General features: G+C 41.4%; 1 protein-coding gene and 1 long non-coding RNA gene across 2 annotated transcripts; one reads left to right on the top strand and one right to left on the bottom strand.

Annotated features, from left to right (window-relative positions):
• The first annotated feature begins 16,390 nt into the window (after positions 1-16,390).
• LOC103349245 (uncharacterized) lies at positions 16,391-51,944 on the top strand. The gene is made up of 4 exons (XR_007921556.2): positions 16,391-16,688; positions 24,183-24,282; positions 49,430-49,562; positions 51,722-51,944. It is a non-coding gene; the product is annotated as an uncharacterized lncRNA (long non-coding RNA).
• Positions 39,736-41,682, bottom strand: LOC100354286 (T-complex protein 1 subunit zeta). The gene has a single exon (XM_051853552.2). It carries the CDS (start codon positions 41,651-41,653, stop codon positions 40,058-40,060), a length of 1,596 nt encoding a protein of 531 aa, XP_051709512.2. The 5' UTR covers positions 41,654-41,682; the 3' UTR covers positions 39,736-40,057.
• Positions 51,945-72,089: the final 20,145 nt, after the last annotated feature.

Below are 72,089 nucleotides of genomic sequence, written 5' to 3'. Positions count from 1 at the left end.
ATCAGCTTAGTATACATTAAGTATGGATTTCAACAGTTTGCTCCCACACAGAAACATAAAGTGAAAAATAATAGATGATTTTTTTAAATGATGATGAAATCAGAGCAGACCTATTGTCATGTTTAATCCCAGTGAGAGTCAAGTTGGGAATTGATAATTTTTTTTTTTTTTTTTTTTTACAGAGGATCAGTTTAGTATGCATTAAGTAAGGATTTCAACAGTTTGCACCCCCATAGAAACACAAAGTGAAATATATTGTTTGAGTACTCGTTATAGCATTAAATCTCAATGTACAGCACATTAAGGATAGAGATCCTACATGAGGAGTAAGTGCACAGTGACTCCTGTTGTTGACTTTACCAATTGACACTCCTGTCTATGGCATCAGTAATCTCCCTATGCTCTAGTCTTGAGTTTCCAAGGCTATGGAAGCCCTCTGAGTTCTCCGACTCTTATCTTGTTTAGACAAGGTCATAGTCAAAGTGGAGGTTCTCTCCTCCCTTCAGAGAAAGGTACCTCCTTCTTTGAAGACCTGTTCTTTCCACTGGGATCTCACTCGCAGAGATCTTTTGCCAGAGTGTCTTGGCTTTCCATGCCTGAAATACTCTCATGAGCTCTTCAGCCAGCTCCGAATGCCTTTAGGGCTGATTCTGAGGCCAGAGTGCTATTTAGGACATCTGCCATTCTATGAGTCTGCTGAGTATCTCACTTCCCATGTTGGATCACTCTCCCCTTTATTTACTCCATCAGTTAGCGTTAGCAGGTACTAGACTTGTCTAAGTGCTCCCTTTGACTCCCAGTCCCTTCACCATGACCAACTGTGAACTGAAATTGATCACCTGGAACAGTGAGATGGCATTGGTACATGCCACCTCGATGGGATTGAATTGGAATCCCCTGGTATGCTTCCAACTCCACCACTTGGGGCAAGTCAGCCTGAGCATGTCCTAAATTATACATCTCTTCCCTCTCCCATTCCCACCACCATGTTCAACAGGGATCACATTTCAGTTAATTTTCAACACTTAAGAATAACTGTGCATCAATTACAGATCTAAACCAGTCATATTAAGTAGAACAGATAAAAAAACTACTAAGAGGGATAATGTATTAAGTTGTTCATTAACAGTCAGGGCTATGCTGATCAAGCCACCATTTCCCATAGTGTCCACCTCACTCCAACAGGTTTCCCTCTTGGTGTTCAGTCAGTCGTCACCGATCAGGGAGAACATATGGTATTTGTCCCTTTGGGACTGGCTTATTTCACTCAGCATGATGTGTTCCAGATTCCTCCATTTTGTTGCAAATGACTGGATTTCGTTGTTTCTTACTGCGGTATAGTATTCTAAAGAGTACATATCCCATAATTTCTTTATCCAGTCTATCGTTGATGGGCATTTAGGTTGGTTCCAGGTCTTAGCTATTGTGAATTGAGCTGCAATAAACATTAGGGTGCAGACCGCTTTTTTATTTGCCAATTTAAATTCCTTTGGGTAAATTCCAAGGAGTGGAATGGCTGGGTCGAATGGTAGGGTTATCTTCAGGTTTCTGAGGAATCTCCAGACTGACTTCCATAGTGGCTTGACCAGTTTGCATTCCCACCAACAGTGGGTTAGTGTCCCTTTTTCCCCACATCCTCGCCAGCATCTGTTGTTGGTAGATTTCTGCATGTGAGCCATTCTAACCGGGGTGAGGTGAAACCTCATTGTGGTTTTGATTTGCATTTCCCTGATTGCTAATGACCTTGAACATTTTTTCATGTGTCTGTTGGCCATTTGGATTTCCTCTTTTGAAAAATGTCTATTGAGGTCCTTGGCCCATCTCTTAAGTGGGTTGTTTGTTTTGTTTTTGTGGAGTTTCTTGATCTCTTTGTAGATTCTGGTTATTAACCCTTTATCTGTTGCATAGTTTGCAAATATTTTTTCCCATTCTGTCGGTTGTCTCTTCACTCTCCTGACTGTTTCTTTTGCAGTACAGAAACTTCTCAATTTGATGCAATCCCAATAGTTGATTTTGGCTTTGACTGCCTGTGCCTCCCGGGTCTTTCCCAGAAATTCTTTGCCTGTGCCAATATCTTGAAGGGTTTCTCCAATGTTCTCTAGTAACTTGAGGGTGTCAGGTCGTAGATTTAGGTCTTTAATCCATGTTGAGTGGATTTTTGTGTAAGGTGTAAGGTAGGGGTCTTGCTTCATGATTCTGCACGTGGAAATCCAATTTTCCCAGCACCATTTATTGAATAGACTGTCCTTGCTCCAGGAATTAGTTTTAGATCCTTGATCAAATATAAGTTGGCTGTAGATGTTTGGGTTGATTTCTGGTGTTTCAATTCTGTTCCATTGGTCTATCCATCTGTTTCTGTACCAGTACCATGCTGTTTTAATTACAACTGCCCTGTAGTATGTCCTGAAATCTGGTATTGTGATGCCTCCGGCTTTGTTTTTGTTGTACAAGATTGCTTTAGCTATTCGAGGTCTCTTGTGCCTCCATATAAATTTCAGCACCATTTTTTCCAGATCTGAGAAGAAGGTCTTCGGTATCTTGATTGGTATTGCATTGAATCTATAAATTGCTTTTGGGAGAATGGACATTTTGATGATATTGATTCTTCCAATCCATGAGCATGGAAGATTTTTCCATTTCTTGGTATCCTCTTCTATTTCTTTCTTTAAGGTTTTGTAATTTTCATCGTAGAGATCTTTAACGTCTTTGGTTAAGTTTATTCCAAGGTATTTGATTGTTTTTGTAGCTATTGTGAATGGGACTGATCTTAGAAGTTCTTCCTCAGCCATGGCATTGTCTGTGTATACAAAGGCTGTTGATTTTTGTGCATTGATTTTATACCCTGCTACTTTGCCAAACTCTTCTATGAGTTCCAATAGTCTCTTAGTAGAGTTCTTTGGGTCCCCTAAATAAAGAATCATGTCATCTGCAAAGAGGGATAGTTTGAGTTCTTCCTTCCCAATTTGTATCCCTTTAATTTCTTTTTCTTGCCTAATAGCTCTGGCTAGAACCTCCAGAACTATATTGAATAGCAGTGGTGAGAGTGGGCATCCCTGTCTGGTTCCAGATCTCAGTGGAAATGCTTCCAACTTTTCCCCATTCAATAGGATGTTGGCTGTGGGTTTTTCATAGATTGCTTTGATTGTATTGAGGAATGTTCCTTCCAAACCCAGTTTGCTTAGAGTTTTCAACATGAACGGGTGTTGTATTTTATCAAATGCTTTCTCGGCATCTATTGAGATAATCATATGGTTTTTCTTCTGCAGTCTGTTAATGTGGTGTATCACATTGATTGTCTTGCGCACATTAAACCATCCCTGCATACCAGGGATAAATCCCACTTGGTCTGGGTGGATGATCTTTCTGATGTGTTGTTGCATTCTATTGGCCAGAATTTTATTGAGGATTTTTGCATCTATGTTCATCAGGGATATTGGTCTGTAATTCTCTTTCAGTGCTGCATCTTTCTCTGGCTTAGGAATTAAGGTGATGCTGGCTTCATAGAAAGAATTTGGGAGGACTCCCTCTTCTTCGATTGTTCTGAATAGTTTGAGAAGAATTGGAGTTAGTTCTTCTTTAAACGTCTGGTAGAATTCAGCAGTGAATCCATCTGGTCCTGGGCTTTTCTTTGTTGGGAGGGCCTTTATTACTGTTTCAATTTCTGTCTCAGTTATGGGTCTGTTTAGGTTTTCGATGTCTTCCTGGTTCAATTTAGGCAGGTTGCATGTGTCCAGGAATCTATCCATTTCTGATAGGTTTCCCTGTTTGCTGGCATACAAGTCCTTGTAGTAATTTCTGATGATTCTTTTTATTTCTGTGGTGTCTGTTGTTACATTTCCTTTTTCATCTCTGATTTTATTGATTTGGGTCTTTTCTCTTCTTTTTTTAGTTAGTTGGGCCAATGGGGTGTCAATTTTGTTTATTTTTTCAAAAAACCAGCTCTTCGTTTGGCTGATTTTTTGTAATGTTTTTCTTGATTCAATCCTGTTGATTTCTTCTCTGATTTTAATTATTTCTCTTCTCCTACTAGATTTGGGTCTGATTTGCTGTAGGTTTTCTAGATACTTGAGGTGAATTGAAAGCTCATCTATTTGGTGTCTTTCCAATTTCTTGATGTAGGCACCTATTGATATAAACTTTCCTCTTAACACTGCTTTTGCTGCATCCCATAAGTTTTGGTATGTTGTGCTGTTATCCTCATTTACTTCCAGAAAGTTTTTGATTTCTCTTTTGATTTCTTCTATGACCCATTGTTCATTCAGGAGCATGTTGTTCAATCTCCATGTGTTTGCGTATGCTCTAGGGATTCCTGAGTTGCTAATTTCCAACTTCATTCCTTTATGGTCTGAGAAGCTGCATGGTATGATTCTAATTCTTTTGAATTTGCTGAGACTTGCTTTATGGCCTAGTATGTGGTCAATCCTAGAGAAGCTTCCATGTACTGCTGAGAAGAATGTAAAATCTTTAGCTGTAGGATTGAAAGTTCTGTATATATCTGTTAGATCCATTTGGGCTATAGTGTCGTTTAAATCTACTGTATCCTTGTTGATCTTCTGACCGGATGATCTGTCTATTTCTGAGAGTGGAGTATTGAAGTCCCCCAGTACTACTGTATTGGGGTCTAAGTCTCCCTTTAAGTCCGTTAATAAATCTTTTAGATAAACTGGTGCCCTGTAGTTAGGTGCATATACATTGATAATTGTTATATCTTCCTGTTGAATTGATCCCTTAATCATGATATAGTGTCCCTCTTTGTCTCTCTTAACAGTTTTTGTGGTAAAGTTCATGTTGTCCGATATTAAGATCGCTACACCCGCTCTTTTTTCATTTCTGTTGGCATGGTATATCTTTTTCCAGCCTTTCACTTTAAGTCTGTATGGATCTTTGTTGGAAAGATGTGTTTCTTGTAAGCAGCAAATAGATGGGTTTTGTTCCTTAACCCAATCAGCCAATCGGTGTCTTTTAACTGGACAGTTCAGGCCATTCACGTTCAAAGTGACTAATGATAAGTGGTAACTTTGCCCTGCCATTTGCCAAAGATAAGTTCTAATATATGCTTTGAATTCCCTGTGATCTTTTGCTGTGAGGTTTCCTTCCTTGGTTTCCTTCCTTTACCTTCTTTCATATTGATGACCGTGTTTCTGTGTTTCTGTGTGTAACACATCTTTAAGCATCTTTTGCAGGGCTGGACGAGTGGCAACAAATTCTTTCAATTTCTGTTTGCAATGAAAAGTCTTTATTTCACCTTCATTCACAAATGATAGCTTTGCAGGATATAATATTCTGGGCTGGCAGTTGTTCTCTCTTAGTACCTGGGCTAGAACCCGAATGTTGGGTTTTTTAATAGTATCCTGAAGATTTCCGACAATATGTTTCAGATTTCTAATTTCCTCTTCTTTTCTTTGGTCTGACTGTATCCTTTCCTGTTCTCTGTCTTCTAAGTCCGATATTCTCTCTTCTGCTTCACCCATTCTGTTTGTAAGGCTCTCTATTGTGTTTTTCATTTGATCTATTGAATTCTTCACTTCAGTCACTATCACAGTTTCCTGTTGTACTAGTTGTTTCGTTTCATTTTGATTCCTCCTTAATATTTCATTTTCACGAGAGAGATTTTCTATCTTGTCCATTAAGGATTTGTGTAGTTCCAGAATTTGTTTTTGAGAACTTCTTAATGTTCTTATCAATTTTTTGAGATCTGCTTCTTGCATTTCTTCTATGTCATCATCTTCATAGTCTTGAATTGGGGTGTCTTTTTCATTTGGGGGCGTCATGGTGACTTCCTTGTTTTTATTACCTCGGTTTTTGCGTTTGTTATTTGGCATATTGGAGATATTTGGTTTCTTCACTGTGGTGCTTTTTCTTGTTATACTATGACTCTAGATTAAGTGTACTGTCTGTTTTTGATGGAGCCTTAGGGCTTGAGATGGGTGTGGCCTGAGAGCTCTGTTTGGTGTGCCAAAGGTGACACTCCCAGGTTAGGCGTGGTAAATCTCTCTCTCTCTCTTTCTTTTTTTTTTTTTTTTTGATTCAAAAGGGAAGTAATTCCGCACAGCTGAACGAAGTTGGAGGTAGTTAGCAGGCAAATGATATACCCACAGGAGCCAGAGATCGGAAGCTCTTTCCCAAGATCCCCACAGAGAAGCTGTTCGGCCCTCAGAGTGGGCTCAAATTCTCCTTCAGCCTCCCACTGGGTTGCCAAAGTTACGGAATTGTAGCGTCTCTGGAGAGTGTTCACGTGAATTCCGTGAGTTCTCTCCCCCACCGTCTCTTTTTTCACAGTCTCAGTTCAGTAGCACCACCAATTTACTAGGTCCTAATCTCCTGTTAATTTGCCCCGCCCAGAGTCAGGTTTTTCTGCTAGGCTCAGGGCCGGTGCAGACCTGAGGTCGCTCTGCTTATGACGTATGTCCAAGATGGCGCCTGCTCTTTGTCTTGCTCGCCCTTGAGAGGTGAGCGGAGAGAGAGAAACCCGTGTCCGTACTAGTCACCCTTTTTTTTTTTTTTCTCTCTCTCTCTCTCTTCCAGTTAGCCTTGTGAACTCCCCCCCCCGGGGGTCGTTCCCTCTAGTCTCCTCTCTCCGCTTTCCTGCCGGTGTCTCGGGCTATTGAGGTTCGGCTCACCTCACGTTCCAGCGCTGGTGTGTTGAGTCTGCCGCTGATGTCCCGAACTGTGGGCTCCCACGCTCTCCACGCAGGTCCGCTGTGAGTCACGCGTTCCGGAAGAGTTTCTTCTGCTGTTTCCTCCCCTACTCTTCCTTGAACCTGCAGTATCTCCACTTTTATTAAACTATCTCTCCCCAGACTATCAGTGTGCTCCCTTCCTATTCCGCCATCTTGCCGCTATCCTAGAAGGTTGTTTTAAAAGCCTGTGTTTGGATCCAATCTCTCTCCTGCACTTGTTCCTGGCTCATCACGCGATGCTTCCTCCCTAATGACTCTACCGCTGATATCTGTCACCCTCACAGAGCCCAAACCAATGGGCCCAATTATCTGGGACTTGGACCTCTCAAACTCTTTGTTGAATAAATCTTGTCCCTTTATAAAGTCCATGACCTCAGGCATTTTGTTACAGTAATTAAAAGGTGGCTGATACACTGTCCCATTGTCCAAGGCCACAGAGTAGCAAAGAACAGAATAAGATGTAAACCCCAGTCTTCTTGGTTCTTAGAGGCCTTTCTACTACACAATGGGATATAATGAGTGAACCAGGATTTTATTTTACAGTTGTGTAATTCCTATGCTTTTGTTTGCAAGTTTCAATTTTCTTTGAATACCCAAGAATCTCCTTAAAGTGAGATTTTAAATATCCGACTGGAAATGCAGTCACGGACTGAGGATATCAGTGGTGTCAGCAAAGAGGAAAGTTGAGCAGCACGCTACTCAGTAAGGGATGAAGAATAAATATTTAATACTCTTTAACTGAAATATGGCATGGAAATGATATGAATGTATCGTGTTCCATGCACTTCAACGCAAACAAGGATTTCAGAGACACTGCCAACCTTTCGTCAGAATCTGTCTCTAATGAAAGACATTTTCCGTAGGTGTATCTCTACGCAGCTTGCAAGCGGGCACCCCGTCTGTCGGGACTGAGTAATTACCATTTCACTTCCCTTCTCTCTCTGCTTACTTGGATTTCATTTGTCATCATTTCTCATGATTGGCAAGAGACGATACAGGCAAGCTAAGTCTGGGGAGGCTGTGAGGCTGGAGATGCGATATTTAGACCTATTTTTGTCTCTGACATGCTTTGTGAACTTACGCCAGTGGCTTCTGCTCAATTTTCTCATTCATAGAGTGAGTCGAGGTAGACGAGTTTTGAGAGACCACATCTATTTATCTCATGATAAATTCATTCATTAACAGTAGCCACTTTGAAGGGAGTTTTGAGAAGGATTCTGAGGTCTGTCTGGTAGCAGGACAGAGTTGAGTTTGATGAGCTATGGGTGAAGGGAGGTACATGTGGAAGCACATATGCCTTAAAGTAGCAGTGTCATAAGACAGGTTGAGAGAAATTAAGTGGGGATCCCAGGCAAGGAAATGCATAGGTAAAGGCAGAGAGAACAGCTTTGCTAATGGTCCTTGGGAGATCACAAGTAACCATTGTGATGGATTGACCCCTTTTCCATATGATCATTATAACATTCTTGCTTTGCATTTAACCATATTTACATACCTCTTTCTCCTAGAGGCTGACCCGCTTGTGGACAGGAAGGTTGTAGTTCTCATTCTAGAGATGCATTGGGAACTACTGTGTAGTATCTAGCTTCTGAGCTTAGAAAGTTCTGGACTGGATATTGGCTCTGCCATTCATAATCTGTGTGTTGCATTATTGGGGGGGGGGAACTAAACAGCTTCACTGTGTCTTGGTTTCCTTAAACATTAAAGATATGATAATAGTATCCATTTCATACACTTATGATGAACATAAAATTGGCTAGTGTGAATCAATTGCTTAGCCTGAAACCTGATATTGACAATGTTAGTTATTAGTAATGTATTTATAATATTAGTTATTGATACTTGACAAACATTAGTTAATATTATTGCAACTTTTGATTGTCCAATGCCTAGAGCAGAGCTGGTACATGGTTAGAACACGAGTTCTTTGTACAGAATCATGCATAAATATATGCATGTGTGGATGTAAAAATGAGCTGCAGAATTGGAAGTTCTTACATTTCAGGCCACTTTCAGGTTTTGGAGGGACCTAAATCTCCTACTAAGGTTTTGAATTATATCCATAAGGAACTATATCTCTTCAAGGTTTGTCATAGGAATGCAGCATGCAGCAGCCCTGAGTCCCCCTCACTTGACATTAGAAGGGGAGAGAGGGGTGGGCGTACTACCAAATAGACTCATGAAATAGGTGAGGGCTAGGGGTTGGTCCATTGTACACCTCTTTATAGCTTTCCAGGGCCTTGCTAATCTTATACATGAGCAAAAGCAGAACTGAACCCAATAACCAGAGAAGACAAATCATTTCTATTTCCATAGATTTTTTTTTAAACCTGAATTGTGCGGCTTGACTGTTGATCAAATTAACTATGTAATAGTCATTTCCACTTCATTTGGGGTTATACAGAAACAGTCTCACGCCACAAGATTGATTGGCTGCTTTCAGAACTTAAGCTGAAGAGAAAAAATAAGCCAGAAAAAAGCAACAAAGCAATAGAGCTTGAGTTTGGACTGCTTTCACAGACACTGGGTCCAGAGATCTTGTCACATCAGTCTTATCTTTTACTCTTTGTTGCTCACATAGTGGTGCAGTGGAAAAACACTAAGAGTAGAGGAGGATGAACCTGGGCAAATCCCTACCATCACTTGGTGGCAGGTGACTTGGGTCGGTTTCCCTAGTTCTAAGACTTTCAGGTCAGCATTTGGGAAAAGGACAGCCTTTGCAGGTGCTGATGAGGGTACACATTTATGACTGCCACAACCAGTGCATTGTCTACCCTGCTGTTTCTGGGCACAAAATAAATAATGACCATTAGCTATTCCCACAATAAATATTTGCTTATTGATAGTGTCACTGTCTAAATAGTCTGCTTTAGTGAGAGACCGGTTGGTAACCAGGAACTGTACCTGCACCAGCTTGTTTAAAGAAAGGGGAAATTTATTGCAAATAAAAGCAGTAAGGTGTAATTGGCAATCTCACAGACATCCAAGCATCAACAATAATACTCTGGCCACATAAGGACTGGAAGTGGACATTTGGAACACAAAGTCACTGGCTTTACCCATCAGTGACTTCACTGGGTCTCATCCTTCCTCACCTTTAGGGCCTGGGTAGCCCCTCTAAAGCTCACTCCTTGACTACTGATATGAGTTTGTCAATGGCTCAATATGTGTCCTGGCTACCAGACTCTATATCCTTATGTCGGATAGTAAAATTCCATGTGACCATAGGTCATGTCTCTTAAGACATGTCCTCTGGAGGAGATGACTGGCTCATCCTCATTCTTGATATCAGTTCCTCTTGTGTCAGATGTTCACCCTGGACTTTGTGGCTTTGACAGAGCTGGGCGTCACAGGGTACAATGAACTCCCCCTGCCAAAGTCACTGGGAGAGAACTGACTCTTAGAGACAGTGATGTGCACAAATGGGTTTACTGATCCACTCTGGAGACCAATAGCCTTCAATCATTTTGAGCTCAATTTTGTAAGAAACATATTCTACACCATGATTCGTTCTTTGTCGCCACCCCCCTCCATACAGACACATAAAACAAACAGGTGCTTGTTAAAGAAGTATTTAAATGTGATGATTGCTGATATATAGTGATTCTTTTTCATCTATTTATTCTGTCTTGTTTTTCAAAAGTGCTGATCAGAATCAATTAAATTGACTTCACAATGTTTTAATAACTGGAAACACTGATCTAGATCATGGAAACAGCCTTCTAATTGATGTTTCTCTTCCAGTCCATTCTATCTATTCATGCCAGATTGGCCTTTTATGAAGCCCAGATCCCATGGAAACATAAAGTTTTCCCAGGACCTGGGGAATCTGATTTATTCTAAAAGCCTTAGTTGGCTGTCATCTCTGTACCTGGTTTGATCAGTCCTTTCCAATGTTGTGCTCTCAAGATGAAACCTACAGTCCTGTACTCTGTACATTCCCATTCCCCTGCCTTCTCCTTCTGCTTAGAACACTCTCCAATTTTATTTATTCTCCAAGGCTCAACTTCAATTCCACATTCCCCATCATCTTCCTTTAGTTTTTAGAGCAGAAGTGACTTCTGCCCAATCTGGAACCACTTATTTTATAGCTTCCCTGAAGGAAACCTCAGTGTCCAACCAGCACTGGACTGTATTTTAATTGCCTGGATACTTGCTTACTTGCCCTATTTCAGATTGCCAGATTTAAGAGGTAGGCGGAAAGGCAGGACACCTAGTTAAATTTGAATTTCAGATAAACAATGAATAACATTTTTAGAATAAGCACATCCTAATTATTGCATGAGATATTCTTATCTGACATTCAAATTTAGCTGAGCATTCAGCATTTAATCTGGCAACCTTAGTCTGTGAATTGTAATTTCATCAAGTTAGGTGCAGTGTTTTACCTTGTTGTCTGTCTTTCAGGAAAGACCATGGCCTTTAAGGTTCTGAGACACAGTGGACTCTTCTGGGGCTGCTCACCACTTTCCTAGTTGATATCTGAATCTTCTCATGTATGGGCCAAAAAGCATTTAAAGCTTGTCATTAAATTTCCCCAGTTGCAGAAAAGTTGTTACTTCTTCCTGTTGGAGCTTTATGATGGCAGAGAATGATTTATTCATTTCAAGCACGAGGTGCACCTGAAGTCTCTATTTTGCCTTAAATACACACACACAAACACACACAGAATTACAATCTGTAATGGCCTTGTTTTTTTAATTAAAATGTCTATTGCTTTTCTCTGGAGGATTCTCAGTTGAAAAAGGAATAAGTAGGTTGGTTTGCATCAGTGTTCAGTGATGGAACAGCCTGGAGATAGCTCAGGAAGGAGGTGAGGCTGAGGGCAGCCCCAGTACTTGAGCTTTGTCTTTGACAGTGAGGAGGCAGGGAGTACAGCCAGGGCACTGTTTCTCAAACCTCTTTCATCTTGCCTGTGTGTTTCACACCTGCCTCTAGCAATTCCTGCCTTTAGGCAAGCCCTAGGCGCAAGTACAAGCAGCTGAAGAGCACAGTCATTGCAATCAGGGCTGGACCTGCTCCTGGGCGCCACAGCTTACCAGGCAGGTGAATGGCCAAGGTGTCAGGATCAGTGCTCTAAACCCCGAAACCTTGATTTCCAGTAAAATGGTTACTAGAGTAGTTTACCCTCTTCTCTCTACAAAAAGCTGTGACTGAGAGGAGCTCAAACTCTCAGGCTTTCTGTGATTCTGCTTGATCTAGGACAGAGGTGCTCAAAATGTGGCCTCTCTGTCAGTGTGATCAACGACAACTTGGAGTTGTTTCTAGAAACTCTGGAGGAGGGTTCAGCAATTTGGTGGTAGGTGATAGCAGTCTGCAAGACCCCCAGCTGACTGCAATGCACAAACGTTTGTGAACCACTGCTGCAGGGCTTCTGAGTTAACTGATCTGGAACCAAACCATCCCTGTAAATTCTTGCTTTTTCCAACATAGTTAAGAAATCAATTGCATCCATTAACTAAATCAAGGGAGGGCTTCAAGATGGCAGAATAGGGAGGGAGCACACTGATAGTTCAGGAAAAGATAGTTTAATAAAAGTGGAGATACTGTAGTCTCAGGGAAGAGTTAGGTTAAAAACAGCAGAGGAAACTCTTCCGGAATTAGAGGGACATGGAGGACCTATGTGGAGGGCATGGGCGCCCACAGCTCGGGAGCCCAGCTGCTGAGGGAGTCTCCACTCCAGCACTGGAAAGGGAGGTGAGGCAAAACTGCAGGAGGCCGAGACACTGGTGGAAAAGCAGCAGGAAAAGCCTAGAGGGAATGAGGCTTGAAGCCCCATGGGGGAGAGTACACCAGCCAAACTAGAGGAGAGAAAAAAAAATAAAAGGGACCAGTATGGACATGATTCTCTTTCTCTACACACCTTACAAAGGTGTGCCAGACAATAGAACAGGCACCATTTTGGGCATACATAACAGCTGCACCAGCTTGGGGCTGCACCTGCTCTCTCAGCCAAGCAGAAAAACCTGACTCTGGTGGAGAGAAATAACAGGAGACTAAGACCTAGTGAATGTGTGGAGCTTATCAACCGGGACTGTGAAAAAAAAAAAAAACTGAGGGTATGTGGGAGAACTCATGGTGTGGCTGATGTGAGTAGTCTCGGTGGGAGATGCCACAAATTCAGGTGGCCTTGGCTACCTGGTGGGAGACATTGCAGGGGAATCTGAGCTTATACTGAGGACTGCACAGATCCTTTGTGTGGTCTTTGGGACAGAGCAGGCAAATATTATACCCACTGAGGCTAGCACTCAGGCACTGATTGCCATCGAGGAAAAGCACTCAGCTGAGCTGAATTACTTCCCTTCTGAATAAAAAAAAAAAAGAAAGAAAGAAAAAAAGAAAAGAGAGAGAGAAAGATTTACCACGCCAAACTTGGGTGTGTCACTTTTGGCACACCCATAAGCCTGAAGAACTGAACAGAGCTCTCTGGCCACACCACCACAAGCCTCTGGAGATTCACCAAAAGCAGACAGTCCGCTTAATCTAGAGTCATAGTATAATGAGAAAAGCCACCACAGTGAAAAAAAAGAAGAAGAAACCAAAGACTATCTCCACAATGCCAAACAACAAACGCAGAAATCAAGGAAACAAGAACAAGGAAGACATCATGATGCTCCTAAATGAACATGACACTCCAATACAAGATTATAAAGACGATGAGATAGAAGATATGCAAGATATGGATTTCAAAAAATTTATAAGAACATTTAGAAGTTATCAAAAAATATGCATGAACTACAGAAATCCATTCAGGACAGGACAGAAAATCTTTCTCATGAAAATGAAATCTTAAGGAGGAATCAAAATGAAATGAAGAATTTAGTAGAACATGAAATTGAGATATTGAAGAGAAACCAAAATGAAATGAAGAAGTCAATAGAACAAATGAAAAACACATTTGAGAGCCTTAAAAACAGAATCAAGTTAGGTAGAAGAGAGAATATCGGACTTAGAAAACAGAGCACAGGAAAGTATACAGTCAAACCAAAGAAAAGAAGAGGAAATTAGAAATCTGAAAAATATTGTCAGGAATCTACAGGATACTATTAAAATCCCAACATTCAGGTTCTAGGAGTTCCTGAAGGCATGGAGAGAAAGAAAGGATTAGAGGCCTTTTTAGTGAGATACTAGCAGAAAACTTCCCGGGTTTGGAGAAGGAAAGAGGCATCCAAGTACAGGAAGCACATAGAACCCCCAATAAACATGACCAAAAGAGATCCTCACCATGGCACATTTTAATCAAACTCATACAGTGAAACATAAAGAAAAGATTCTAAAATGTGCAAGAGAGAAACGTCAGATTACTCTCAGAGCATCTCCAATTAGACTCACAGCAGACTTCTCATTAGAAACCCTACAGGCTAGGAAGGAATGGAGAGATATAACCCAGGTACTAAGAGAAAAAAACTGCCAGCCCAGAATATTATATCCTGCAAAGCTCTCATTTGTGAATGAGGGTGAAATAAAGACCTTTCATAGCAAACAGAAATTGAAAGAATTTGTCACCACTTGTCAAGCCTGCAAAAGATGCTTAAAGATGTGTTACACACAGAAACACAGAAACACACCCATCAATATGAAAGAAGGTAAAGGAAGAAAATCTTTCAGTAAAAGATCACAGGAAGTTCAAAGATATATTAGAAAATATCTTTGGAAAAATGGCAGGGCAAAATCACTACTTATCGAGTCACATTGAACGTAAATGGCCTCAACTCTCCAGCTAAAAGACACAAACTGGCTGAAGTGATTAAAAAACAAAACCTATCTATTTGCTGCTTACAAGAAACACATCTTTCCAACAAAGATGTATGCAGACTGAGAGTGAAACATTTGGAAAAGATATTCTGTGCCAACAGAAACCAAAAAAGAGCTGGCATAGCCATCTTGATATCAGACAAAATAAACTTTAACACAAAAACTGTTGAAAGAGACAAAGAGGGGCACTATATAATGATTAAGGGATCAATTCAACAGGAAGATATAACGATTATCAATGTATATGCACCTAATTACAGGGCACCAGTTTATTTAAAAGATATGTTAAGGGACTTAAAAGGAGACTTAGACTCCAATACAATAGTACTGGGGGACTTCAATACACCATTTTCAGCAATGACAGATCAACTGGACAGAAGATCAACAAGGAAACAGCAGATAATCAACACTACAGTCCAAATGGATCTAACAGATACCTGCAGAACTTCTCATCCTACACTTAAAGAATACACATTCTTCTCAGCAGTACATGGAACCTACTCTAGGGTTGACCACATACTAGGCCATAAAGCAAGTCTCAGAAAATTCAGAAGAATTGAAATCATACTGTGCATCTTCTCTGACCACAATGGAATGAAGCTGGAAACTAGTAACTCATGAATCCCTAGAGCATATGCAAACACATGGCGACTGAACAACATGCTCCTGAATGAACAGTGGGTCATAGAAGAAATAAAAAGAGCTATCAAAAACTTTTTGGAAGTAAATGAGGATAACAACACAAGATATCAAAACTTATGGGATACAGAAAAAGCAGTGTTAAGAGGAATGTTTATAACAATAGGTGCCTACATTAAGAAATTGGAAAGGCACCAAACAAGTGAGCTACAGGTAGGATCTAGAAAAACTACAGCAAACCAGATCCAAAATTAGTAGGAGAAGAGAAATAATTAAAATTAGAGAAGAAATCAAAAGAATTGAATAAAAAAATTACAATGCCATCTTACTTGTTAAAGTGATCAGTTTCAGTTCATAATTGATCAAAAAGATAGGATTAAATGTCAAAGGGATTACATAAATAAGACCAGTGTCTGCAAATACTTGATAGAATTAAAAATGAGAGAATGATCCTACATGGGAAGCAGGATACACATCAGACTCATAGAATGGCAAAAGCCCTAAACAACACTCTGGCCTCAGAATCAGCCCTCAAGGCATTTGGATCTGGCTAAAGAGCCCATGAGAGTATTTTAGGCATGGAAAACCAAGACACTGTGGCAAAAAAAATGATCTAAATGAAAGATCTCTGTGAGATCCCAGTGGAAAGAACAGGCCATCAAAGAAGGCAGTACCTTTCTCTGAAGGGAGGAGAGAACTTCCAATTTGAATATGGCCTTGTCTAAATAAGGTCGGAGTAGGTGAACTCAAGAGGCTTCCATAACCTTGGCAACTCATGACAAGAGCCTAGGGTGATTACTGACATCATAAGTAAGAGTGTCAATTGTTAAATCAACAGCAGGAGTCACTCTGCACCTGCTCCCCACATAGGACCACTGTCCTTAATGTATTGTACTATGCCAATTATCGGTAAAACTACTACTGAAACAGTACTCTATACTTTGTGTCTCTTTGTGGGTGTAGTCTGTTGAAATCTTTACTTAGTAAATACTAAGTAGATCCTCTGTATATAAAGATAATTAAAACTGAATCTTGATGAAGAATGGGATGGGAGAGAGAGTGAGCGATGGGATGGTTGCGGGTGGGAGGGAGGTTATAGGGGGAAAAGCTGTTATAATTCAAAAGATGTATTTTGGAGATTTATACTTATTAAATAAAAGTTGAATAGAAAATAAAACTAAATCAAGATTTTAAAATAAAAGCATGTCTTTTGTTACAGCTGCACCTACAGGAACAAAGCTCTTCTCCTACAGGAACAAAAGAGTAAGATATCTGATACAGCCTGTTAGGAAACAGTCCCTTGAGCCACTTGTTCATGCATCCATTGTTCAAATACTCTGTATCCAGGGTGATCCAGGAAGTGTGTACAATGCCAGGCAACAATGGCGAGAAAATGAGCATCAAAGAGCAAAACAAACCTGGGCCCTGCTCTCCAGGATTACACAGCATCATGGGGAAGAGAGAGATTTCTCAAACAGTTTCAACCCAGATGAAAGCAGGAGAGACATCAACTATGGAGAGTGGCTGCATAGGGGACACAAACCCTTGAGGGAACAGGTCACTGTCACTTTTCTAAGGAAGTGGCACTTAGTGATCTGTGAAAGCTGAAGAGGGGTGAGTTTGCAACAAAGACCAGATTATTCCATAGGGAGGTACCAGCTTGTCTTCAACTCCATGGCAGCAGGGAGCTGGCTGGAGGAGAGAGCAGGGACACATAGATGAAGATCCAAACTTACTGGGAAGCTGAGGCCAGACCATGTTTGCCAAGATGGCCAAGTAGGTAAACTGTACCTTTTCCTGAAGGCAATAGGAAACACCCTTGGCTGTTTTTTTTTTTTTTTAAGATTTATTTATTTATCTGAAAAGTAGAATTACAGAGAAATGGAGAGACAGAACTTGAGGTCTTCTATCCACTGGTTCACACTCAAATGGCCATGACAGCCTGAGCTAGGCCGATCCGAAGACAGGAGCCAGGAGTTTTTCCAGGTCTTCTACATGGGTGCAAGGGGCCCAACAACTTGGATCATCTTCCGCTGCTTCCCCGGGTGCCTTAGCAGGGAGCTGGATTGGAAGTGGAGCAGTGGGAACTCAAACCGGTGGCCATATGGGATGCTGGCCCTGCAGGTGGCAGCTTTGCCTGCTATGCCACAGCGCCAGGCCTCACCCTTGGCTGCTGACACTCAAACCCAAAAATTAGGTATCTGCTGTGAGAGAGCCTATGCCTTTTCACTAGGCCTCTATGAAGAGCAATTTTGTCCCCTTGAAGGCATTTGGCAATGTCTAGAGATACTCTTTGTTTCATGTCAGCCAGGAGGGAAGTGGGGACTGACTTCTCCTGAGTAAAGTCTAAGATGCTGATAAACACTCAGCCATGCATTGGACAGTCCCTTGCAACAAGAGTTCTCTGGTTCTCAGCATTGATAGTGCTGAGCCTGAGAAATCCTGGGCTGGATAAAGAAAAGACATGTACTCATGTGTTTATTTTTTAAGCAAAATAATAATTTTCCCCTAAAAAGAATGCCATTGTGTTATTTAAAAAAACAAAAACAGAAACAAAACTTGGGGCCTGTGCTGTGGCACAGTGGAAAAAGCTGCTGGCTGCTGTGCCGGCATCCCATATGAGCGCCGGTTCAAGTCCCAGCTGCTGCTCTTCTGATCCAGCTCTCTGCTATGGCCTGGGAAAGCAGTAGAAGATGGCCCAAGTCTTTGGGCCCCTGTACCCACATGGGAGACCTGGAGGAAACTTCTGGCTCCTGGCTTTGGATCGGCCCAGCTCCAGCTGTTGCAGCTATCTGAGAAGTCAACCAGTGGAAGACCTCTGTCTCTCTCTCTGCCTCTGCCTCTCTGCAACTCTGACTTTCAAATAAATAAATAAATAAATCTTAAAACAAAAACAACTTACTGGATCTCAGTGGATTTTTTTTTCCTTAAAGACAGATATACCCTGGCTTAGAAAGAGAATCAGATCTTAATAAAACACACAGTGACTCCATATTTCAGCTGATATTTTCTGATTTTATAACTAATAGACAAGTATTTAAAGCAGGGTAAACCTGTGATTCTTCTGCAGGGAATTTGTTTCCAGAAAACATATGCACAAACACATTTAACAAATACTGTGGAGTCTGAGAGAGAAAGAAAGAGAAAAACATAAGCCTGGGATGCATTTCTCTTAGAGAAGAATTACAGCTGGTAGAGAGCAGGGGCTATCTGCAGCAAGGGAAGCCAAGAGGATGGGAATGGATTCGGAATAGAGTTGCACATGCCCACTTAGCAGGGCCGAGAGGGAAAGCCAGCAGCACTGAGCACAGAGGCCCCCACTGGAGCGTGCCAGGGAGACAATTCCCTTTAACCGTTCAGGCTGTGTTAGGGGAAGAGTTCCAGCTGCACACTGACCGCCCTGCTCTCTTCACGCCTTTTGATTTCCTTCCACTGCATCTGGCAGCTTGTTTCCTGGCTGCATTCGCTCTCCTTTTCCTCGGATCGCTCAGGGGACTCACCCAGTCAGGCGGGTCATTGACCCGGCCACAGAGGTGCACCGGCCTCCTCAGAACTGAGGACCGGGCTCTCCAAAGGGAAAAGAGATCAGGACGCTGGCGAGAAGGAAGCCAGTACCCACTGCAGCAAGGATTTTTCGAAGCCCCAGGTGCACATCTGTTCTGGGATGTTGGCATCTGCCCGAATGGCTACTGTTAATATTTTGCCAGCTTGCACAGCTGAAGCTGCAAGAAAGTGGCTCCGACATTGGCCATGTAGTTCTTTCTTTTTTCTTTTTATCCAGACATCATTCTGTATTAGCCATAGAATAATGGCAACAAGAATTCCACGGAAGGAGGGATAATGGACTAATCAGGGAAGTCCTCGTGGAGGGGTACTTTCTGCAACGTAAGGTTAGGTGGGATCTGGATCGGCCTTTCCCGGTGACAGCCAAGGATGCTGAGTGTGAGAGAGAGAATTCATCGTCATCACCCACTTCTTCACTTTGCCCAAAGATTCTTTTTTCCAACTTCCACCGGTGTATTTCTAGCCACAGACAGGTCCTTCCCCTGAATTTTGAACACTCTGCTGCCATTTCCATTTCACTGGTGAACACCCTCCACTGTTGGCTTGTTGTTTGTTTGTTGAGGAGCTTTGGAAAACAAAGCCAACTCCTGTCAGGCATCAGAAATACCAAAGACAAGCAATGACCTCCCCCAATGCCACTCTCTAAATGGCATCTTCCCTTCTTCCTTTCACAACCTCCCCAGCCTCAACACCTAGTCCCTTGTAATTTATGCAGTGGTTAAGAGTGAGGGCTGTGTGCCTCAGGTTTTTCATCTCCAAAATGGAGAATCATCTCCAGATAGAACTTTGTCTGGGTGCCTGTTTCTGAAACGGGGGCCTACTGTCATCATTCACACTACATGAGACCATGTCAGCAAAGCATTTGGAGTGGTGTCAAGCACAATATAAGGGTGGATCTGTCTTAGCTGCTGTTTTCTCAATATGTGAACACTTAATATGTGAACACTTCAGGCAAGGCCTGACCTGAGCACGTATATGCTGGTGGTGGCCACAACTTTCCCTCCCACTATCGCTCCTGATAAGAACAGACTAAAGCCCTGGGGATTTCCACTGTGTGTCCTGGACCTACCATTCGCTCACTACCTTGTGTCTCCTATCCCCACGCAGGGATGAGCCTGGCCCACACAAACAGTCCATGGTCTGGGCAGCTCGATATGAAACAGAGCAGCACAGAAGCCCACAAATAAACAAACCACACTTCTGCCCAACTAAAGGATAGTTGACACAGAGCAATTCCAGTGCCAGGACTTTGACGTGGAGGCAACCAGGTTGCCAATGGTCCCAGGAGAAGTTGAAACCAGGGCCATGAGGACCATATGTGTGTAGGGGAAACTAAACATGCATGGGCTTAAATGGAAAAACAAACAAACAAACAAAAAGCAGAAGCTATAGGTAGTAGAAGATACAAGGGATTAAAAAAAAAAAACAGGCTAGTAAACATGTAGGTGAGCCAGCAGTGTGAGGTCTCTCAAGTTGCTTCGGCTTCTGCTCTCACCTCTCTGAGATGCACCAGGGTTCATTTCCCAACATCCCTGTCTCTCAGAACGACCATAAGCATTTATTTCCTAACTTAGTCTGAATCTCTTCCTTTTGGCCTAAGCACTGTAATTTTGCAGGTACTGCCTTCTTTACTTCATGTTTTGTTTGTCTCTTGTCCATTGCCTGCATTTTCAAGAGGATGGCCCTTGTCCTTTGTTCTGCTTTGAGCATGCTATGACAGTAACTCCATCCATTTCTGTAATCCTTGTGCACATAGAATTGCAAGGAAATAGGCACTGATTAGTCAATGCTTTAGAGGGGAAATGATATATTTCAGAAACAAGCAACTGTTACATTTTATTTTTACTCTGATAATTCACAGATGTGAAGTTCAGTTTTGAGCAATATTTCTGAGATTTTTCCATTTTTCTCTCAATTCTGAGATAGGGTATCTAATGGAAGAGAAAAATCTTGGGTTCTTGAATTCAGGAAATCAGAATTGAAATCTTAACTTCTCCTAACCAGTTAATATTTTGAACTTGATACTCTCATGTAGAAATACCATGATAATTAAAATAAACTTATGTGAATGTCTAGGAAATACTAAATCTCTTCCTCCTTTCTTACAGGGTTAGGGCATTTGGGGTTGCAAACTTCAGCTATCTTTGAAAAAATGTTTTATTTTTATTTTGAGAGAGAAAGAGAGAGAGAGAGAAGAAGAGAGAAAAAGAGATGAAGAAATTCCCATTTGGTGGTTTACTCCCTAGATGCCCATAATAGGTGGGAGCTGGGATAATCCAGGTCTGTCTCTCAAATGGGTAACAGAAAAATCAATTACTTGAGCCATCACCAATATTTTCCAAGATCTGTACTGACAGCGAGCTAGAGACAGGAGCCAGAGCAAGGTGAACACTCAAGGTTTCTCATATGGGACATAGGTGTCTCATGGAATCTTAGCTGCTAAGCTGAATGTCTGCCCCCTAACAGCAGATATCCTAAGTATCTTAAGTACTACAGGGAAGCCAACAGGAACATAGGTAGAATTTAGTTGACTTAATGTTTACAATATTTAAACATAATTTATAATGGATTAGAAGCCATTCACAAAATTCTATAACATAGAAAGAGAAAATGTTTTTCAAATGGTCCCTAAGAGAAAATGAGGAGTTAAGTAACAGTCCTTTATTTAGAACAATCTACAAACAAGATGATTTGGGGGTTGCTAACACAAGTTAAGCAAAGTGCTAGAAATCTAAATCACTGGCATAATAGTGAAGTAAATAAGAGGTACATGTTCTTTTCATATTGCATAACTTATTAGAGTATACACATTTTCTTGAGAACTGAAATAATAGTATTTATGAAAATCTGGAAAGAAATGTCTCCAACATTGCTGCTCCTCTTTAGGTTGTCATTAAATCCTTGTTTTACCAAATGCTCATTAACCAAATTAAGAAATGGTTTAAAAATATGCAAAGCCTATCTTTTTTGTTTGTTTTTGTTATTTATTTATTTATTTATTTATTTTTTGACAGGCAGAGTGGACAGTGAGAGAGACAGAGAGAAAGGTCTTCCTTTTCCGTTGGTTCACCCCTTAATGGCTGCTGCGGCCGGCGCACCGCACTGATCCGAAGCCAGGAGCCAGGTGCTTCCTCCTGGTCTCCCATGCGGGTGCAGGGCCCAAGGACCTGGGCCATCCTCCACTGCACTCCTGGGCCACAGCAGAGAGCTGGACAGAATCCGGCGCCCCGACTGGACTAGAACCCAGTGTGCCGGCGCCACAGGCGGAGGATTAGCCTATTGAGCCACAGCGCCAGCCGCAAAGCCTATCTTAGCATGCCCTCTTGATTGTTCTACCCTCTGCCATCCAGATTGTCCTGCTATTCAGTCCCACACCATGAAGAGGATGGATCCAGCCAAACACTCCTCAGATTACATTTATCTCATGTTGTAAAGACTAAGGACACAGACTAAACAGCCATCTGTTCATCTCAGTTCCAGATTTTCAGAAAAGCTACCCTTGATGGTCTTTGTTAGATAAAATGTCTAACCCTAATGACATTAATCAAGATAATGTGATCATGTATGCCAACCATGGCTGCCAATCAGTTAATACTACCAAAGGAAGACAGCAATGAATAGAATTACAGGGATATGTAGTGGGTGAGCATGAATTCTGGACTAGGACTGCTGGTTCCGATGACCAGTCTTGCCATTTATACATGTGTAAAGTTCGGTAAGCAATTTGTGTTCCAAGTTGCAATTTCTCTGTATATAAAATAGAGAACCAATGAGACTGTCTTAAGTTATTGCAAGGACTAAATATATTGATTTATGTAAATGTCTCTGTATAGCATCTTGTACTCAACCACTATGGTCCAGGAGGCAGACACAAAACAATTTCTATAATAATTGCATTAGAACACATTTTGGTGACTGAATTTAATTCCTTGTAAACACAGCATTAAAATGCCAAAACTATTAATACCTTTAAAATACAAAATCTTTTGTGGCAGCTGTTATAGTTGGAGATACTAAGGGCTCATTTAGAATTTCACTGAAGGATACTGTGAGTTTTAAAATATGTTTCATTGTTAGCATGTCAGTTCTAACATAAAAATTGTAAATTAAATGAAGCTATTAGTTCCAGAAGAAACACCTGAATTCTGCTCAAAGTGTGAAATACATCTCAGGTAGAACAGAAGCTTTGTATCAATGGCAACCCTAATTCGATTCTGTAAAGGGAATTTTAAACAGAATCTGTACATGTTCTAACTTTAATAAAAATTTTTATCTAAATTTGAAAGCAGCATTCTTGCCTTAGATGCATAATTAATTTAAGATCTGGCCAAGGCCATTTTGTCCCACCATCATAATAAATATCATGCCTTGTGAAACACAGCGTTCTGTTCACCCTGAGGCGGCAGCCACTCTTTTGTGCTATGTTGGGCATTTAGGCAAGGACCCTAATTCTTTCAAGTCAATTCTTTTCAGGCTGTAATATTTTTCATCCACTGCCCAGTGAGACAAAAGCCTTGGGGAGAATTAGGTCCATAAATGCTGTCTTGGAAAGATTCAATTTTATGGGCACTTGGATATAAAGAACATGAATTAATTCTGGTGATCTGTTTATTGAGAAATATGTATGTATCTAGGTCTTTGTGGATGGATGAATGGATAAATGGGTGAGTGGATGGATGGGGAGAGGGATCATATAATGGATAGTGGTTTCTTTTTGTTTTATTTTTTTGGCAGGAGGGTGTCCAGCATTCAAACATTTTATTTTCTTAGGAATGCATCACTGTGTGCATCCTTGGGAGTTAGGGAACAAGTCGAGCTAAATTCTCCTTGTCTACACTTTGCAAATTTGAGGCACACAACTGACTTCAGCTCGACTAACTGAATAGGCTCTATGGAACTTGGAGTTTGATTGAGTGTCCCTGGGTGCGGAGGCATTTGGAGGAATGCAGCAGAAGTGACTTCCAGATCTCCTGGAGTAACTGCTCTGAGTTCCAGAAGCCACGCTCTCTAGAGGCTGCTTGCTTTTTGTCTTTTTGCCCTTCTTTGTCTGCAGTCTTTCTGGTCCCCTTCATCAATTCTCTTTTACCTAAGTCAGCAAGATAGTTTGCTTTGAACTAGGAGTCCAACTGGCACAGATACCGAGAAGTAATTAACTTCAGGTATATTCTACGTTCATTGCAGGCCATCATTTATTTAATATTCACAACAATGCTATGAGAAGATACTTTGGGGATTACCATTTTGCAGACTAGTAAATATAGAAGGTTGACACAACGGTTTAAACACACAGCCTCTAGAGCATACTCTACTCTGCATCTTAGCTATTTTGCCATAGGATGACAGCAGGAGAGAAAGAGAGAGAGGGAGAGGGAAAGGGAAAGTTAGAGGGAGAGGGAGAGAGAGAGGGAGGGAGAGAGAGAGAGGGAGGGAGAGAGAGAGAGGGAGGGAGGGAGGGAGAGAGAGAGAGAGAGAGAGAGAGACAGAAGCTGGCAGAAGGCACATCACATTCCCTAACATGTGTCTCCTTTTCTTCCTGGCCCACAGTTGCATTTGGTTTTCATGGCTCCATGGCACCTGAATATAGACCACGCCTGGGTTCAGGCCATTGAAAGGTGAAGAAAAGTGGACTTGTGTCTCTTCCCAGGTAAAATAGTTAAGATGTAGGTGTGCCTTCCTTATGGCTTATTCCCCCAACTGCCTGGCTGAATGCAAGGGCTCCAAGTCCTAGCAGAAGGTGAAGATAAAATGATTGGGGCTGGCGCTGTGGCATAGCGGGTAAAATGCCCACCTGAAGTGTCAGCATCCCATATGGGCACCGGTTTGAGTCCTGGCTGCTCCACTTCTGATCTAGCTCTCCGGTATGACCTGGGAAAGCAGTGGAAGATGGCCCAAATGCTTGGGCCCCTGCACCTGTGTGGGAGACCTGGAAGAAGCTCCTGGCTCCTGGCATTGGATCAACCCAGCTCTGGCCATTGCGGCACTATTCAGGGAGTGAACCAGTGGATAGAAGACTTCTCTCTCTGTCTGTCTGCCTCTGGTTCTCTGTAACTCAGCCTTTCAAAATAAGTAAAGCTTAAAAAAAAAAAAAGATAAAATGATTACATAGAAGGTTGTCTGTCCAGGAAGTCCCCTATGGAACTGTGATGGGAATGATGAATAACCTTAATTTTGTTACACCACTGTAACTATAGAATTACTTGTTATAGTAGCAAGATCTGTCCTTATAGGATATACTCATATCAGTCAATGATGGGTACAGAGATGATAGAACAAGGTAAACTTAGATTCCAATGCAGCAAGATCTCTGCCACTTATATAGTTATACATTTCTCACTTTGGAGCTGAGATTATTTAAAAAAAAATTTATTTTGGGGCCAGTGCCCTGGCTCACTAGGTTAATCCTCCACCTGCGGCGCAAGCATCCCACATGGGCACCAGGTTCTTGTCCTGGTTGCTCCTCTTTCAGTCCAGTTCTCCACTGTGGCCCAGGAAGGAAGTGGAGGATGGCCCAAGTGCTTGGGCCCCTGCACCCTCATAAGAGACCAGGAGGCTCCTGGCTTCAGATCAGTGTAGCTCTAGCTGTGGCAGCCATTTGGCGGGGGGTGGAGGGGAGAGGGTGAACCAATGGAAGGAAGACCTTTCTCTCGGTCTCTCTCACTAACTCTGTCAAATACATAAAAAAAAAGGTTTTAAAAATATTTGTTTATTTACTTGGAAGGCAGAGTTAAAGAGAGAGAGAGAGACAGGGAGAAATTGAGATCGTCCATCTGCTGGTTCACTCCTCAAATGGCTGCAGTGGCAGGGCTGGGCCAGGTTGAGGTGCCCGGGTCCAAGTACTTGGGGCATCTTCTGCTGCTTTCCTAGGTGCATTAGCAGGGAGCTGGATCAGAAGTAGAGCTGCCAGGACTCAAACTGGAGCCCATATGGGAGGCTGGCATCACAGATGGTGGCTTACCCTGCAACACCACAACGCAGACTCTGGGAGGTGAAATTCTTATTCCCATATGAATTCTTCTTGGAATCCCTATTGCTCCACAATCATTTTATAAGAGCTTCAAAAATTCTTGTTTTACCAGTTGTCTCTATCATCCTATCCCCACTGCATCACAAAGCAGATGGATTTGGAGACTGAGTTGCGTTTTTGAATCTGCCTTTTGGAACTTGTCCAAAACCTCTGATTAGCCTGAACTCATACTCTCACCTCCTAAGAGCTCTTTGTTGTAAGTCATACCTTACATTTTAGAAGCTTACATTTTTCTCCATGCCCACAAATCTTTGTGCTAGGAAATAACAAAATATGGTAATTCCTTGACATTGAATTTGTTAAATTATCCACTGATGAGGCTTCATATTTCTCATTCTAATTAGAGGGTAAGATTTGAGTAACAGCAAGTAAATTGCTACAACACATCTAAATGTATTATTTTATTTTGAATGACACTCATAAGAAAAAGCACCAGTTTCACAACAGATCGTTTATCTTAAGGGTCAAAATATTATATATTTTCAAAAGCTTTTCTATCTATGAAACAGCTAAGGAATAAAATCCTCCATCATATGGGGAAAATAATTAGCAGGGGATATAAATACTGTCTGTCAGAGTTATTTAACTATGAGGAATGACATCCAAGGGCTTTTCCTTTGCAGTTGCTAAATTGGGCAAGTAGAATTTCATTAAATACAAGTGAAAAGAAAAGGGGAAAGGATATTTAGGATCATGATACAGTTTGGCAGTAACATCTTTGATGAAATTAATTTGAGTGCTGTCTTTCAGCTCCATCAAAATGAAACTGCCATGTATAAAACAAGCTGTGTATGTCTTATATTTAAGACTGGAGACCCGGGAGGAAGACGAAATGACCTCTCGAGGCCCTAGTGATGACCACAGTAGGACTCACCTTTTGTTATCTAACAAGAGAGCAAAGGCGGTCAGCACCATTTATTTTGTCACTTGGAATTTGGCCCTTTAAGAATTCTCTTCAGCTATACACACAGATCTACAACCAACTTATCTTTGACAAAGGTGTTAAAAATGCTGCCTGGAGAAAGGACACTCTCTTCAATAAATGACATTGGGAAAACTGGATTTCTAAATGTAGTAGTTTGAAGCAAGATCCCTACTTTAATACTATTCAAAAATTAACTCAAAATAGATCAGAGATCTAAACGTATTACCTGAAATTTTGGGAGTGCTAGAGGGAAACATAAGGGAAACTCTCCAAGACGCTGGCATTGGCAATGATTTTTTGGAAAAGATCCCCAAAGCACCGACAATAAAAGCAAAAAAACAAAAGACAAATGAGATTTTGTCAAACTCAGAAGCCTCTGTAGACTAAAGGAAACAATAAATAGGATGAAGAGACAGCTGAAAGAATGGGGGGCAGTATTTGCAAGCCATAATGTAATAAAGGATTAGTATATATAATTTACAAAGAACTCAAGAAATAAAAAAATAACAAAAAGCTTGGTCAAGAAATGGACAAATGACCTGAATAGGCATTTCTCAAAAGAAATGTTCCAAATTAATTTAACCAAATGGGTCAATAAACACACAAAGACATGCTCAGTTTTTTCATCACTGACCATCAGGGAAATACAATGGCATATCACTCCAGTTAGAATGGCTGCTAAGAAAAATCCAAAAATGAACAAGTGCTAGGAACCATGTAGAGGACAGGGAACCCTAATACACTGTTCATGGGAATGCAAATCAGTACTATCATTATGGAAAACTAGATATTCCTCAAAAAACTGAAACATATACCCACAATATGACCCACTTCTGGGAATATATCCAAAGGAAATGAAGTCAGCATATGAAAGAGATAGTTGCAACACCCTATTTATTGCAGCCCTGCTTCTAATAGCAAAGATATGGAATCAGCCCAGATACTGATCAATGCATGACCGGGTAAAGAAAATGTGGTATATATTCACAACAGAATATAATTCAACCATAGAAAGAATGAAATCTGACATTTGCAACACAACTGGTGGAATTAGAGATTATTATACTAAGAGGCAGAAAAAGAAGCCACGTTTTGCCTTGTATGTGTTAGTTAATATAGAACAAAAGAAGTGAACATGCCACATTATTTATTATATAGTTATTTATAAATATCTTCACTGAATTTTACCCTTTCTTTCCTTGTTTTATGATCTTTGTCAAGGATTACATGTTATATGATATTACTATACATCTTCTGCTTTCAAAAATAGCATCTATGTGTGTACATATAATACATATAATATTTACATAGGAAGCAAATGTGGCAAAATGTTAAAAACTGTTCAATTTGTATGTGCTCAATGAATTCTTGTTTGTAGTTGGACTGTTTGAATTATTTTATAATAATTTGACAAAGCTAAGAAAAAAATTCTGTGGTGGGTATTGTGGTACAGTGGGTTAAGTTTCCTCTTGGAATGCCTGCATCCCATAGCAGTGCACATAGGATCAAGTTCTGCTTCCACCTCTGCTTCTGATCCAGCTTCCTGCTAATGCACCTGAGAGACTGAGAGATGGGCTCAATGCTGAGTCCCAACCACTTTTGTGGGAGACTAGGATTCATTTCGTGGCTCCTGGCTTTGGCCTGGCTCAACACTGACTGCTGCAGGTACTTAGGGAGTGAACCAGTAGATGGAAGATTTTTCTTTGTTACTCTGCCTTTCAAAAAAAAATTTTTTTAAAAGAATTCTATCCATGAAACTGCTAACAAATGACCAATCACAGTATTAGAAACCATGAGATTTGAAAAAGATTTTAGGTAGGAGCCATCTTGTCTCAGGCCTTTATTTTTAAGTGAGGGCAATGAGTTCCAGAGCAAATGACTTAGTCAGAGTCATTTATCAAAATACTGGTTGACATATGTTCTCCCTGATCGGTGACAACTGACTGAACACCAAAAAGGAAACTTGTTGAAGTGAAAGGGACACTATGGGAAACGGTGACTTGATCAGCATAGCCCTGACTGTTAATGAACAACTTAATACATTATCCCTCTTAGTAGTTTTTTTGTCTGTTCTACTTAATATGACTGGTTTAATTCTGTAATTAATACACAGTTATTCTTAAGTGTTGAAATTTAACTGAAATGTGATCCCTGTTAAACATAAGAGTGGGAATAAGAGAGGGAAGAGATATATAATTTGGGACATGCTCAAGCTGACTTGCCCCAAATGGTAGAGTTAGAAACATACCAGGGGACTCCAATTTAATCCCATCAAGGTGGCATGTACCAATGCCATCTCACTAGTCCAAGTGATCAATTTCAGTTCACAATTGATCATAATGAAAGGACTAAGAGTCAAAGGGAGCACATAAGCAAGTCTAGTACCTGCTAACACTAACCGATAGAATAAATAAAGGGGAGAGTGATCCAACATGGGAAGTGAGATACTCAGCAGACTCATAGAATGGCAGATGCCCTAAATAGCACTCTGGCCTCAGAATCAGCCCTAAAGGCATTCAGATCTGGCTGAAAAGCCCATGAGAGTATTTCAGGCATGGAAAGCCAAGACACTCTGGCAAAAGATCTCTGTGAGTGAGATCTCAGTGGAAAGAACAGGTCTTCAAAGAAGGAGGTACCTTTCTCTGAAGGGAGGAGAGAACCTCCACTTTGACTATGACCGTGTCTAAACAAGATAAGAGTCGGAGAACTCAAGGGGCTTCCATAGCCTTGGAAACTCATGACTGGAGCATAGGGAGATTACTGATGCCATAGACAGGAGTGTCAATTGGTAAAGTCAACAACAGGAGTCACTGTGCACTTACTCCTCATGTAGGATCTCTGTCCTTAATGTGCTGTGCATTGAGATTTAATGCTATAACGAGTACTCAAATAATATATTTCACTTTGTGTTTCTATGGGGGTGCAAACTGTTGAAATCTTTACTTAATGCATACTAAACTGATCCTCTGTAAAAAAAAAAAAAAAAAAAAAAAAAAAAAAAAAAAAAAAAGAAACTATCAACTCCCAACTTGACTCTCACTGGGATTAAACATGACAATAGGTCTGATCTGATTTCATCATCATTAAAAAAAATCATCTATTATTTTTCACTTTATGTTTCTGTGTGGGAGCAAACTGTTGAAATCCTTACTTAATGTATACTAAGCTGATCTTCTGTATATTAAGATAATCGAAAATGAATCTTGATGTGAATGGAAGGGGAGAGGGAGTGGGAAAGGGGAGGGTTGTGGGTGGGAGGGACGGTATGGGGGGAAGCCATAGTAATCCATTATTCGTACTTTGGAAACGTATATTCATTAAATAAAAGTTAAAAAAAAAAAAAAAACAAAATACTGGTTGATGCAACTGGCAGTGAAGTCTATCAGAGTTCAGTAACAGCTGCACCCAGGTGCTCCAACCTGTGGCCAGTATTCTGTGACTGTCCATCACTTGCCTTCGGTTATCCCTGTGTTGCTTTCTTCTCAGGAAGCCTGCTTTTGTCAGGGCTAAGCTAATTCCAGTTTCAGTGGTGCTAGCAAAAAGTGAGTTCTCCCTTCCCTTCCCTTCCCTTCCCTTCCCTTCCCTTCCCTTCCCTTCCCTTCCCTTCCCTTCCCTTCCCTTCCCTTCCCTTCCCTTCCCTTCCCTTCCCTTCCCTTTCGACAGGCAGAGTGGACAGTGAGAGAGAGAGAGAGAGAGAGAGAGAGAGAAAGGTCTTCCTTTTTCCGTTAGTTCACCCCTCAAGTGGCCACTACGGCTGGCGCGTTGCAGCCGGCGCGCTGCACCGATCCGAAGCCAGAAGCCAGAAGCCAGGTGCTTCCTCCTGGTCTCCCATGTGGGTGCAGGGCCCAAGGATTTGGGCCATCCTCCACTGCACTCCCGGGCCACAGCAGAGAGCTGGACTGGAAGAGGAGCAACCGGGACAGAATCTGGCGCCCCGACCAGAACTAGAACCTGGGGTGCCAACGCCGCAGGCGGAGGATTAGCCTATTGAGCCACGACACTGGCCATGAGTTCTTTATTCTGCTGGTTCTAGTTAAAGTCATTGGTTGGCACTGCAGTCTAGTTCTGAATCAGTGTGTCCAGCAGCATTTCAGTCTCATTTTCTTGGTTGGGGTCCAGGTGCCCATCAGGTCACCTTACCTAAAGCCATGTAGAACCAGGACTAGAAGACAGTAGCAACCATAGGAAATGCCAGCCAGTGTTGCCAGAAGAAATGGGGCTGAACGGACAAAAACAACAAACTACTCTACGTAGCAATACTCCTCGGATCCCTTCTCAGGTTAATAACTAACTTGACTGTTTCCCTCATGGCATATCATAAAAAGTGATTTACATTTTTCTAAAAACTTATATCTATACATATTATATAATAACGTTAGGCAGTAAGTTAGAAATTAGCCTCTGTGTGTGAGAAGGGCCAAAGAAACTGACATCTACAGCAGTCCAGCATCTGCATCCAGCATCTGATTTCAGAGTCCTACCCAGGTGGTCCCGCCCCTTCTACGTGGCCTGATGAACATCCTTCCTCTAAGGCGTGCACCCTTGAGAGAAGTCCCTTGGCTGATGCCAGCAAGGCTTCCTCTGTCTGACAACTTCAACAGTAAACTTGGAATTTTTCATATTTTCACCCAACACATCCTTCTGCCAGGGCTCCCCATCCTTTATCCTGGAGGAGAAGGGGGAAGAGGTAAAGAGAGTCCCTTAAAAACCAGGAGTCTAAAAAATGACATGCTCAGCCCTCTGCTGTCTGCTGAGCTGGCTGCCTGGCCTGCCCAGGTGTATTCTCTCCCTTCAACCATGTAACCTCACTCTCCCCCAGTCTGAGTGACTAGGCACTCACTATCTCTCCTTCCGTTCTGACAGATGCCCTATTCCCAATAAAGCCTTACTAATTTACTCTCTATCTCACACATGAATTCTTTCTTGCATTAAGACAAGAACCCCACAGCTTCCACGGCTCTTTTCTATGGTGACAATAAAATAAATTTCAAAATGATCAAGAGTAATCGCTTTATATGTAAAAAAAAAAAAAGTGCCAACTTCTTTTCTTTGAAAAAGAGCAGAAGGGGTGGACATTTGGCACAGGGATTAAGATGCCCATATCCTGTATCACAATGCCTGAGCTCAGACCCCCGCCCTGCTGCTAGTGTAGACCCTGGGAGGCAGCAAGTGGTTACTCAAGTAGTTGGGTCCCTGCCACCCACATGGGAGCCCAGACTGAGTTCCTGGTCCTGGCTTTGGTCTGGCCCAGCCCTGCATGTTGTAGGCATTTGGTGAATGAAGTGGATGGGAGAACTCTGCCTATATGTCTGTGATTCTCTGCCTTTCACATAAATAAAAATAAAATTTTCTAAAGGGCAGACAATAGTTAATTTACTCTGAATTAATTCTGTAACCAAACATATTTTAAGAAAACAACACATCTTGGTTGAGGATGGAATGGTTATTTAGAGATGGGTTTAACAGGTGTTACAGCTTCAGAAAATAGAATTTTAAAAATGGCTTCATGAATTGATTGTCTGGAATTCTTAGATTTTTCACTTTGAAATTAATGTGTTTATTTTTAATGTTTGTGAATTTTGTTTCAAAATGATAAGTTAATAAAAAATTTCAGGGTTTCTGTTTGCAACATTTCTTGCAAATAACCCATTATGACAGTTTTTATTATCTCCAATAAATCAAAATCCAAATTAATATAATCAACACTGAGTTTCCTTTATTGGGCAATGGAAGTTGAGGCCACAGAGATGTGCCAAGGTGTGCTTTAACATTTCTGATCAGGGACAAGCATTTTCGCCAGTGGCTTAGACAGCGCTAAAGACAACTGTTAAAGATGCCCATGTCCCAGATGGAATTGCCTGTTTCACAGCCTCCCTCAGCTCCTGATTCAAGCTTTCTGGCAAGGGACGTACCAGGTGATGTATAGAGAGTTGTGTTCCTGCCACTCACACGGATCTGGATTGAGTTCCTGGCTCTCAGCTTTGGCACCTCTGGGCCTTGTGAGCATTTGGCAAGTAAGCCAGTGGAATGCAACACTCATATTCTTTCTCTCAACGTCTCTCAAATAAGTTAATAAAAAGCAAAAATTATAATCTGATAGATCCACAGATGAATCCAGAAGATATCAACATGAGGGAAAAATGGTAAACATGTTAATGTTCGTTATATTTTTGCTTTTTTCATCTTAAATGTTTAGTTAAGAGTATGTTTTAAGCCACATGTAAATAAAGAATAAGTCAAACCAAACCAAACTGTATAACTGAGAAGCTTCTGTTTTGACCAATGACAATGAGTGAGTAAACGCTACATACCTTAAAATTATCCATAATAACTTGAAGTCTTCAGATTGTTTGTTTTATTATTTTAAAAGAAAAACAACTTCACCTAATGATTTTATTTTTTTAAAGATTTATTTATTTCTTTGAAAGTCAGATTTACACAGAGAGAGGAGAGGCAGAGAGAGAGAGAGGTCTTCCATCCGATGGTTCTCTCCCCAGATGGCTGCAACGGCCAGAACTGCACCGATCCAAAGCCAGGAGCCAGGCGCTTCTTCTTGGTCTCCCACATGGGTGCAGGGGCCCAAGGACTTGGGCCATCTTCTACTGCTTTCCCAGGCCATAGCAGAGAGCTGGACCAGAAGTGGAGCAGCTAGGACTAGAACCGGTGCCCATATGGGATGCTGGCACTTCAGGCCAGGGCATTAACCCACTGTGCCACAGTGCCGGCCCCATGATTTTATTTTATAGTCTTAAAAATTCAAAAAGAAATCAGACATCCTAACTTCTTTAACAATGCAAATGGATAGAAAACACCAACTGGCAAATAGTGCTCTATTCCTTGCTACATTCGATGTCATTACGTTGACAGTATCTCTAAGGGTGTCTTCTCCCCCACCTCATGCAACAGTCAGTTTGGTTCTTCAGTAGTGTCATTGGTGCCACTCGTGTACTTTGTTATTATGAGAAAGAATCCCAAGTATTTGCAGGTCATAGGGACACATACAGTATAACTGGGAACTGATAGTTCTTTCTTTTGACATTGGCCCAGGGTATGGTTTAAATATAGTTTGTCACTGTGACCTCATGAGGAGTTTAATCTGCAAAGTCACATGTGGATGGAGTTTAGGGTGGAACTGCCCTATTGAATAACACTGGCTCTCTAAGCAGAAGGAAAGAGACATACAGGCACAGATACTTGCACTTGCTGTCTCTGTCCACAGGATGCTCTGTGCTGCCTTGAAACTCTGCCCCTAGATCTTAGATCTCCCAAACTGTCCAGAACAAACCTCCTTCCTTTATAAAGCAGGATGCCTCAGGTATTTCATTTTAGTAATGAAAAATGGACTCATAGAGCCTAGTTTTCTACTCAACTTGAGATTCAGTCTCTTAGCTCATGAGTGAGCCATGCTCTTCACATTCATGGTGAAATACATGGCTCATGGCTACGATTCTCTAGAATCACACATTTCTACCTCGTGGCCACTGTTGGTGACATAACGTCTCTCAGGGTCAGCTTCCTTCTGTTGAGAATGGGCTGAAAGGAGACACATTCTGTAGAAATGTTGCAAATACAATGAGTCATGTCTGCAAGCTGGAACTGCTTCCTCTTCACCCTCTGCTTCCCATTGAGTGCCTGGAAGGCGGAGCTGCAGGGGCTATGTCAGTGGGCCCCTCACGCTCTGAAATCTGCTTGTGTAGTACGAGCACTGGCAGGTCTGAGAGTGTGAGGGGCCTGAGATCAGGGCGTTGGTTGTTTCTCCAGCTTCCTCTCCTGTGGGTCACCTCTACAGAATGCCACAGGTCCTCTCAGCTGACTCTCTCTCTACAGTTCTCTCGGCTTCTGATAACTCATTCTTCCTTCCTGGGGCTTCAGGCCTGCCTTTACCTCCATTAAAATATCTTTGCTGATATCTTTTCAAATGTGAATGTGCCTCCATGAATGTACACCACGTATTTCCCAGTACACACACCACAAAAGGGACTTAACCTGGCACAAGACTACAAATTGCATGGCTGTTGGGGGCATTAAATAAAATTATATGCATAGAATGATTGGTGTCAACAGGTGTCAATTTATGATAAGAATACATTAATAAATAAAATATTATGAATACAGTTATTATTTTCAATGCTCACCATAAACTAGGCAGTAATACTTTCCATTCATGATTTCATTACACTCCATGTTCCCCTTCACATTTAAATCTAGAAGTAGTTTCTATTTCCCAACTTACAAATAAGGAAGGAGAGACTCAGAAAGTTTTTGAAAATGAACCGAGGACACAAGGAAATTTTGGTTTGTGCTTTTAAAAATAAAATATATCCAGGGGCTGGCGCTGCAGTGTGGTGGGTAAAGCTGCCACTGGCAGCGCCAGCATCTCATAGGGTACCAGTTACAGTCCTGGCTGCTCCACTTCCAATCCAGCTCTCTTCTACAACCTGGGAAAGCAGGAAAAGATGGCTCATGTCCTTGGGACCCTGTACCCATGTGGGAGACCCGGAAGAAGTTCCTGGCTTCGGATAGGCTCAGCTCTGGCTGTTGTAGCCATTTGGGGAGTGAAGAAGTGGATGGAAGATCTCAATCTCTCTCTCTTTCTCTCTCTCTCTGACTCTCCTCTTTCTATGTAACTCTTTCAAATAAATAAATAAATAAATCTTAAAAAAATAACATCCATATATACCAACATAGAAAATTCTAAAGATATCAGAGAAAAAAAGACTAAATTGCATGGTAATGGTAATAATATAATCCAATTTGCTTATGTTTTAAACCCTATGCATATGTCCATATAAGTCCCAAGTGCAGAGATAAAGCTCTGGAAGGTATCAAACTATTTATAATTGTTACTGCCTGGGAGTGAAGTTAGAGGGAGAAAGGAGAGACTGTGAGGGTATGAGGGTAGGTCTGTGGCACTGTGGGGTGCCTGCATTCTACTACAGAGTGCTGGTCCAAGCTGCCCTACTCCACACTTCTGATCCAGTTTCTCGCTAATGCATCCCAGGAAGCAGCAGGTGAGGAATGAAGAGCTGGGACCCCTGCTTCCATCTGGCAGACCTTGATCGATCTGCAGGTTCCTGGCTTCAGCCTGCCCCAGCCTTGGCGGTTGCAGGCATTGGAGGAGTGAATCAGCACATAGAAAATTTGTCTCTGTCTCTGTTATTCTACTTTCAAGTAAATGAAAATAAATAAACATGGAAAAAACCTCCTTAAAAATAGACTTTTGAGTTTTATTCTATATACTTATAAATTACTAGATTTCCTTAAATAGTAAGATTTTATGTGTTACTCTTATAATAAATACATAAAAGCACTGAATTTAAGAAACAATTGCAAGATTGAGGGACACATAGCCTTGTCCCCGAGATACTTATGACAAAACTAGGGTGTTTATTGTGAGGATTAGAAGCCCAAATGGAAATATGACATCAGTTTCTAGATACATGTAGTACTGTAATGTGGAGGAGAGTTTGGGACAGTTCTGAGCGGCCTTAGGGACAGTAGCCAGAGAAGTCCAGGAGGTATGTGAGAATCAGGCTGCATGAAACCCTGTAGGAGATGTTAAGAAATGTAGGTGTCATTCTGAGTTCAATCAGGGGACACTGGAAGATCTTAAGGGAGAGTGTGAAAAGTAGTCTCTCATGTCAGCTCCAGCTTCTATAACAAAATATTACAGACCAAGTGCTTTAAACAATAGAAGGGAATTTTCCAACAGACTTGGAGCCTGGAAGTCTGAGATGAAGCTGCCAGCATGGTCAGACTCTGCTGGGGACTCTTCCTGACCACTGAAATCTCCTCTTAGAAGGGTGCTCATCCCATGAGGAGGGCCACACCCTAATGACCTCATCTAACTGTAATTATCCGCTACAGGTCTCGACTCTGAATGCCATCATATTGGAGATTAGGGCTTCAGCAGGTGACTGTGGGGGAGGGGCAGAGGAGGTAAACATTCAGTCCATAGCAAGTCCTTGTGGAGAATTACCTGCTTAGGACAGATGGGGGTCACAGAGTGGTGGAAAAGGCTCCATTGCAGGCCACCTTGTTTTATTTGGATTGCATCAGCTCTTGGCAATTTGAAGGATGTATAAAACTAAGTTTGGTAGGCAATGAGTTCCCACTCCTAGCTTTCCTCTGCGACCTAACTACACAGAAGACTCAATTTCCACTCCGCCCACCCCTTCCTCCCTGCAAAGGGAAGTGAACTAAAGTTTTGACTGGAACCAAGATACAGAGACAATTCCGAGGGACAGGGCTCCACATAGTCTGAGAAGAAGCACAGTTCCCAGTATGTCAGACTTCCTCTTGGCCAGAGACAGCCTCTCAGGGCACTGCTGAGCTGTGCTGCCATCAATCCACTACGAGCAGGAAAGAAATGTTTCCTTAGGTGAACTGAGCAGAGAAGGCAGCAGCCAGAGGGAAGACAACGACACTTGATATTAGCTGAGGCAGGATGCAGAAAAAGATAGACTCAGCCCTTTTCTGAAGAGAAGAGGTGTGGACATGAAGAAATAGCGTGCCATAGAAGGGATTTAACGTTGTGCTCCCAGAGGGAGGCTGCTGTGTTAGCAGTGAGTAAGAGGCACTTGTCTCTCTGCTTTTCCAGGGGCAGCTGCCGCTCCTAATAGCATGTCGTGTTATGTCTCCCAGTCTATAATGCTAGGCCTGAAACTCCACAAAAAACAGAGGAGTTGGGTAAACTCACCCTTCTTTTTTTTTTCTTTCTTTCTTTTTTTTTTTTTTTTTTTTTTTGACAGGCAGAGTGGACAGTGAGAGAGAGAGACAGAGAGAAAGGTCTTCCTTTGCCATTGGTTCACCCTCCAACGGCCGCCGCGGCTGGTGTGCTGCAGCCAGCGCACCACGCTGATCCGATGGCAGGAGCCAGGTACTTCTCCTGGTCTCCCATGGGGTGCAGGGCCCAAGCACTTGGGCCATCCTCCACTGCACTCCCTGGCCACAGCAGAGAGCTGGCCTGGAAGAGGGGCAACCGGGACAGAATCTGGCACCTCGACCGGGACTAGAACCTGGTGTGCTGGCGCCGCAAGGCGGAGGATTAGCCTAGTGAGCTGCGGCACTGACCTCACCCTTCATTTCAAAGTGACAGGCATGATTTCTTCCTCAGGGGCATTTTTGTGGATGAACATAGCTCATTTTTGTTTGCATTCTCTCCCCCCGCCCCCGCCACTGGAAAAGACTTCCACTCTTGGAAAGTGTTCCCCTGTCTGCTCATTCATGCATCCATCTACTCATCCCATCCCTCCTCCCACCCATCCGTCCATTCATCCACCCACTCACTGCCTACTGCTGGGTCAATGTTTCTTGAACATTATCGCTAAAAGGCAGCATTCGTTTTGCTCTAGAAAACCTTCCACTAATTTTACATGCACCTTCTCATTTATTCTTCGTGTAAACCATGAGCTATTTACTACTGTTATTCCACTATGTAGATAAAGACTGTGAAGCACAAGGAAGGGATTTGCTCAGTTTCAGAGCTAGTGGTTGGAAACGTCATGACTCAACCCCAGATCATTGATTTAGACCTTTCCAGTAGTGACTAAAGCCAGGTCATCCTGGCTCCCAAGAACCAATTCTAATATTTAGCACTGGTAGTCAGGTTTGAACACTGGTGTTAAATATAGCCATTACTAACAATTACATTATCAAAACTTCTGGTTAACTTACATGCAAAAATTTAATAAATACATAAACTCATCATGTTGTAACAATTTTACTACACTTTTATCAATATTTTTGAAGATAGTCCTGTATATTGAATCCCAATGGCAGAATTACTACATATGGTGTGCTATGGAATCTTCTTCCAACTTTGCTTTCAGTGGTATCACATTACTACTTTTAAAGTGGCATGGTTGGCTTTTTCACTGCAGAAATCAACAAGTGTGTAATCTCCCACCCTCAGCCTGGCAGATTCAGTTGTGAAATACTTCCAGTACACCTGTGGCCTTTTTCTCTTGATGTCCATAGTACAGAATTCCCACATCACACTGTAATACTATGTGCAGAACTTTACTGGATGCAGAAGGTACAAAGATGTATAAGTTACAGTAGACGTAAGAAAGATGAAAGCTCACCTGTGGGAAATTGGGAGATTGTGCTTGAAACATCACTTCGAATAAATTACTTAGGTACAATTTTAGGCATGGTAAAATGGGACCTAAGTTATTCAAGAAAAGAATAATCTGGAAGCTCAGTGTAAAAATCTCCATAGTCTCTTTTCAGTTTTATTCTAGGAAACGTGATAGGGATCAATGGTGTGGTGAAGTATGGTGTATCTTGAACATGAAAGGGGGTACTGGCTTTTTTAAATCTGCTGAATATTACCCTTTGATTAAGGTAGACACTATTTCTTATCTGTAACACTTTTAAGAACCAACTTACAGGGCATTAAACCAGACTGATGCTTCATACAGTCAGGAAAATTAATTCTCTAAGGAACAATTTAAGCACACAAATATGATAATTTGCCAAACAGACATCTGTTTAATAGAACTACACCAACTTTGACTATCTGGTTAGCAAGTTTCATTCTCAGTGACCCTTCAAAAATCATTGTATAGAAAGGAAGAAAGCAAAATAAGAGTTGAGGGTTTGGCAAATAGTATGTTTTTTTTTTTTTTTTTTTTTTTTTTTTTTTTTTTTTAGGGTTTCAACAACATTTATTGCACTCAGCGTAGTAACACAACTTCACCTTCCAGGACTACAGAGTATAAAACAACTTCAAAGGAACATGGAGGAGGAAACAGTCATCCGGGTGTGAGACAAGCCGGCGCTAGAGCGCTCAGGACCGACCGTTTTACACAAGCAATGTTGATTGAAAACAACCACCTGTGTGTAGTAGCCCCCACCCCTTATTACACTGGCCTCTAATTTTGTTTCTCTTTATAATTGTACCTCTCAATTCCCTTGCTTCTAGCGCTTGCTCGTCTGCATTTTCTGGGACAGTGTTCCAGCACATCTGTTTCAAGTGTGAAAGTCCAACTGATCCAATAATTTTACTCATAACAAAGAAATGGATGCTTTCACAATTTTAAATTGTAATGGCATAAACATTTAAAACTTAAATGTGTAACAACAGGAAACTGTTGGATAATTTTTAAATATATCCATAAGAACAAATTATTAAACCATTAAAATTTGTTTTCCAAGGAATTTTAATAAAGTAAATAACATATCCTTACTAACATGTAAGTTTGCTACTACAGCTAAAGCAAAACATCCTGTTCACTGGGTAAAAGGATTTGCTTCATGTGTATATATTCAGTGCAATTTAAAAAATACTGTAATCATAATTTCAGAACATTGTAATTTGAATAGGTGCCAGTATTGTTCTCCCCTCCCCACAATGGGCAAAGAAAATTCTTTTGAAAATCATTTGGAACTTGGACAAAAATCCCACAGCTGTTTTTCAGGATCACTCTGGAGTCTTCAAAATTCAGACACAAGAGAAGCTGCAATTCAACCTTTGAGAGAAGACATTCCAGCTCGCATGATCTCATCAACCAAGAGAATGTTGGTTGCAATCACAGTGCAGGAGTGAAGAAGCTGTTTCTTCACACAATAGTTATCCCAAATGCCTACTTCTGCTGCCACCATTGGCTCCCCTGTGTTCAAGTCCACACCCACAAGTTGACCTGATTCAGAATGTTCTGTTCGAATTTTAACTAATGTTTCCTGGAGGTCAAAGCCAGAGTTCTGAGCAAGAACCTTGGGAATAATGAGCAATGCATCAGCAAATGCTTGAACTCCAAGTTGGGCCCTGCCCTTTACACTGGATTTGTATTTTATCAGGGCTTCGGCCATTGCCACTTCTACTGCACCAGCACCTGGAACCACACAGCCATCATCAATAGCATTTTTGACAGCCCTCAATCCATCTCTTATCGCATCTTTGATTTGAGTAAGTGTGTGCTTATTTGGTCCTTTGACCAATAATGTGACAGAGCGAGGATTGTTACATTTCTCAATAAAGGTGAACTTCTCTTCTCCCAATGTATATTCATACACAAGTCCTGCATGTCCCAAACAATCAGGATTTAGGTCATCTAGAGAATTCAGAGGTACTCCACCGCAAGCAAGAGTCAGCCTCTCCATATTTCTCCTTTTAGCCCTGCGCAGAGCTACTATGCCTTCTTTTGCAAGAGCATCTAAGGAAAAGGGGTCAATTCCCTTTTGATTAATAACAACAAATCCTTTATCTGAATCACCACAGACTTTCTTTTTCAGTTCTACTATTTTTTTAACTCTATCTTCAATGAATTTTCTTTCAGCTTTTACTAGTTTTTCTCTCTCTTCTGCACTCTTGTAAAAAAAGCCAGAATTCACTTCCGTTTTTTCATATTCCAATGACACATTGCATGTGAGGATGTACGCATCTTCTACTCTTTTCTTCATATCTGGATGCCGTGCCCCATGGTCCAAAACAAGTCCCCTGATTAAGCTTGTATCAGTTTCAGATTTATGTTTCATCTCCATGATCTCAACCATGAAGAGGTCAATAGGTTCATCTTGTTTTTTAATGGCCAAAATGGAGTCCACTACAGCCTCTGTTAAGACATCTGCAAGTTCAGCATGAACTTTAGTACGCAGAGAGGTCCTGGCCACATCTATAAGTGTTTCCCTGTCCATCTCTCTGCTTACTTTGATTTGTTCCAAAACCTGAAGGGCTTTTTCCTTTGCAGCTTCAAACCCTTCAGTAATTATTCTGGGATGAAGACCCTCAGAAATGTAGAGATCCGCCTGCTTCAGTAACTCTCCAATGATAAGGACATTTGAAGTAGTACCATCGCCAGTTATGTCATCCTGGGCTGTTGCTACTTTTGCTATTAAGGAGGCAGTTGGGTGTTGAATTTGCATTTCATGCAGCAGCACGTTGCCGTCTTTGGTGAGCTTGATATCGCCAGCGCCGGAAACAAGCATCTTCATGGTGCCCTTAGGCCCCAAGTTGGTCCTCAGCACGTCCTGCAGTCCCCGTGCCGCGCTGATATTGACCGCCAATGCCGCCTGGGCTCTGGCCACCTCGGCCTTGGGATTCAGGGTCTTCACGGCCGCCATGGCTGACCCAGCAGCGGACAAAAAAAGAAGCAATAGTATGGTTTTAATAATGGGTTTAGCTTCAGCCTTGTCAATTATTGGCAAATAATTTCTCCCTTTCTGTGCTTCAATAACCATGTTTGTAAAATAAAGAGGTTGTATTATTCACCTTTTTCTAGTTTAGAGTGTATAAACATTACAAATCAAATTAATTAACATTAAAAATTGGGGCTGGCCCTGTGGTGCAACGGGTTAATCCTCTGCCTGCAGCGCCAGCATGCAATCCAATCCTACCAGCGCTGGCTGGTTCTAGTCCCAGCTGTTCCTCTTCCAATCCAGCTCTCTGCTATGGCCTGGGAAAGCAGTAGAAGATGGCCCAAATCCTTGGGCTCCTGCACCCGCATGGGAGTCCAGGAAGAAGCTCCTGGTTCCTGGCTCCAGATCTGTGCAGCTCCAGCGGTTGTGGCCACCTGGGGAGTGAACCAATGGAAGGAAGACCTCTCTCTCTGTCTCTACCTCACACTGTCTGTAACTCTCTCTCTCAAATAAATAAATAAAATCTTTAAAAAAATTAAAAATCTTCAAAAAAGCTTATTCAGATGTCTATTTCTTTAAAAAAAAAAAAAGGCAAAGGCATGGATTTAAAAACCTTTCTGTGCCAGAAATAAACCTGTACTAACTTGCTACTACATGACTGAAGAAGATGAGGCACTATGAAGGATGAGATACAAGTTAGAAAATGTTCCTATCAGACCGACATATATTCTCCTAAAATCGAGGCAAGAACAAATATCAAACTTATGCTGAAGCCTGGGTATAAGAGTGGTGAAATCACTGATTCTTTACTAAAAGCTTATGGGGGTAATAAGAAATCAGCAGTTTAGAAGTGGATACCTTGTTTTCAGAAGGAATTAGAGAAAATTGAAGATGATATCCACAGCAGCCGATCATTCACATCAATTTGCAAGGAAAATATTGTTTGTGCCCTAATTGAAAAGAATGCTATTTAACAGCAGAAAGAATAGGCGACACCAGAGACACCCCAACTGGTTCAGCTTACAAAGTTCTGACTGAAACATAACCCTGTAGAAACCTTTCTGATCAGTGGGTGCCAACACTGCCACACCCAGATTGGCTGCAGACAAGAGGAACAAAGTGATGGATGTTGTTAAGGATGGGATGAAGATCCCGAAGCTTTTCTTGAATACTTGTCACAGCTGAACAGACAAGACTTTGTCAATATGATGTTGAGAACAAAGCACAGTCAAAGAAAAGGCTACTGAGGGGGTAGAAGTAGTCTTGTTAAACCTAAAGCAGATCAGCTGGGAACCAAAGTCATTGCAACAGTTTTGTTTGTTTGTTGTTGTTGTTGTTTTTTGGTGCTCAGGCACTTTGATTGTTGAATTTCTAGAGGAAGAAAAAAATGATATCATCTGCTTATTATAAGAGTGTTTAGAGAAAGTTAGCCAAACTGAAGATACCCATAGAGTCTTTCTCTACCACACCAATGGTCATGCCTTTCTCTCACCAGGCAAGAGTGATTTTGTGATAGGAGACCATTAGGCATCAACCTAACAGTCCTGATTGGCTCCTTTTGATTTACCTTTGCTTCCTTATCTTAAATGTTAATACTATAAAAACGACTGTGTTGATGTGGTTAAATCCCAGGAACTGCGATTATTCAGGGATGGAATAAATGGCTGATATCATCACATTAACAGATATCTTGAGGGGCCAGTGGGTTAAGCCACCACTTGTGATACTGGTATCCCTTATTAGATGTCAATTCTGGTCCTGGCTGCTCTGCTTCTGATTTAGCTCTCTGCTAATGCACCTAGGAAATCAGTGGAAGATGATTCAAGTGTTTGAGCCCCCGAACCCCACATGGAAGAAGCAGATGGAGTTCCTGTCTCCTGGTTTTGACCTGGCCCACATCTGATTGTTGCAGTCATTTGAGGAGTGAACTAGCAAATGAAAGATCTCTCTCCTTCTCCCACCCCCTGAACAAATAAATAAATGAATGAAAATTTTAAAAAGTATCTTGAACTTTATATAGCATATGTTGAGAAATATAATTTACATTTTTTAATTTTTATTTTTTAACTTGAATTTTCACCAACCTTTTGAAATTCCTTGGTATGTAGATTCTTAGTGTTTATTTGTAGATGGTTAGCTCACTAGATCAAGGTCATGCCCAGACACTGGCACTTAAAGTCAGCACAGGAAGTAATTCTCCTGCCATTGGTCTGGTCCATCAGATATTTACATTGCTAGATTAGGTGATCTTTATTCCAGCCTAAATCTACTGCAATATTCATGTTGAAAAGGATATATTTACAATGTTAGTCAATACAGTTATTGAACATACAATGTCAGTGAACATATAATACCACTTGAAATGTGGATCTTAAGGAAGAGAAATTTTTGCCTTCTATTACTGGTTAGTTTACTTCTTTTACTTGAATCCTATCTGTTATTTTCTTAATTTGGTACTCATTATGTATTATTTTATAATTTCTACTTAAGATAGGCTTTTGTATATACGTTCATGTTATCTGGGTGATGGAAAAATTTAACTGCCAGTTTTAGTGGCCAGCACCATTCCAGTAACAGGTTTCCTGCAAAGGTGAAAAATGTAAAACTATCACCATGTGTTTGCTGGGAATTATCACAAAAAGCAACTGGAAAGAGACCAAACTCTGAATTATTACACTATTGAATTCCACTCGTATTGTAGAAAATAGGAGTATTATGCTGACTCTCAGACAAATAAATACCTTGTCTGACGGAGGTTTAGCCTGTAATAAGAAATAAGATTTGAAAATAAACAACTGTATGTTATTATAAAAGGAATCCAAAAGTCCCTCAATCTTAGATACGGCTAGTTTCCATGCATAGCAAGTGATAAAGACTCCAGCCTTTCTCCACATTGGATGAGTGCAGTGAATTCTGTGTGATTTCCATCTGCCTACCAACTCATCCTTTCTCTGACAATGGTACCACAGTTTTTCCCTGGGTGATACAACTTCTCTCACTGTTAGGTCATATCCTCAGAGGACAGGAGGATGTGGAGCACATTTCTCTAGGCACAGTAATTGGATTCAGGGTGGATATGAGACAACTTGGATGAGTAAGAATTAAGCTTTAGGTTTTGTTGAATAACTGAAGAGAACAACTATTCTTCATTTTGCTGCATATAAAGCTAGAAAATATGGGACTAGAAATGCTGACCATTATATTGTTATTTTCAAAGTCTAAAACTGGAGGCAACTTGTTGAAAATGGAGCCAAAAAGTTAAAGAGACAGAGAACATCCAAGACCTCAAGGTGTGTTTGAAGCTTACAGTTACCCCTTGGATATTTTCCTGTGTGCTGATATTACAAGGATACTGCAACAAGTTTGTGGAGAAACTGAATAGAAAAATTATTTTAGAGCAAAAATATTTTAAATCTTTTATTTATTTACATATTTGAAAGGTGGAGAGAGACACAGAGAAGAGATATTTCCCATTTGCTGGTTCACTTTTCAAAGCCTACAACGGCTGGGGCTGGATGAGGCCAAAGCTTGGAGCCTGGAACTCAATATGGGTTTTTCTTATGCGTGGCAAGGACTCAAGTACTTGCACCAAAATCTGCTGCCTCCCAGTGTGCACAGGAGCAGGAAGCTGGAATTAAAAGTGGAGCTGGGACTTGAACCCAGGCACTCTGATATGAAATATGGATATTCCAGATGGTACTTCAGCCACTATTGCCTCAAGGTGTCAAAATGTTTTAAATTTATGCATAATTTTTTCATATTATGCATCATCTATGAACTCATTGAAGACCCCACATATGCATGGATTTCAAAATTTTATTTAAAAATTTTTAATTTATTTTATCTGAAAGACAGACACAGACACACACACACACACACACAGAGAGAGAGAGAGAGAGAGAAAGAGAAAGAGATAGGCAGAGAGAAGAGAGTTTTCCATCTATTGATTGGTTCTCCAAATGCCCGTATGAGCCAGGACTGGGTCAAACAGAAACTGGGATGCTGGCACAAAGGTCTCCCACGTGGCTGGCAGGGTCTCAACTACTTTAGGCATTATCTGCTGATTTCAAGGGTTCAAGTTAGCAGGAAACTGGATGAGAAAGAGTAGCCAGCTGGAAACCGGCATTCTGGTGTGAGAAGCAGGCATTCCAGCCAGTATCCTAACCACTGCACTGTCTGTGTGGATTTCATTCTTTTTTACACCAACATAAACTAATCTTTTAATTTCATTTTCCATAAACATTTGGAAGTACCTTGTGTGTGTGTGTGCATGTGTGTACATGTGTATGTGTGTCACTTAAAACCAAATTAATCGGCCGGCGCTGTGGCTCACTAGGCTAATCCTCCGCCTAGCGGCGCCGGCACACCGGGTTCTATTCCCTGTCGGGGCGCCGGATTCTGTCCCAGTTGCCCCTCTTCCAGGCCAGCTCTCTGCTGTGGCCAGGGAGTGCAGTGGAGGATGGCCCAAGTGCTTGGGCCCTGCACCCCATGGGAGACCAGGAAAAGCACCTGGCTCCTGCCATCGGATCGGCGCGGTGTGCCGGCTGCAGCGCGCCAGCTACGGCGGCCATTGGAGGGTGAACCAACGGCAAAGGAAGACCTTTCTCTCTGTCTCTCTCTCTCACTGTCCACTCTGCCTGTCAAAAAACAACAACAACAACAACAACAACAACAACAACAACAAAAAAAATTAATCCTGATTCACAGAATAGCTTTGCTCAAACCATATAAATCCTCTGACCTGTCAAGTTTTGTTTTCTTAAAAAATAAATTGAAAATAAGGGTATAAGTCTTAAAAGTAATCTTAGTTCTTTCAAGCTATAATGCAATTATTAGGATATATAAGCATATACAAGAAAAAAGGTTATAAAAATTGGTAGTAGCATTTCTCTTGAACAGTGGGGATTCAGAACTGAGCAGAGAAACAGTTTTCACTCTCCACCCTTATGCATTAATGGGACTTTTAAGTTTTATGATACATTCATTTTACTTTTAATGATCACAATTATTTGTTCCAAAAAAAGGCAACCTCTTTGATAAGTGATTTCATGGTTATTATTCCTACAGAACATTCATGTTTTGAATTCAATATCTGACGGTACACAAAATGAAAAAGTATATCTTTCCATTTATTCCCCCCCCAAATCTGCTAAACTGATGATAATACAAGCATTTAAATTAATCTTCAATGCTTCAAAATACAGCATACACTTTCTTCTACTTAAAATACTTTGTCAGTTTTGTATACAATATTCTCTTCCCTGATTTTCAGAGTATTAATTCAATTTATCTAGATGCCATCTGTTCAATTCTTCTAATCCTCAGCTCACCCATTTTGAAGTCAAGAAGCCTCAAAGTAAATGCATCATTCAATTGGAGGACTTAGGGGTGCTTATATAATTCGATTTCACTGCCTCTTCTAGCCTCAGGGATGGGGTAGGCTGTTTCATTTTATTTCCCATTGTCCCCACATCATCTTCTTGTTTGGCTTTTGTTGAAGCAAGCTTATTGTAATGACAAAAGTGGATCTTCTGCTCAGAGAAATAGAAACACAATACATAGAAATGAGATCCATAATGATGACTATGAATTGACTGTTTTTATCTTCTTGTGTTTTCTTTATCTACATTGAATGATATATAATACAAAAGGTGGCCTTTGGAGACTACTATTCTGCCATTAATTTTCTGCTCCTTCTCCCTTCTCTTTCAGGTCCTGAGTTGCAATATTGTGAATAATTTGGGATTTAAGCAATGGACTTGAAAGGAACTTGTGAGGATATATGTATTTGTATGGCGCTCTAGGCCCCATGTTGCAAGTTCACTCCAAAATAGCATGAACTCACATGAATAATTTTAAGGATAATAACCAATTCTAATTAATGATAGTTAATTTAAATTATTTTCCATCAGCTAATTTACTAAACCTTTTTAAAAATAGATTTAGTTACTTATTTGAAAGAAAGAGTTACAGGGAGAGAGGCAGAGACCAATCTTTGAACTGCTGGTTCACTTCCCAAATGGCTGCAATAGCCAGGGCTGGGTCAAGCTGAAGCCAGGAGCCAGGAGCTTTATCCAGGTCTCCCATGTAGGTACACAAGACCAAGGACTTGGGCCATCCTCCACTGCATTCCCAGATGCATTAGCAGGGAGCTGGATTGGAGGTGGAGCAGCTGGGATACCAACTGTTGCCCATATTTGATGCCAGAGTCACAGATGATGGCTTAACCTACTGCCCTATGGTACCAGCCCCACTAAACTTTTTAAAAAAATATTTATGCATCTTACTTGAAAGTCAGAGTGAGAGAGAGAGAAAGACAGAGAGACAAAGAGATTCTGCTCACTGGTTAACTCCCTAGATGGCCACAACAGTAAGCGCTGGGCCAGGCAGAAGTCAGGGGTCAGGAGCTTCATCCAGATCTCCCACATGGGTAATCAGGGCCTAGACACTTGGGCTGTCTTCAGCTGTTTTTTCCAGGCCATGATCAGGTCGCTGGATCAGAAGTGGAGCAGCTGGGACATGAACTGACACCCATATGGGATACAAACACTACAGGCAGCAGTTTTACCCACCACACCACAATGTTGGCCCCCTATTTTACTGAATGTTTCATGATCATTTAATTACATGAAATTATTATTCCCACTATAGAGATGAGAAACAGAGGCACCTAGAACCCAGGGTGAATAATTTAAAATAATTTATTGAAGGGCCCACCTATAGGAATTTGAAATCCTGAGGCTGGCATCTGATTCCATCTCCTGTGCTCTTTAATCCTTTCAATGAGTTCAGACTCTAGAGAGGCAGATGACAACGTGAACAAATAGAAAACCATGAAAGCAGCATTGACCAGCCACAGAGGGAGATCAAAGGGAACTGTGATGAATTCTGTCCGGGGAGCAAAGAGGCTTCCTGGAAAAAGTGACATGATAGACAGAGTCTGAAAGATGAATGGGTGTTGAACAGGTATTCACAAATGTGGACCCACAAAAGACATGAGCAAAACGCAAAGAAACAAGGTTATTCACAGATCTCTGAAATATAACCTTAAACTCTGAGAATATATAAATTGGAAGGCAAAATTCTGAAACTACAAGTCAAAGCTGCCCTACTGAAAGAGTTAACTTTCTTTACTCTTCAGGGATGTATTTAGATATATGATTATATAGGATAATGCTTTGTAAACTATACATCACAGAGAAAGATTCTTTTTAAAAGGTTTTAGTGATTTGAAAAGCTGAATGATATAGGGGGGAAGACAGAGAGAGGGAGAGAGAGAGAGAATCTTTCACCTACTTTTCACTAACCCAAATGCCTGCAACAGGCAGAGGTGGGCCAGGGCAAAGCCAGGAGCCAGGAACTGCATTTGGTTTTCCTAAGTAGGCAGCAGGGCCCCAAATAGTTGGACCACCATCTTCTGCCTCCTAGGTGCATTAGCAGGAAGATGAAGGTTAGTTAGTATGTAAACTTACACAGCTTATCAACTGCATGAGTGGCCTTGATTCTTTATCTGTCTTGGTATCCTAAATTTTCACCATATAACTTTGGAATTCTTTCCATCAACATACACATTATACTTTCTTACTCTTGAATCTGGGTAGCATGGGTATAGTGGATATAATACTGAGAGATATTAAGGGAAGTAGGCCCTTGGGAAAAAAGGTAAGACAAAAATACATCATCTTTAAAGCAAAATAATGAGAAAGAAAGATAATAAGCCCACATGATCATTTTTGCTTGTGTTTGCGCTTCTTCTACCAGGAAAATCTGTCCAAGAGAACTTGCTCGAAGAGGAAAACCACCTGCCCCATCTCTTCAACCAGCACCACTGAGAAGGATCTTGAAATCAGCAACCCGTGGACTTCGGAGTAAGAGGGAGTCCAGCCCTCATCATGTAAGTCCACTCTAGTCAGCTGCAACCTGCAGACTTGCAAGCCAAATCCCCATGCCTATTGTGGTTGACTGCTGAGTTTTCCATGAGTATTCGCTCCACCTGTGGATAGTGTGGGGGTTACATCACCAGCCATGCAGCTATTCCAAGGGCAAACGTGAAATATTCTCCTCTTTTCAATGAAGCTATGCTGCTGTGTCAAGTTTTGCCTGCTCACATAGCATCGTTATGACAACTGATCATTGATACAGTAGGCATGAAGGTTTCATAGCAGCATCAATACTACGAACTCTTGCAAGTCAGTGGTTTCTATTTATTTTACATTCCTAATAAAAGTGGAGACAGCAGGCATATGATACATGCATTCTAGGCTAACAAAACTCGAAACAAAAAAAAACACAAAAGAAAAAATAGCAATCTAAATTATTTGGCAGCAGCATGATATTTCATGTTTATCCTTGGGGAAACTACAGAGTGAGTTACTGTAACCCATTGCTTGTCAGTAAAATCACAAACAAATTTTACACAGAAATAGCCAGGAGCTAATGTAAGCACAATAGGTAGACGTGATAGGTATATCATAACCCAGCATTTAAAAAATGTTATTATTGTTCTTGCATGGAAGGTTATGATTCCAAAAGTCTTTAAAATTTCAGACATGGAGGGACTGAAATGACATTCGGAACGTTTTTGAATCTTTTGTAGTACAAGTTTTTCAGACTCTTCCATCTGTAGATAAAAACTAGCTGACATTAATTCCAAATAAAGATTATTTTATTTCTTCCTAATTATAATGATAAACATGCTTAATGTAGAAAAGTAGAAAAAACAAAGTAGCATTCAAAGGAGTACAAATGATTCTACCATTAAAATACAATCTTTGTGAATATGTTGGTATTTTAAATGTATGTTTAGCTTATTTTATTTTAGTGATGTAGCATACTTTTAAACACAGTGTTGGGAAGTTTGCATTCATTTCTTCCTTCAATTTTCATAACTCAGTGGGGAGATATCAGCACTTTTGGAAATATGGAAACTAACAACACAGTAACAGAAATTTTGTTAGCATGTTAATTTCTCCCTCTTGAAGTAGAACTTCAGCACTCCTTTTCAAGAGTCTCCCAGTACTTTTTAAGACTTTATTCCCAAAAGTCAAACTTAATAAAAACAGAATGAAAAAATCATGCACCTCTATGTATCCATCACCTAACTTTACCAATTATCAATGCATGTTCATCTTGTCTCAATTTTAACCCATTTTCTTCTTGTGTTCATGTGAACTTCTTTGTCTGTAGTCCACTTAAGGATAACTCACCCTGCAGCTGCTCAGGGAATAAACATGAAATACTCTAGTACCTTTTAAAAAATATTTATTTTTTTTATTTGAAAGGCAGAGTTGAGAGAGAGGGAGAGAGAGAGAGATAAAGAGTCAGTCTTCCATTTGCTGATTCATTCTCCAAATGGCTACAAAAGTCAGAGCTGGGCCCATCTGAAGCCAGGAGCCAGGATCTCCTTCTGGGTCTCCCAAGTGGATACAGGGGCCCCTAGGATCTGGCCCATGCTCTGCTGCTTTCCCAGGCATATTATCAGGGAGCTGAATTGGAGGTTGAGCAGCCAGGACTCGTACCAGCACCAATATGGGATGCCACTGCCACAGGCAGCAGCATTACCCATCCACCACAGCCCCTGCCTCTCTAGCACTTTAAAGAGGCTGGGCTGCTGTGTCAATTGTGTTTAAGAACATGTTCCTGGTGAGCACCGTTGTGGGCTGAACTGTTTATACTAGAAGACAAGACTAATAGAAAGAACTGAGATCTAAGAGCCAAAACTGTACATATTGCCATGGCATGTACACACCTACCTAGAAAATAAGAAAAAGTCAGACCCTTCACTGTTTGCAAGCCACACTTGGCTTACCTGCAAGAGCCAACTCCTACCACTAAAATTTTATCATGAGACATGAACTCAGTTCTGGTTCTCTTGCTGTTTCTACTGCACCTGCACTTACTTCCTCCACTGAAGTGTTGAACATGAGGGGTAAGAACTGACTTCTTCAACCTCCTGTTACTGATATTTTGATCTTCTGCCTACTGCATGAATGTGCTTAATGTCACCCAGAAAGGTGAATCCTTTACAGACGGCTTTCCATTTACTTCACCCAGATCCATCCTACCTACGGCAGCTGTAGCTTTACAAAAATGTATTTCTTCAATAAGAAGACCTCAACGCTGAAATGACTCCTTGATCCACGGGGCTGCAGAATGGATGTTGTGTTGGCCGGCATGAAAACAATATTAATCTCATTGCACATCTCCATCAGAGCTCTTAGATGGCTGGATGCATTGTCATTGAGCAGTCACCATTATAGAAGAAATCTTTTTTTCTTTTTTTTTTTTTATTTTGAGCAGCAGCTCTCAATAGTGTGCTTAAAATATTTAGTAAACCATGTTGTAAACAGATGTGCTGTCACCCAGGCTTTGTCATTCCATTTATAGAGCACAGACAGAGCAGATTTAGTGTGATTCTTAAGGGCCCTAGGATTTTCCGGAAGGCAAATGAGCACTGACTTCAACTTGAAGTCACCAGCTGCTTTAGCCCCTAACGAGAGACACAGCCAGTTGAACTTTCGATGCCAGGCATTGACAACTCCTTTCTAGCTGTGACATTACTCCATGTCATTTGTTGGGACACGAAACTATTCATCTATACTGCAAGTCTGTTGTTAAGAGTAGCCACTTGCATCCAGGACTGTCTGGATAACTTGCTGCACCTCGCCAGCAGCCTTGCGGCTTCACCTTGCTCTCTCGGGTGCTGGAGGCAGCTTTTTCCCTTAAATTTCTGCCAGCTTCCAACCACTCTTCTTCAGCTTCATCAGCTCCTTCTGCCTTCACAGAACTGAAGAGAGTTAGGGCATTGCTCTGGACTGGGTGCTGACTTAAAGCAATGTTGTGGCTCCTTTGATATTCTATGCAGACCGTGCAAGCTTTCTCCATATCAGTGATTAGGTTGTTTCTCTTCTCACCCCTAGGCTCACAGGAGGAGCGCCTGCCTTTGAGCTCCTTCAGGAACTTTTCTTTTGCATTCCCAACTTGTCTGTTTGGCATCAGAAGCACCACTTCCGGCCTGTCTCAGCTTTCAACATGCTTTCCTCACCAAGCTTAATCATTTCTAGCTTTTGGTTTCAAGTGAGAGACATGCGATGCTTCCTTTCACTTGAAGTCTGAGAAGCTGTTGTAGGCTTCTTAATTGGCTGCATTTCAACATGTTTATCTCAAGACACAGGGAGGTCCAAGAAGAAGGAGAGCGATGGGGCACAGCTGGACAATGGAGCGGTTAGAACACACACATTAGCTGAGTTCACTGTATTCTGTGGGTATGGTTTGTAGGATCCTATAACAACTCCAACAGCAACACTGAAAATCATTGATCATAGCTGAACAGTGCAGACACAATAATAATGAATGAGTTGGTTGTTAAGACTTCTTAAAATGACACAGCGATATCAAGTGAGCACACACACCTTTGGCAAAACAATGCCAATTGACTTGCTTGGCACAAGGTAGTCACAGAGCTTTAGTTCGTAAAACCTGCAGTTATCTGTGAAGTGCAATAGAAGAAGTGCAATAAAACAAGGTGAGCCTATCCTTGGTTAATATGCATGAAGCCTTCCACCCAGTGTAGTCTGTCAGGGCAGATGGAAACCCCAGCCTCTGTTCTCGGCAAGTTTGCACCAAAGTGTCTGGGTCTATTTACTCACAATGTGCTGATGTTTTGACATTCTCTTGCTGTTTGGCCTCATGAATGAATGTCTCATTACACTTCCATGACTAGAAGTGATATCTCAGTGTGCCAAAGTTTGACTTCTTCTGTTGCCACAGGCCATCCCATCTCATCTCCTCACAGAATAAAAGTTACCCTAAAGGCAAAATAAGGTGGCAATCCTAAATGTCTCCGATTTTTGCCTCTTAGGCATAGTCTTGGTGGATGAGGAAAAAAAAGGTATGACTGCCACTTACCTCTACAGCATTTACATGTATATGACAACACATTTCACCCCAGTCTTGTGACACTAAAATACAGATATCATTATTTTCTTACTATTCTTTAAAAAGTAAAACACTTTCACTGCCAACACAATATAAAATGTAAAAGCTGTAACATCTGAAAAGCAAAACAACTTCCACCTTACTTCCCAATTCTCCTTGGAAATTATCATTGTTCATTTGGTAGGCACATTTGTTGACATTTTTCTGTGCTGTTGTATAAATGCTCCACCACTTACGGTGAAATTATATACCAACAGACCCCATCATGAGTTACAAATCCCGTGATCTGGAAATGCATTCAATTCCCCTGATCTACTGAACACTGGAGGTCAGAAACATGGTGCCCTGCCAAGCACTGGTGGCTTCCCCTATCATCACTGGGCTGATTGGGACCCTTTACCCAGCATTTCAATACAGTATCACACTGCACACTGCTTTTTGGGAAAAGATAAAAATTCAAAGTATAGTTTCCACTGAATGCTTATTGCTCTTATGCATCATCATCAAGTTGGAAAATCTTAAATCGCACCATTATAAATCAGGAACCATCTGTATACACGTGTGTGTGTGTGTGTGTGTTTCTAAGTATAGACATACACAGTGCAGAGGAAACATGAACACATCTGTTCATATATATTGTGGCTCTTTTGGCAAAGTATGTTGACTCTAAAATACCACCAATAGCACAGGACACCTTTATTTCATGTATAGGCTCAAGACTGTTGCTTGGGGTGACTACTGTGATCCATCAGGTTAAGCCAGCACCTGGGATGCCTGTATCCCATTTCAAAGTGCCTGGTTTGAATCTCTGCTACGCTATGCTTCTGAAACAGCTTTCTGCTAACATACCTGAGAGTTAGCATATGATGACCCAAATACTTGTGTTCCTGCCACCAACATGGGAGAACTAGATGCAGGTCCTGGCTCTTAGTTTTTGGCCTGATCCAGCTCTAGATGCTGTGGCCAGAGTGGGGAGTCAAACAGCGGATGGAAGATCTCTCTCTGTTTTGGTCTTTCCCTTCCTCTATGTCACTCTGCCTTACAAATAAATAAATCTTAAAAATAGTGTTGCCTGGCCCATGGCAATTAGAAGACACCATCTTGTTATAACGAGGAAAATGTGAAAGATAAACATCTTAAAATCTATGAAAAAGTCACCTTCCTTCTCATCTTTTTCTTTAACAGTGTAGCAGACATGTATTTTCACTTCAGTGGAAACAGATCCACCTCTTTTGAAACTGCTATATATGATAGCCTATTTAGCTTTCCACAATTTATTTAGCCATTCTTGTGTTGTTGAACATAGAGGTTACTTCCAAATTTACTCTTCAGAAAACCTTTGATGAATATATTTCTCTATAACCATTTGCATATGTATGTGAACACTTAGAGAACATATGCCTAGAATCACAATTAGGGGTTAAATATCCTGAGCCAGTAAGGTTTTCCTATAAAAACTGGTGTTCTCACTGCCTGTGTTCCAGATGAGAATACTGTCATCTCAATTATCTTATGCGTATGTGGTCCATAAGGGGCAGTTCAGGTTGCACATCGCTTTCTCTCTCTGGGGCAGCATTCCCAGCCCTACATCTCTCTTTCTACATTCTCCTTGCTCCTTTCCACCATGGATTCATCTTTGATTAAACACAGAACAGTGAGTGAGTTTAACGAGGCAGCATTTCAGCTTTTGGAGAGAGGCGTTCATTTTTTTCAAGGCTTCCAGGCTGACATTTATGGGAACAGCTGTGTACTTTGTGGGCATTTAATGACCTGCGATGGCAGAGACACCTAAATTGTTTGCACACACAACTGAGCAATTAGGTGCTGGGCTGATTGGTTCGGTTCCATAGAAGCTGTTTCTATTGTGAGAGTGAAGGAAAGGAAGTCCTCGGGCTTCTGGGCTCCATGGTGATTGCCTTTGAATTGTCCTGAATCAGCCTGTCCAGATCTCTTGACATATTCCAATTTTGCAGGCTTCCAGCAGACCCTGCTCAGCTTTTTCCATTTCTCTCTTCCCCAAGAAGAAGAAGTGATCAGTGTAGACCCAAGATAGTCATACAAAACCAAGAAAATTTTGCTATCATCACACTCATGCAATGTTGACTGGAAATAAAAATGTATTCAAAAACACATCTGGGGCCCGTGCTATGACATAGTGAGTAAAGCTGCCGCCTGCAGTGCTGGCATCCCATATGGGTGCTGGTTTGAGTCCCAGCTGCTCCACTTTCGATCCAGCTCTCTCCTATGATCTGGGAAGATGGCCCAAGTCCTTAGGCCCCTGCACCTGAGTGGGAGACCTGGAAGAAGCTCCTGACTCCTGGCTTCGGATCAGCTCAGCTCCAGTCATTGCGGCCATCTGGGGAGTAAACCGGTGGATGGAAGACCTCTCTTTCTCTCTCTCTCTCTCTCTGCCTCTCCTTCTCTCTGTGTAAACTCTAACTTTCAAATAAATTAATAAATCTTTAAAAAAAACTCACACCTAATGATCTTGATTGATAGCCAATACTATTCAAGTCTCTCAGAGCAGTTATTTGCAAATGTTATTGTGCATATAAATCCCTGTGGCCCTTACTCAAATGCAAACTCTAATTTCATGGGTCTGACGTGGGGCTGAAATGCTGTGTTCTGGCCTAGGTGATGCTGAGGCTATGGGTCTGCAGATTTCATTTTCAGCATCTGCCAGTTTTATAAATAAAGTTTTATTGTCACACAAGCCTTCCCTATTGGCTTATATATTAACCTGGCTGCTTCCCCACTGCATTGACAGAAACAAGTAGTTCAGACAGAGACCTTATGGTTTTTACTAACTATCTGACACTTTAGAAAAAATATTTACAATTTCAGCTCTAGATTATGCCTCTGATCCTGAATTCTTCCTGCATAACACAGATTTTCAACATTCAAACAACCTTCATAAAGGTTTATCAAAACACTGTGTCAAAAGGGTGCAATTGGGAATAAGATGTCATTTCCTGTTTCAGGCAGGTTATATTTTTCTCCCTCAGTATTTCACAAAGTTACTACATCCCCTATGCCTCAGTTTACTCATCTGTAACGTTGGGATAAAAGCACCTAACTCTTGCAGTTGCCATGAAGAGAGTTCTAGGCACTGGGTAAACACTTACATAGGACTGCCTCATGTTGTTTTATTTCATTGTTGTCTTGAATGACTTCCTTATTATCATTGCCTTTAAATGAGGAAGGGTGCACACAATTCCTTCCTGGTGATTCTGACAGAACTGGAGCTGAATGTGACCTTCCTTTCATCTTTTTTTTTAAAGATTTTATTTATTTATTTATTTGACAGGTAGAGTTATAGACAGTGAGAGAGAGAGACAGAGACAAAGGTCTTCCATCCGCTGGTTCACTCCCCAAGTGGCCACTACATCCAGAGTTGCACAGAGCTGCGCCGATCCGAAGCCAGGAGCCAGGTACTTATCCTGGTCTCCCATGTGGGTACAGGGGCCCAAGCACTTGGGCCATCCTCCACTGCACTCCCCAGCCACAGCAGAGAGCTGGCCTGGAAGAGGAGCAACTGGCACTAGAACCGGTGCCCATATGGGGTGCTGGCGCGGCAGGCGGAGGATTAACCTAGTGCACCATGACACCAGTCCCTCCCTTCATCTTTTTTTTTTTTTTTTTTGACAGGCAGAGTGGACAGTGAGAGAGAGAGACAGAGAGAAAGGTCTTCCTTTGCCGTTGGTTCACCCTCCAATGGCTGCCGCAGCCGGCGCACCGCGCTGATCCGATGGCAGGAGCCAGGTGCTTCTCCTGGTCTCCCATGGGGTGCAGGGCCCAAGTACTTGGGCCATCCTCCACTGCACTCCTGGGCCACAGCAGAGAGCTGGCCTGGAAGAGGGGCAACTGGGACAGAACCGGCGCCCCGACCGGGACTAGAACCCGGTGTGCTGGCGCCGCAAAGTGGAGGATTAGCCTAGTGAGCCACGGCGCTGGCCTCCCTTCATCTTTAAAACAAAGGTTTCACAATCACAGCTTCTGTCATTAAAACCTCACTCATTCTGAGACCAAAACACAAGAGTGTTCTTGGTTCTCAAGATGAGCCTTTCTCGGATTCTCTAGCTGCTTATTCTGCAGCCAGGGAGCTGTTCAGGGTGACATGGCCCCTGGTGGGGAACAGTGAGGTGAGGGGGAAAGGCCTTCCTCTCCTAGCAAGAGAATGGCCTTTGATGGGATTAGCTAACAGCTCCCTAGGGTGACCACAGGCAGCCTTTATTATTAACAGAGTCGAATTTTTAATTCATGATTTACTGGATGTCAAAGGCAAGAAGAAGAAAATTCTTTTTTGAGCCATTGGAGGCCTGCATGCATTTTTCTGGCATATTGTGCCTAGATTAATCTCTAATTGCTTAAGAATTCTTTATGGGTAGGAGTGACATATGCCTTAATTTTGACTTTTAAGAAGCATTCATGAACCAGAGGTGCAAGTGTAAGCAGTTTATTTGGGAAGTGAGATAACTGGTACAGTGAAAGCAGTAAAACTGAGTTATTCCTGGAGAGGTAGCATCTACTACCATGCAAGTCCTTGGGGTTAAATACCACCATGGAATTCTGAGGAAGAGTGTAGAAAACACACATCAGAATCATCTTGTCAAGGGTTGAAAGTGCTAGAGTTTTTCATCTACCAACTATTCTGATTCATTCATTGGTTAAAGGCTCTGGACAGAAGATCATGTCCATTAGAAGCCAGAGGGCACTGAAGTGGTAAGCCTTGAAGGGTACACACGGGCACTGAGAGTACTCAATGGCTGAGCAGCTTCTACTTCTCATGCATAAAATTTGTACCAATGAGGGGCTTACTAAGTATTGATTGTATGATTATGGATGAATCTACACATGCATACCAAACTTGGGGTTAGGGTAGGCTTAAAACTGCTTCAGTAAATTTAGTCATTTGTTCAAAAGGAACAAATTACCCTGATGCTTTTAATAGAAGAGGAAGAAGATGACAAGTTAATGAAAACAAATAAATAGAGATTTTAACTCCTTATACTTCTCTAAGTCAAGGTCGTGTATTCCGTCTCTCCCCCCCATCAGGCCCCTCCTCCCGGCCAGGTGAAATGTGACGTGTGAGATTATATTACACATGAGCGATGAGAGATGGCAGTTAATGGATGAAGAAAGAAATGATGCAAAGTTGACCAGGGCTTGTGTTTCAAGAATTTTGCACATCTGAGTGTCCAAATGGGTTCCCAGGAAGTAGTTCCTGAGACAGAGCTTATCATGACAGTTTGTCTAAGAAGTACCCTTGAGATGAACAACTGTGGAGGGAGAAATGTTTTGCCCCTAGTGTTTAAGATACCCACATCCCATATCAGAATGCCTTGGTACAAGTCCCTGTTCTATTCTTGATTCCAGTTTCCTGCTAATGTGGGCTCTGGGAGGTAGCAAGTGATGGCTTAAGTATGTGGGTCCCTGCCACTCCTGTGGGGGACCTGGATTGAATTCCCACCTCCTAGCTTCAACCTGATCTAGTCCAGGCTGTTGCGAGTATTTGAATAGTAAGCCATCATATAGGTGCCTTCTTGCTATAACCTCAGACGATAGAGAGAGGGAGGGAAGTGGAAGGAGGGAGGGAGGGAGAGAGAAAGAGAGGGTTCCCTGCTATTATCTGTTAAGAACACTAATTTCAACATGAGAATTGTGTCCCATGGCCTCACCTAAACCTAAATACCTCTCAGAGTTCTCACCTTCAAATACCCTCATATTCAAGGTAAGACCTTTCACATGAATTTGGGAGGAACACAAAAATTTAGTCCATGACACTAGTGTATAAAAATGCAGTTGAATTTGGTATATTGATTTTGCATAGATAAACTTTCATTAGGCTGTTAATTTTTTCCCAATAGTTTTTAAATGAATTTCTTAGGATTATTTACATACAAGAAAATGTTATCTGCAAATACAGCTAGTTTAATGATTACTTTCCAATTGAAATTCCCTTTTCTCATTCTCTATCTTTTAAAAAAAAAGAGATTTATTTATTTGAAAGGCAGAGTTACAGTGAGAGAAAGAGAGAGAGAGAGAAAGACAGACAGACAGACATACACACACACGCACACACACACACAGAGTCTTCTTCTACTGGTTCACTCCCCAAACAGTTGCAACCACTGAAGCTTGTCCAGTCCAAAGCCAGGAGCTAGGCATTTATTCCGGGTCTCCCAAGTGGGTGAAGGAGCCCAAAGGCTTGAGCCACCTTTTCCAGGTCATAAACAGAGAGCTGAATTGGAAGTGGAGCAGCCAGGACTCAAACTGGTACCCATATGGGATGCTGGCATCTCAGGCAGAAGCCTTACTGGCTATACCACAGTGCTGCCCCCTATTTCATTCTCTTGCTCAGTTGTCCTGGCTAGAATCTCCAATACAGTGCGTGAGTGGACTTCCCTTTCTCATTCCTGATCTTTGTGGAAACATTCAGTCGTTCAGCATTAAGTATGATGTTAGCTATAGTTTCCGAAGTTGAGAACGTTTCTTTCCATTCTTGGTTTGTTGTGTATTTTTCTTAGAATAAAGGTGTTGGATTTTGCAAAGTGATCTTTCTATACCTATTGAGATAATCATATGGGATTTTTCACCCTATTGTTGTAGTGTATTACATTGATTTTTTAGATGTTAAATCAACTTTGAATTCTTGAGATAAATTACATTTGGTCAGAGTGAGTCAGCATTTTTTTTTAAACGTGATTGGATGCACTTCAAGAGTTGAGTATTTTATTTGAGGATTGTGTGCCTATAATTATAACAAATATTGGTCTATAACATTCTTTTTATATCTTTGAATTTAGAATTAGGTTGTATTGGCCTCATAAGATGAGTTAAAGTATTCTTTTCTCTATTCTTTGGAATAGTTTGTGATTAATTGTTATTCTTTTGTAAATACTAAGAATATTCTTGTGGAGCTATTGTGGTGTAATGGATAAAGCTACTGCCTGTGATCCCATATGGATGCCTATTCATGTTCCTGCTATTCCACATCCTATCCAGCTCTCTTCTAATGGCCTGGGAAAAGCAGCACAAGACAGGCCACGCACTTGGGTACCTGCCACCCATGCGGGAGACCCAGATAAACCTCCTGGGTCCTGGCTTTGGCCTGACTTAGCCTTGGCCATTGAGACCACATAGGGAGTGAACCAGTGGAAAAAAGATCTCTCTCTCTCCTCTCTCTCTCTCTCTTTCGTCCCTCCCATTTTCCCTCCCTCTGACTTTGAAATAAGTAAATAAGTCTATTTTTTAAGAGAAGAGTATTCTCTAAATGCTAAGAATTTATCAGTAAAGTCATGTTGACCTGGGCTTCATTTTACATATAAATCAGCGTCTTCACTTGTTATAAATCTGTTCAAGGGGCTGGCACTGTGGCATGGTGGGTAAAACTGCCGCCTGCAGTGCTGGCATCGCATATGAGCACTGGTTTGAGTTCTGGCAGCTCTCCACTATGGCCTGGGAAAGCAGTAGAGCCCCTGCACCTGTGTGGGAGACCAGGAAGCTACTCCTGGCTCCAGATCGGCACAGCTCCAGCCACTGAGGCCATCTAGGGAGTAAATCAGCAGATGCAAGACCTTTCTTTCTCTCTCTCTCTCTCTCTCTCTCTCTCTCTGCCTCTGCCTCTCTGTAATTCTGCCTTTCAAATAAAAAAATGAATCTTTTTAAAAAATAAATAAATCTGTTCAAGTTTTTATTCTTTTTGAATCAGTTTCAATAGTTTGTGTTTTTATATGAATTTGTCTATTTCATCTGAGTTACATAACTTTTTGGCAAAAGATTTTTAAATAGCTTTTCTTTCCAATTCTCTTCATTTCTGTAAGCTGACCAAATATTTTCCCTTTCATTCCCGATTCTCACAATTTGAGCCTCTTTTTGTTATTGATCATTCTGTTAATGCAACTCAATAGTAAATATCATTTGTGATCATGGTTATATTCTGATAAGATGGCTATGGGAAAAGCTTGTCTATGCAACACAATTTCCTCCTAACAGGATAAATGTGGGTTGCAGAGCAGCAAGTTTGGAGCTCATGTTTTAGTTTCAGTCTTTCAAGGAGATGGGACATCAATTAAGTTCAGAAATTTCTGTACCCAATATTCTTGTACCCAATATTCTTGGAGGCTGAAACACATTGGCAAATAAAGAGCTCTCGGGTCAAGGAAGCTGAAAACTACATTTCACGTATGCTTCGACATTATGATGTCTCCCCAGTCTGTCCAGGATTTTAACACACACAAACAGAGCACTTACTATATGCCAAGTGCTGCTCATGGTCGTGGGATGTGATGGTGATGGAAGGAAAATCCTTTTTCTCACAGAAATCACTCTACCTTTCTGTGAAATTTACATATGATACTATTGGAGAGTTGCTGGCATATAATAAACGGCCAATAAATTGCAGAAATTGTCTCTTCATATCTCAGGGCTGTTTGAGAACAACTGAGGCTCTCCTGGGACTGCTCGTGACACTTTCTTGCAGCCTTGCTGTTCCCACACACCATCATCATCAAATCTGCCCAAATGGAAACAGTGCGGCAGCCATTTCTCTTTATGTCTAACTTCTAATTATCTATAAACATATGCTTTTGTGAAATGGGACTCATCCACCGATAGACGAGAGCAGACATTAAACTAGTAAAAGCCCTATGTGACTACCAAGCGTGCTGTATTGAAACTCACGCAGCATAGAACTGTGGCAGCATCTCCGACACACTTGTTCATTGGCCTCTTTTTCTCAAATACTTTTCTCTCCTCCCTCACTGAAGCATCAGCCAGGCTTCACTCGCTCGCCCCAGGGAAGGTTAGTGGCAACATGGAAAGGCGTGGGGGCGCCCCTCTTTGAGAATTTTGATTCACAGAAGTCCATTGAGAAGACAGACTTGCAAGAGGGAGAAGACAGTGTGGTGGTGGTGGGGGGGGAGTTCTAAGGGCAACAAGAGTATAAAGGGAAAACTACAATTTGGATTAAAAAGAGTTTTTTGGAGACTGCAGAAAGACAAAGAAGTATGTGTATGTGTGCGTGTGCGTGTGCGTGTACGTGTGTCCTCTAAACAGCAGGGCTTGGAGCTGTCCTCCCTGAAAGTGTCCTGGGGAGGTATCCAGCCCTCCACAGGGAATGAGTGACAGGGTCCAAGGAGACGTTCCAGGTCCCAGCCTTCTCAGTGGTCCTAGGCTCCCAGTATGGCCCTGAGGCAGGAGTACCACCACTACTGGGGTTCTCTGAGGACTGGAGGCACTGCGACCCCCAACCAGAGAAGCTTTCCTGAGGCTCTGATGCTACATAGTCTCCAAGACACCAGCCATCTCAGGGAAGGAAGATGCTAAACAGTCCATCCTCTTCCCAGCCAGAGATGTGCACTCTGGGTCAAAACTCATGGCTTTATTGGGGGTGGGGGAGGGAGGGAGGGAGAGAGAGAGAGAGAGACATGGTGCGGTTGTTTTTGCACACCTATGATCATGAATCAGAAGTCCTACTTGCTCAGGAGTTCCGGTTCTGGCTGTTTAGCCACACTGAGCCCAGAGAGTATACTGCCTGAAAGCGTGGAGAATTCTCTGTCCATTGAATTCTGTGTTGCAGCACTTTCCTGAGTCACTTGGCTTTCATAAATGCAGACTGATCCAAAATGAGAAAGGGAAAGAGAAACCCAAAGTAGACCATGATTCACACACAACCCCAGACAAAGCCATGGCTGAGTGATTTTCCTGGAACTCAGAGGGGCACTTTTACTGTAACACAACTGAGAGCTATCAGAACCCATGAGGATTTCAAATCTGCGTTCTGGTCACAAGCCACTTCCCTTCCAGGCTGTGGGCTCCTGGAGGGCAGGAACTGTCTTTAATTGGTACCCCCACTTCTACTTTGTGGCTGTGACTCGCATAGAGCAGGCAATTAACGTATGTTCATTAATTTAGGAACTCATTATTGAAAACTTATTATCTCATTTGATTCTCTAAAAAGCGCTTTGAGGCAAGCTGTTCAAAGGCTCCAAGTTAGGAAGCGAGGAAGATTCCAGTCCTGGTCTGATCCCAAACCCACCATTTCTTCCCATACTTGAGATCCTCTGATATCATGGCCAATGTGATAAAAAGTTTGTAGTTTGGACTGTATTTTGTAGTATTAGAGAATAAATAAGAAAGCAATTCCGTTTTCTCCTTACTCATCCTTGCACTTATTCATCCATTCAGTGAAAAAAAAATTATATATTGAGTTCCATATGCCATGCACTTGTCCTTCTAAATTGCTTTGCAAACCAGGAGGATATTTATAGAACTCAATAGAGGAAGCGAAAGGAGATTCAGCTTCCAGAAATGTCTGGTTTTCTCACTGGATGCTGACTGAGGCTGTCTGGGCTGGTGGAAAGGTTTTAAGGTTTGGAATCAGAAGACCTGCATTTAAATATTGGGTTAATCACATTCTAGCTGAAGAACAACTATTGTTTTGAGTAATTAAGTTATCTTCTCTCAGTTTTCTCAGCTGGACAATGGGGATACTATACACATACAGGGAACTTTTGAGCTAATGTACAGTATAGCAATGTTATATAAAATTGAAACACATGAAGCCTTCATAATGACTATTGATGCTGGGTTTAAGAAAGGGCTGAAATACATACATTGACATAAAACCAGGGCTGCTACTATGGAGGAAAATGGAGTTCTGGGGGACAGGTCACTTTAGAGTTTGATGTGTTTGATAAACCCTAACAGTGTTTCTGCTGCATCTATGGAAATGCAGAAGGGACTAAGGGCAGGAAGGACATGTATAGCTGTGTACCTTTGGGCTACATGAAATCACTTGGCCCAGGGAACACAGCAAGGGAGCTGGACTAAAATACAAGTTATGGTTGTTGGGAAATGAGGGTGGGGTCCTATGTCATCTCAAGAAAAAAAAGTGTCTTTCTCCTTTCTGTAGGTAACTTTATAACCAGGAAAAGCTCCCCATTGTATTCACACATCTGAGAAAATCTTCTTGTCATTTTTTCCAAGGTTTTCATGAAAGCAAATCCTGGGATGAAGTCTTGGGTACAGATAATTTATTTGGGAAGTGATGCCAGAAAGCACAGTGGAAAAGATGTCAGAGAGATGATAGATATTGATGGACAGACAGACAGACAGATGTGGGGGAGAAAGCCCATTAAGATTGATTCCCACTGCAGGCAACTGGAGCACAATCCTACTGGAGACTCTGTGGAGAAAATCTGGAGAGATTGTCAAAGAATGGGAGGCTGGGGGCACTTAATCATACACATCAATCCTCCACAGAGTAAGGATTGCCTCTGGGGCACTGATGATCCCACTTTGTACGGCCAAGTTCCCTTCGAAAGCAGAAGGTAGACAGATTTCTCCAGGTTTGCTCTTGAGATAGGACATTGGCTATGCACACACAACCCTCCATCACTGTTTTTCAGACAAATAGGCAAACTGTGTGTGTGTGTGTGTGTGTGTGTGTGTATGTGTCTGACCTGAGAGGGCTCAGTGCCCTAGCATGAGTGGGTTTGGTAAAGGGGCATACTATGGAGGACCCCTAAATGTATACAGACCTGACCAAGGCCTCATCTTAGTCAACATTTGTTTTCATTCCACTTGGTCTCCTCGTGCCTATGAATCACACAGAACCTGGAGTCAACTCCTTTCCCTGTTCCCTTAAATAGCTGTCTGGGTAGCCATGCATGTGACAGGATCCAGAGGACATTGAAAATGATAACTCGGCTATTCACAGATGAATGCAGAGTTGCTGACTCATCAGATGGCTCAGGTGCCAGAACAAAACAGACCTACCACTGCTTGTGGCATCCAAGGGCTCTAAAGCATTTCTCTGTCTCCCTCTATTTCTCTCCATCCTGACTTTGCTTCAATAACACACAGGAAGGAGAGTGAGACTATGGTCTCAATAATCAGAAGCATTTCTAACTAGCTAAATTATTCATTTATTCAAAAATATCAAATGCTTTTCCAACTCTGCCCCATGTCAAGCTCCACTCTAGGCACAGGGAATGCAGCAGTGAGCAAAGTTCCAGGGTCCTGCCCTCATGGGATTTACACCCTAGTGGTGAGTACATACGGAAGGAGATGAGTGTGTTGTGTAGGAAGCAAACGGGGAGATGGCATAAAAAGTTGATGGCAGTGTCACAGTTTAAATTAGGTGGTCTGGAAGGCCATTTAAGAGGTGCTCACTGTCCTGAGTCATAGTGACAGTCAGAAGCATTTCAGGCACAAAAGAAAAGGCTCTCCCTGGGAAATCCTATTGTGTTAGAGGATCTGAGAGGAGGTGGCAAAGTTAATGACATGGGCTCCAGAGCAAGAGGACATCACTTAATAGCTCTATTACCCTGGGCACGTCATTCAGCTGTTCACAGCCTCGGCTTCTTTCCCTGGAAGACAGGATAATGTAATTATAATTACATGGATATTTAATGTTGAAATAAAATGTTGTGTATTCAGTGCTTCTCACCATACTTGTACACAGTAAGACAAGGATGACTACATCTACCACAGACCTTATTCTGCATATCTCCGCAAGGATTTCAGCCCTGCACCTCATTCTATCCAGAGAAAGGAAGTATATATGAGAATAGTTCTTGTAAAAGTTCTGGGAGCCAATCTGATTGGGCTGGCTTAGGTCATGTATATAACAAACCAATCAGCACCACCACAAGGCAGAATGCACTAACTGGTTCAATTGACATTATGTGCCTTTGGACTGGCCATGGGGTAAATTTTTCAAAAGATACTATGAATCTCAGGGCCAGTGTTGTGGCACCGTGGGCTAAGCCTGTACCTGTGGCACTGGCATCTCATATGGGTGCTGGTTCTAGTTTGGATGGTTCTTCTTCCCATCCAGCTCCCTGCTTCTGCCCGGGGAAAGCAGAAGATGGCCCAAGTCCTTGGGTCTTTGTCCCTATGTGGGAGGCCCAGAAGAAGCTCCTGGCTCCTGGCTTTGGATCTGCCCAGCTCTGGCCATTGCAGCCATTTGGGGCGTGAACCAGCGGATGGAAGACCTCCCTCTCTGTCTCTCCCTCTCTCTGTCTGTAACACCGCCTCTCAAATAAATAAATAAAACCTTTAAAACAAAAGATCCTGTGACTCTCTAATGAAGACTGGGAGCTGATAGGATGGCAGAAGGGAAAGGGTATGGATGTAGGATCTCTAGGGATGTTATCTTTTATTATTATCATTCTAATTAAATAATACAACACTGTGTTTAGGTCAATCAGGAGACCATGCTATATTTGTACCCTCTCATAGTTCTAAGACTTGCATACTCAGTGGGCCCTTAGGATATCAGTTTTTTCACCCTAAATTTATTTGTTCAACAAATTTCTTGAATTCCTATTATGGGCACGGTATGGACACAGTAAAAATAGGCAGACCATCCCTGTCCTCACTGAGAGAATGTTCTAGTTTGGGAGATTTAAATACGAGTTTTATAGCCTCATTAAGCAGATGTTTTAAGTATCAAGGTGCAATAAAACGTGGCACAATCTGTTTATTTTACCCTAGTGTCTTGATTCCCCCATTTTACTCTGCACAAGGACAGAAACCAAAGCATATGATATCAAAACAGTGAAAAAGTAATTCTTAACCTTCACACCCCCCCCTTTTAACTTCTCCATCCACTGGAAGCCTGCTAGAAACTTTCTTTTCAATCTTCCATTTTGATCTGTTTCATTAATTACTAGTTTCTATGAGCCTTTATTGTAAGAAATGCTAAGATATAAAATTAAAAAAGTAAAAATGAACCCACAAAGAGAAGTGTGATTCATTTGTTGAGAAAACCAAAACTGTACAGTAAAGATTTATAGCTTCCCTTGGCGGAGGTATTTGATTTAATAAGGAATCATTCTAATTAAGCCATAAAAATCTATCATAGAAAATAAAACAAGTAATTTATAGTGTGGAATTCAAATTTTAACTTCTGTTTTCTTTTAGGTTTTGTTTCACAGAACTAATCTTTTTTCTGCTGAACTTTATTGATCTGTATAAAGGCTGAAAGCAGCAGTTCATTTTCCTATCACTTCCAAGCACAGAGATTTTTTACTGTCACTATAGGAAAGGCCCGACCAATTATGGTGATGGAAAATGATGGAATGCCTCCTTTGGTCATGGATACAATCTTGAGGGAAGATGAATGAATTCTTCTTCTGAATATATTATATATGTATAATAGAGATCTGCACCCACCCTAAGCATCCTTTAGTTTTCTCCCACTCCCTCTGCTCTTTATGATATCGTCGACACACAAATTACAGTATCATCTAAGACACTTCATTCTTCTGAAAACCTCCTTCCAAGTCATATTGTAACTTGAATCCATGGCATAAGGCATCTGGAGGCAAAGCCCCATGCCCTTCCTGGTGTCAGAAAGCAGAGAGTCACCAACCTCTTTAGATTCCCTTAAGAGCAGAAATGGCGGAACTTGCTGTGGGATTCCTTTCACCTCAGCTGAGTGCTCTAAGCATAGCTGACTCTACCCTGGCTTCAGATGTCGATCGTGTAACTAAGGCCTAAGCCATCATAGGATTATATTTCCCTAGCCTTTGTGAAAAGTTCAAAAATGAATTTATTCCCAAACCAAGCCTCTCAGAGGTTTAATTAAAGGCACTCCTTAATCATGTCAGTCTCCTGTTTTAATGTCCCCTAGAAACTTCTCAGTTATTTCAGGATAAATTTAAACTCCAATCTTAAGCACAGAATATGACCTTCAAACTTTTAATTTTCATCTCGTAGCTCATGCCCGTATCCTCAGATAACCCTTTCTTGGGAGCTCTCAATTTCTTTGGATTCCTCCAACACATTGCACCATTTTTCCTTGCCTATGTGTTTTGTATGCATTTGCATAGCACGGCTTCAGACCCAGAGAAATATAGCCTCAGTTTCAACATCTGTAAACTGAGAGCAATATCAGCATATTTATCATAGTGTTGTTGGTATGTTTCCCATGAGATAATATATATGACTACTTACTACATGGTATATGGATGGTTTCTATGAAGAATTATATACATTACAATAATATTCCTATTTACAGACCCTTCTGCTCACCTTACCCTGTGTTGGCATTTTTACACTGCATTGATCAGATCATAACAATTCTAATTAAATGTGCTCTTGACTTGAAAGAGGAGAGGTGACCCACTTCCTTTAACCCCAGAGGAAATTGTGGCTTCTCTTTGATCTAATAAATTCTGCTCTCTGCTTCAGAAGCCTCAGGTATGAGTGTCTTTGAGATGATTCATTTCTATAGTTGCATCTTCCTTGCTTCTACTGAGATTCTACTCTTATTAAAAAATTATTTAAGAAGCAGAGAGACAGAAACAAAGAGAGAACTCGCAACCACTGGTTCATCTTCCCAAATGCCCACAATGACCAGAGCTGAGCCAGGCTGAAGCCAAGAGCCAGGAACTCAATTCATGTCTTTCCCACCAGCCCTACCTATGTGGATGGTAAGTACCCAACCACCTGAGGCATCAACTTCTGCCTTCCAGGGTCTGTATTAGAAGGAAATTGTGCTGGGGCTGACGCTGGGGTGTAACTGGTGAAGTTGCTGCCTGCAATGACAGCATCCTACATGGACCCAGTTTCAAATCCTGGCTGCTCCACACCCAGCCCAGCTCTCTGCTATGACCTAGGAAAGCAGTGGAAAATGGCCCAATTCCTTGGGCTCCTGCACTGGTATGGGAGACCTGGAAGAAGCTCCTGGCTCCTGGCTTCGGATTGGCCCAGCTCTGGCCATTGCAGCCATTTGGGGAGTGAATGAAGACTTCTCTTTCTCTGCTTCTGCCTTTCTGTAACTCTGCCTTTTAAATAAATAAATAAATAAATAAATCTCTAAAAAATATTATGGAGTGCTTTAGAAAGCATTTTGTTTTTGAAGTCAAAAATAAAAATGTTCCTTTTCATTCCTGATCTGTTTTAGTTTCACGGTGTTATCTTGCATAACTCTCTTTTTGTCTCTATGCCTCAGCTTTTCCATATATAAGCCACTGACATTGGACTAGATCATTTCTAATCTCTTTCCAGTACAATATCCTCAATTCATTTGACATTGAAGAGCATGAAGGCACATCTAACTTGGAAAGGAATCTAACTGAAGATCTGGGGATTGGGAAAGAAGAACAAAATGTTTGTAAGCACAAGTTCCTTCAAATGTGCTTTCTCCCTAAAGAGTCCTGCTGAGGCTCAGGGGACTGCCCCCACCTCCAGCTGACTCAGGTAAGAGAAAATTGAGATGTATGAACTGACCCTGGGAGAATCATGTTGAATTTAATTCTAATTTTCTTGTATTCTACAGAGCACATGGAATGAAAAATTAGAGTAGTATTAAATAAATCAATAGTAATAGTTACTGAATTCCTAAGAATAATAATGCATGAATCCATTATATAACCCAAGCACTATTTGTTTTGGCTTGTAAACATTAACCCATATGACGACCATAACTCTGTGAGATAAGCTTTGTTGAAGTGTCTATCATCTCATGAGCCATGTAGACAAGAAAGCTTAAATAACTTGCCCCAGGTCACAGTCCTAGGACTAGATTAAAACCCAGAAACATCACACTCTACTATGCTAGATACTACTAGGACCAAGCACGATTTCCATTAAGTGCTGAAATTACTGGGGAAAACGCCACATTTGGTTCTTGTCCCTATAGACCTTAGAGTGTTTTGTAGAGACCAATATAAAACAAGTGAAAATGATAATACCAGCGTTCACCAAAAATAATGTTGAGAAACTGAATTGAGATGTAAGTTTATTTTGGGGCACTTTTTGAAATCCAAGAATAGTTCTTTCAAATATGTATTTCCACCAACTTTTTGAAGACTCCTCTTATGTATGATTTAAAAAAATTTGAACCAAATAAAGATTATCTTGTAATTCCATTTCCACAAAGTTATTGAAATACTCTTGTACACATTGCATGCATGAAACATTAATGTTTATTGCACTTGTGATGTGCAAGGCAGTACATGAAATATGCTGTACATCATGACATCATGTCATGGTAGTCTTTACAAAGAGGGAAATCTATAAATGTGATGAAGGGGATAGGAGATATGAGGAAGAATTCAGTAGCACAGAACTGGGAGACTTGACCGACTTTGGGAACATGGAGACTATCCACAATATTTTCACTAAGAAAGAGGAATTTCAGCTGACGCCAGAAGGTTGTATAACAGCTACTCTGGAAAAGGTGTGTGTGTGTGTGTGTGTGTGTGTGTATGTGTATGTGTGTATGTGCCCACATGTGTACTTGAGGGATGATAGTGGAAATGGATGGAATATAGACCAACAGGACCCAAAGTGTTCTACTCAGTTTCTGTATATGTAGCTTACAATTTTTTGAAGCTATTTTAAACCCCAGCATCATTCATTGGTTATCCTGCTTTTAATAATGAGCTCCACCATTACATTCTTGGGGTGACACTTAATCAAGTCCATTCCTCCCTTGATGGACACTCAGTTCTGATCTTGATTTTCTGGTCTCCATTTAGAACTTAGCATGAAGTTTAATTTATGCACATGATTTATGAATTAATTTTGACTTCTCACTAGACTGTAAGATCCATTACGGTAGAGACCAAGTTTGTTTTTGCTCCATATTGTATTTCTAGCACTCAAAATTCATTGAATAAGTGAGTCAATAGGTATTTCAGGCTATTATTAGCCTAAAATTATTACTATGAGTTTGTTCACTTTTAGCCCTTAAACATGCTCTTCCAGATAAAAATAAAAATGAATTTTAGATTATGGACAACTATAATGTACTAACAGGGCATATGGAGTTGGTCTCACCTACCTTTAAATAAATGCCTTCCCAAATAATCTACATTCATGTTGTTTTCTAAGTATTATACATTGTGAAAAAAGTACACTAACAGGCCAATGAATGAGTACATAAAATGGGCAATTTAAAAGTTTCTGTATTCATTGAAGAAAAGGGGGAAGTGTCTTTTAAAATATAAATTATAGGGCCCTCTACATTAAGTCTTTCATTTTTTTTTTTTTAAGTCTTTCATTTTTTTTAGCAATGAATCAAATACTTTTTAAAATAATTAGTAGCTTTTGGTTTCTCTTCATTATAGCTTTTGTTTTTATATTTATTTTTAAATCAAAAGGCATTAGGGGCTGACATTGTAATGTAGGGGATTAAGTCTCTGCCTATATGAATATTAGTTCAAGTCCCAGTTGCTCCATTTCTGATCCAGCTCCTTACTAATGAACCTGGGAAAGCAGCAGAAGTTGGTTCAAGTGCTTAGGCACCTGCCACTCATATACAAGACCTGGGTGGAGTACCTTGCTCCTGGACTTGGGATGGCTCAGCTCTGGCTATCGAGGGCACTTGTGGTATGAACTGATGAATGAGATCTCTCTCTATGTCTCTCCATCTCTATATAATTCTGCCTTTCATATAAGTAAATAAATCTTTTAAAAAATATTAAAAAGTAAAGCATTTTCTGTATGTCAAATGAAACAATCA

The sequence above is a fragment of the Oryctolagus cuniculus genome, chromosome 10 (assembly GCF_964237555.1).
Source record: "Oryctolagus cuniculus chromosome 10, mOryCun1.1, whole genome shotgun sequence".
In the NCBI taxonomy this organism is placed as follows: Eukaryota; Metazoa; Chordata; class Mammalia; order Lagomorpha; family Leporidae; genus Oryctolagus; species Oryctolagus cuniculus.
This window is presented reverse-complemented; position numbering and strand designations above follow the sequence as displayed.

What these genes read in the sequence shown, in the direction of transcription:
- LOC100354286 (XM_051853552.2), bottom strand. Translation starts at nt 41,653, where the DNA reads ATGGCGGCCGTGAAGACCCTGAATCCCAAGGCCGAGGTGGCCAGAGCC.